The sequence below is a fragment of the Nymphaea colorata genome, chromosome 10 (assembly GCF_008831285.2).
Source record: "Nymphaea colorata isolate Beijing-Zhang1983 chromosome 10, ASM883128v2, whole genome shotgun sequence".
NCBI lineage: Eukaryota > Viridiplantae > Streptophyta > Magnoliopsida > Nymphaeales > Nymphaeaceae > Nymphaea > Nymphaea colorata.
In genome coordinates, this window is record NC_045147.1 from 10,078,075 (window position 1) to 10,150,163 (window position 72,089).

General features: G+C 37.4%; 4 protein-coding genes and 1 non-coding gene across 7 annotated transcripts in view; 1 reads left to right on the forward strand and 4 right to left on the reverse strand.

The window, feature by feature from the left end:
• Positions 1-4,623, reverse strand: part of LOC116262821 (DNA repair and recombination protein RAD54) — a 15,596-nt gene extending 10,973 nt beyond the window's left edge. The window contains exons 1-9 of one of the 2 annotated variants that reach the window (XM_031642328.2): positions 4,299-4,623; positions 3,525-3,905; positions 3,333-3,419; positions 2,950-3,190; positions 2,711-2,836; positions 2,543-2,599; positions 2,361-2,447; positions 642-737; positions 155-205 (exon numbers count right to left, since the gene is read on the reverse strand). In XM_031642328.2, the coding sequence (XP_031498188.1) occupies positions 155-205; positions 642-737; positions 2,361-2,447; positions 2,543-2,599; positions 2,711-2,836; positions 2,950-3,190; positions 3,333-3,419; positions 3,525-3,905; positions 4,299-4,555 (1,383 nt within the window). In that variant the 5' untranslated portion in view covers positions 4,556-4,623. The remainder of the gene's footprint in view (positions 1-154; positions 206-641; positions 738-2,360; positions 2,448-2,542; positions 2,600-2,710; positions 2,837-2,949; positions 3,191-3,332; positions 3,420-3,524; positions 3,906-4,298) is intronic. The other variant, XM_050079878.1, reaches the window with a different exon arrangement.
• A 2,375-nt stretch (positions 4,624-6,998) lies between these two features.
• Positions 6,999-7,072, reverse strand: TRNAN-GUU (transfer RNA asparagine (anticodon GUU)). The gene has a single exon. It is a non-coding gene; the product is annotated as a tRNA-Asn (tRNA).
• Positions 7,073-20,460: 13,388 nt separating this feature from the next.
• Positions 20,461-31,187, forward strand: LOC116262154 (uncharacterized). Of its 2 annotated transcripts, XM_031641276.2 has the most exons (11): positions 20,462-23,863; positions 24,067-24,641; positions 24,728-24,801; positions 25,724-25,808; positions 27,140-27,226; positions 27,394-27,466; positions 28,374-28,417; positions 29,961-30,089; positions 30,185-30,283; positions 30,360-30,647; positions 30,785-31,187. In XM_031641276.2, exons 1-10 carry the CDS (start codon positions 21,016-21,018, stop codon positions 30,414-30,416), a joined length of 4,071 nt encoding a protein of 1,356 aa, XP_031497136.1. In that variant the 5' UTR covers positions 20,462-21,015; the 3' UTR covers positions 30,417-30,647; positions 30,785-31,187. The 2 variants fall into 2 exon arrangements, with proteins under 2 accessions (XP_031497137.1, XP_031497136.1); XM_031641277.2 differs by lacking the exons at positions 28,374-28,417; positions 29,961-30,089; positions 30,185-30,283; positions 30,360-30,647; positions 30,785-31,187 and having other exon boundaries at positions 20,461-23,863; positions 27,333-27,463.
• A 6,950-nt stretch (positions 31,188-38,137) lies between these two features.
• On the reverse strand, positions 38,138-38,991 carry LOC116262827 (calmodulin-like protein 30). The gene has a single exon (XM_031642338.2). It carries the CDS (start codon positions 38,940-38,942, stop codon positions 38,358-38,360), a length of 585 nt encoding a protein of 194 aa, XP_031498198.1. The 5' UTR covers positions 38,943-38,991; the 3' UTR covers positions 38,138-38,357.
• A 26,180-nt stretch (positions 38,992-65,171) lies between these two features.
• On the reverse strand, positions 65,172-65,781 carry LOC116263039 (uncharacterized). Its single transcript, XM_031642617.2, has one exon. It carries the CDS (start codon positions 65,747-65,749, stop codon positions 65,375-65,377), a length of 375 nt encoding a protein of 124 aa, XP_031498477.1. The 5' UTR covers positions 65,750-65,781; the 3' UTR covers positions 65,172-65,374.
• Between the last annotated feature and the right edge of the window lie 6,308 nt (positions 65,782-72,089).

A 72,089-nucleotide genomic window follows, 5' to 3' on the forward strand; every position in this document is an offset into this window, starting at 1 on the left:
ACCAAATTATGCTTACACTGGAAAATCACAATATAGTTTCATGCCAAGTTCAGGTTATACATATCAATTTTTGACAAGCTGCTATTTACTCTGCAAAGCAGTAGAATTAGAGTAGTTGAAAACCTCATAACAGGTAGAACATGAACTAGCATACCTTTGGTGGTAGGTGCTCTGATAACAAGGCATTTGTTCTTCTGAGTATAAACTGCAATGAGGGACCGCAAGCCATTCATATTTAAAATTTATTGTGCATAAAAGTTGACAAATTTCAATATTTCATGTAAGACAACAGAAATTTGATTTTGTTTCATAATGGCAATCCACCAAGTAATCCAAACCGGGAAGGTGACAGCTTCGAGACAAACCCATGTCAACCAAAACATTAAGCAAAAGTATTACATTTTATAGTTAAAATCAAAAAGAAATGGAAAAGGCTTTGTCTGAACCACCTAGGCTGCCACCCAAATGCCTAGTCTGCCTATAACAGTGGTGAGACCCCTTTTGAATTTTCGATAACACACAATTCATGTTTATATGCCAAAACAACATATTTGGTTGAGTAACTACCATAAATATCTAAGAAAACCAGCTGGAATACAATCAAAGTTAACAAGAGAAATATGATGCACTAAACAACATACTTGGTTTACTTTCATACTAAGTTCAGCAGATCTCTCTAGCCCCAATTGTCTCTCTTCTGCTGTTGCACCAGGCTCCCTTCCAGCAACAATTGGTGCCTAAACTCAATAAAAGTAAAAGTCAAGTAGGAGTACCCAATAGCACAAAAAATAGCAAGAGGATTATCGATACCAAATACAATTATTTAATATTCAAAGTTCAAACCAAATGCTTTGCAGAATTGAAGTCGACCAAGTGGGTGCAGTAGCACCAAACATGTGCAAAACAGTCTATTTTTCGTCACTTTTGCTCGCTTTAGTTGATGGAATGAATACCAACTCATTATATTTAGAAGCGCAAGACAGACATTGAGACCAACTCAAAGATGTACCTTACCTTTATCAGGTGCATCTTGCAATATAAAATATTGAGTGATTACATCCCTATCATATGATACAGTATATCCCTATCAGATGATACACAAAGAAATTTATGTGTTTGGAACACTGAACTGGGTGTTCAATTGTCCAAATGACAAAAACAACTTTGATAAGAAAAATTAAGAACCTGTCCTACAATGGAAAAATGGAATGGTGAACCTGAAATTACCTTTTCAGAATGACAAACATACTCCTCTCACAATCACGTGGTGGCTTGTGAAGGGTCGAACTTTTTATTGCAAAATGAAAGGTAGAGAATGGATGTTGTCGTTCCTGCTATTATGCATAGAATCCACACGTGCATATCATACAAAGGAGAGAACAATGAATGGAACAAGTTCTTCTTTCCCATTTGATGCTGAAATATAGTTCTGCCAAAAAGGTGGGCAATTTTTATTCCAATGGGTTCTTAAAACCAATTGTTCCTCTCCATAAAAGAGAGCTGCAAAATCTGCCCATCTCTATGCTCCTTCCTTTATGCAATTCAGGCTTTCCATGGGGGACATTTTTCCTCTTTTTCTTTTTCTTTTTTTTGTAATTCCTTCATGTTTTTTCATGCAAAAAGAAGTGTGGCTTTTCACATTACATCATGTATCTAACTATTATTCCAATCAATACACATTACATTATGCACTTTACAATATTATAAAGGTCCATCAAGATGCAGACAATGGCGATAGCTTCCCACTAATAGAGATGGTGGCAGTAATGGTGGTGGAGAAAGAGGAGAAGTTGGTTTGGGTGGTGGAACAAAGGGGCATAGGGGGCAGTGGAGAATATTTGGGAGCAATTGACAACGTGAGAGAAGGAGGATGAGGGAAATTTTGGGGTCATGACCAATCTCTGCTTAGTCTCTTTTTCTTTTTTGCCTGATCAGCATGAGAAGCGAGAGACAAAGGAAGGAGAAGCAGCATCTATCATCCAAGAGGCAATGGAAAGCTGTGGATGCTGTTAAAGGTAACTTATGTTCAAGGATGAAAGGCTTACATCCTTGTTCACATGAATCAAAAAGCAGACCAAACTGCATGATGTTCATGAGTCCACTTTCATACTTTCTTTTGACACATAAAGTTGATAAATATTTTTGCAATTTTCTTGGGCATTAGCTCAATAATTTGCAATTAGCTACCAAGGCGAACAAGAGATTTGTAAGGCTGAGAATAGCCCTTCACAGTGCAAAAGCATGACTGGAGCTCTTCATGATTGACATTCATTCAAAATTGGCGTTCATTGAATTTCACAAGACATGTTTTTCCATAATCACCTTATAATATTTCACAGGATATGTTTGAACATGATCACCTCATAATATCGACGAAAATATGATGCATCTCCCAAGATCCCAGGATTAGTGAAGTTAACCATTGCAAAGAATTCTTCAAGGTCATTCTGCCAATACAAGAATGCCAGTAAATAACATTATAATAGGAATAAAATCTCTTGTGAACAAAAAACTCTAGCATTAAGCATGGAAGTGCATGCACCTGCATTGGTGTCCCTGATAAAAGGACACGCCTTGTGCATGAAAGGGAAGCTAATGCCTGATAGAAAAGCAATGGAATCTCTTTCATAAGCTTAAAAAATAGTTTTCAAAGAAAACAACCAAAAAATTACCAGAAAAAAATAAATTGTCATATGAGAACTGTTTATACCTTGTTTGTCAAAGTTTGATCATTTTTCAACCTATGAGCCTCATCACAGATTAAAAGGTCACAAGATCCAGGTTTCTCAAATCTTGATGAGTGCATTCGAAATGTCTCATATGAGACTATCAATATCTAAAGAGAAAAAAAGAAAAACATATTCCCCAATATCAGCAGGATCATAAATCACACAAGAACTTTTAGTTACGGTGATGTGCCATGTACATTACAAGTGTCAAGTACATTACCTCATAATGGCTACAAGGTGCCAAATAATTGTCAATGCCTACAACAACATCTGCCCTCGTGGCTTCACACAAAGCAATGACTTGGACTCTTTTGTCGAGCCACTTCTTTATTTCAGATTCCCAGTTACTGACAAGGCTTGTCGGAGTGATAATCATTACCCTCTTCGCCAATGGCTTCCCATCAAACCCCTGGCGAAGAAGGGTATACAGCAACGTGATTGACTGCAATGTCTTCCCTAATCTAAAAGAGACATGACCGTCAGCTGGAAGCACCAAAGCATCAAAAGCTAGAAACAATGAATAGCTCTCTTCTCCAATTAATGCTACAAACGGAAAGTAAGTTTTGTCACTTGACGATGTTACAAGAACAAGAAATAGTTTACCCCATATCATCTGCTAAAATGCAGCCATTGATATCAGGTTCTTTTGACAAGCCAGCAACACACTCAAACATAAACTGAACACCTTCTCTGCATTCAAAAAAGTAAAAAGATAGTGAAAATGTAGGCATGAACAACTCCTGCTGGGGCATCCACATCTTCCAGAGTTTCAAGCATGGGCACTCAAAAGCTAACCTTTGATGAGGCCTTAAAAAATGAACAAGTAGTGGATCAACCACAATCGATGGGGAATTCTCCCCATGCACGTCCAAATCATCTGGCTGCCAAAGCACCAAAGGCTCGACGCCAGGTGGCAGAGGCGGAGTTTCCTCCACAACCTCCTTCTTTGGGAAAATCGGAACGTTCAAGCAGTTGGTTATTGCAAGTAGAGCTGGCCTTGGAGAGCCCCATGGCACGAACCTCTTCCGAATACATAGCCTGCGACCAAGCTCCCCATTCTGATCACTATACCCATTTCTGCAAGGAGGCTTGAACGGTCTTCTTGCTACTGCAGCCCCTTCGGCTACTGATAAAACCCTAGGCAGCAAAGCTTGCCTTCTCACAACCAGGTTACCTCTAAAAACCAAAACAGCATCCACCACGAAAAGAAAATGGATATTAGGATCAAAATTAGCTAATATAATCCATTCTTGGGCACAAAATAAAACGCATCCGGGGTAGAACATATCATTGGACAAAACTACAAATAACTATCTGATTTTATGAGAAAATGACCATTGATCAAATCAAAACGAAAATCAAGACAAGAAAGCAAGAAAGTACCCCAACCAGAGTTCAGAACGAGACAAGGAAATTAAACACGAAAATTAAACGAACGGTAACTTGGACAACGAAGTCGCAAAATCAGTATTTTACACGAAAATGTCAGGAGAATTGATCCAACGATCTCCGAACCAAAACATTAAACCCAGAAGACGAACAAGAACGAAAATAAAGGCCGCCAAGAACCTTAAGAGAGCGTCGACATTTTGCTTCTTCCGGTCGGCATCAGATGACGACGAAAAGGCACCAGACGCTGCTCGACCGCCATCCTCGTTGTCGTCGTCGTCGTCCGGCCGGAATTCTTCGTCTCGGCCATCACCTTCGTCTTCCTCTTCCTCGCTTCCACTTTGCCGGAACTCTTCCTCATCATCGTCGTCGTAGAAGCAGCCGCTGCCGTCGGAATGGGCCGGAGATTGGCCATCGTCATCTTCTCGCACCGCCATGGACGTCTCGCGCGCGATTCCTCTTTTCCCGCCCCGCGCTTTCGTTGATGCGTTTAAAAATCTCCGTTCGACAGAATCACAAAAAAATGGATTAATACGAATTTAGAGAAAAAACAAGCGAAAAAAAAGGAAAAAAATCAATATTGTAAAATGAGTCTCGGTTGTGTTTGATATTGATAGCTTCAATCTTAAATTTCATGTTACATAAAAAAAAATGTGTTTTAAGAGACATGCTCATAAATTTAAGGTCGAATTGAGGGAGCTCTGATTTTAAATACACAGATCTAAGATTTACTACGGATCTCAAATCCAACCTAAGTGACCCCAACTTTATGAGCTAAGTGTAAAATGTTTCAAAAAAATACTGCATTATCTTCAAAATCCAGAAGATATGGTGCATTATGTTGTTCCAAAGGAAAAAAAAGTAATCGTGTTTGCATTTCCATCACATAAATTTCAGAAAATTTGATGACATTCTAAGGTTAACTCGCCGTTTTGTAAAGGAGATCTGAGTCCTGGGTTATGCAGCAATGGCAATAGTGTATCCTTCAACTTATATGTCACGTCACACCACTTAAAATATATCAACAATGGCAATGATGTATTTCTCAACTTACATTTGCACGCAATACCACTTAAAATATATAAACATAGTGCCCAGGATAATTAAACTAGAGATCTACCTCTTTAAAAAAAAAAACTCCTAACACAACCAATTAGGCTATACATATCAACAAAACCAATCTACTTGGGTTTTGCATGTTCAAATTATTTGAAAAAAAAACTTGTAGAGACAGGCAGGATCGTTAGTTGCATCATGATGCCCATACCATAAGAACATGCTTCCTACCAATAACTCGACAGATATTTAGTTAATATGGTGCGATATGCTGATATTGGTTCCAAGGAGGGTGCAGGGGCCTTGGCCTCCACTTAGATTTTAAAAACTTTAAAAAATTATATGTATATATAAAAAAATATATATATATATAATTTGAAAATTTCTATTTTGACCCCTTTTAAAATATTGAAACTATAGTTTGATCCCTACGATAAAAAAAAATCTTGGTTCCGCCCTTGAATAATGCCAAACCAAGTCAAACGATGCAGTGCCATATGATAAATGTACCATCACTCCGCGCACACACACAATGGTGCACATGGTTGATGGTTTTGACCATATATTGTCACTAAAAGCACTCATTCATTCCACACACACACACAACACACCTCCCATCTGCTAGATGATTGAGATCATAAATCATTAAAGCCTCCAAAAGCCGTCAATGTGCCGTAATATGTGGCTGTGGCTAATACTAATTTGTGACGGTTCCTTAGCAATAAATTTTTGAATTTTAGCTATCAATCTGTCATACGGCGCATTGATTTTATATGTATGCCTGTGTGTGTATGTTGGACTTGCAAGAAACCATATCAGTTGAGAGGAAATGGAAAAAAGGTAAAAAAAAAAGTTGTGAATCAATATTTAATGTCAAAATGTTCTATCTTCTTTATCATCTTTTTTCTCCCATCCACTAATATGAAAAATATCAAATGTAGAGATGGTTCCTTATAATTCTACCACCTAACCTATCAATTTTTTTCTCTCTATCTCTTTATATATGTACGCGTATATATTAGGGAATACATACTTTATTTCTACAGTAGGTTGTGGCTGGGCCTTGTAAATGTAACGAGCATACACCAGATGTGGCAAGGTCTCCCCGACGGAAGAATAAAGGGGTGTTTAATGAAGCCAGAATTCTACAATTAAAATTATCATTTTTTTATCTAATGAGAATTGCATAAAAATTATTGATTCTTGAATTATAGGCTCATTTTTGAATCACAATTATGGAATTGTGATTTCATCGTAAGGAGTGGGACGTATGATTCCACTATTTTAGAACTTTTTTAATATTTTTTTGGGTGCACATGTCATGATTATTTTAATTCATCTATTCTAGAATTTAATTCGTGTTTCATCAAAAATATCATGTTCAATTCTGAAATCAAACTTCCATACTATCAAATAAAGACAAACTAAAATTGGAATTTTTATTTCAATTCCAGTTTGAGGTGGAATTTTGTTTTTAGAATAATTCAAGTCTATCAAATGCCCCCTAAATGAGTGAATAAATAAAATTCCAGACCCTCAAATACAAAAGAGGAACTAAAACTTCAACATTTCTTTCTATTCCAACTTGAGGTAAAAATTTGTTTTTATAATGATTCAAATCAAATACCCTCTAAAAGAGTGCCTGAATACAAGCCAAGAAAGTCAAGGGTTGAAAAAAATCAAATACCTCTAAAAGAGTGCTTCAATACAAGCCAAAAAGGTGAAAAAAGCGTGTGACCGTACTGGGATTTGAACTTAGGACCTTCGGAGCCAAAATTAAACTGACTAATCCGCAGACCTATGCGGCCTTGGCACACGAACTTCCGCTAGAAGGAGGGCTTGAACCTCCGACCTTGTGGTTAACAGCCACACGCTCTAACCAACTGAGCTATTCCAGCTTATTACTTTCATCTGAACTTTATTTTATTTAGTCAATGAGCATAAATTTTTAATCTTCTTTCCATATACGTGAAAAGGGAAGCATTGTTGGAGATTAAGCTGATCAAGCTTGATAAAATGTGCCATTTGTATAAAGGGCCAAAAAAGTTTTAATGATGAACTACCATTTTAACAAGGGCAACTCTCAATACAAAATGAACACTCCTTGATAATATCTTCTATAACTAAACCGATAACCAAACCGAGGAAGTGGTTAATACACACTACATAGTTCAACTAGTTGCACTACCCATCACTTGGTCGAGCATGTCTCGGAAAGGTGAAACCCTTCATTTATGCATTTGACCCCTATAAGGTGATTGTGGGGGTATTTTTGTCTTTTTTTTGTTTTTGGTGTCATTGGGGAGTTCTTGTTTTTAATGATAATTGAAGGGTAGTCTCAAAGTCTCAAGGGCCGGCAGGGCCTTCAAATTTCTTAAAAACAAAAATTTAGTAGTTAAAATTTTAAAAATTTATATTTGACCCCTATAAATATGGAGCCCCGATTAGGTCTGAATATATATATATATATATATATATATATATATATATATATATATATATATATATATATATATAATCATAAAAACTTTTGATGCTTGGTCAATTACCCTTTTAAAAACTCTTTATGTGTCATTAATGATACTTTTATAAACTCTTCATGTGCCACGTTGTTAAGGGTTTTTAAGATTAAAATACAAGAATCAAGATACTAAGAGTTTCAATAACCATCAAAGTGGAGAAAACATTAGTCGTTTAGACTGGTGCCTTGCAATGGAAAGAGCTTTGGCTTCTAAGATGCAGCTGAAAGTCTTCCCCCGACCTTCCTCAGACTACTCTATGCTCTTATTCTCCTCGGCCTTCTTTCCTTGCATGGCTACTCCTCCGCTACTTTTCCTGTCTTTTAACTACTGACCAATCTGTCTGATTGTCTCTACTTGGTGTCCCGAGCTTGGGCCACCCCTGTTAGAAGATGTCCTTTGATTCCGGCGATCTCCAAGTTGGAGATGGTTAGGAAATAGCTATCTATGTGGCGCAAGGCTCAGAATGGCAGCATTGAGGCTCGCATTAGATGTATCCATGAGTCCCTTAACGCCCTCCAATCAACAACCTTTTAAGGGTGGAACTTTCTTTTGGCGCTGAATGAAGAGGAAAGTCCATGGCAGCAACGATCTAGAATAAAGTGGAACATGCTATGCTGTTTTTTTGCTACCAAAGAACCTCAAGTTGTGATTAATTAGATGTGCTCTTATGAGCCGTTTGGTAACAATATATTACTGTGTTTCATGAAACTGCTTAAAAAATTGAAGCAGATTCATCCAATACTTGTAACAATGTTTATGAATCTGCCCCATTTTTTTGAAACAGTTTCATAAAACAACGATAAAACATTACTGTTACCAAGCAACCTGTTCTCTTTTGTGCCTCAAAGAAATCTCCCTTGATCAGTAAGGATACTCGCTGCCTCCTCTAGTACTGATCGCCGGAAGTTACTTCTCCCCAATGATTCTTGCCATCCTTTTAGTGTTGTTTGACTCGTGGAACAGTAATGTACCATGACCCAGATCCAAAGATTAAAACAGGTTCTTAGAACAGTTGGCCGGAAGAAAGTTCATAGACGCCAAATGATCCCTGAGATTCTCACATTGACATCAATTGATGGAATATGACATCCATTTGAAGAGACTTCCGGAGCTCGACTGGCTTCTCTTTAGCGCTCCGAGTAGTTCAAGTCACCTTGAACGTCGACTCTCTCCCATACCATCGAAGCTTAACCTTGCAGATTTGTAAAATATGAGTAAAAAAATGACAATAAATTAATAATTTGTTGCCCAGATTTAAGTATTATGTTATTTTTTGTAAAGCCCGACAGTAAACTTGCTGCTGTAAATATCATATTTTATACATGTGAAAAGGTGAACATGGAAAGAACAATATGCAAGTTTCCAGGGTCCAAAATTCGTTCCTACTCTGAATTTTTCTGTTTTCCGCAGAGATTTCTGATAAGGATGGTCGTAAAAGTCGTCTTCGAGAAGCATTCCCCTGCAACATGTCTTCCTCGATTTCCCTCTTCTCGATAGTTTGAGCTTGTTCCTTCACGTAAACGAGAACCACCTACCTCTCACATCTTAGATTATTAAAAATGAAAAAAAAATGTTAAACATAAACTAATCTCAAAACCAAACTGGTTGACTGCATTTCTCGCTTACGCAAATTTTTACACGCATAATAGAGGGTTAAGAGAGAACTTTTTTTTCACGTGTTTTCTAGTTTGAGTACTGACCGCATGAATGTCATGTGAACAATTCGTTCTCATAGGAATTTATTGTTCGAACATCCGCTAACGATACATACGCATGTAATCATTTTGGAGATTGAAGCTCCAATAATTTTCTATTTTTTCTCATCTTAGAAGACCACAATTTCCCTAGGAAACAATGCAAGAATTCATTCCCAAGAGTGAAAGACCATCTCTCTCTCTCTCTCTCTCTCTCTCTCTCTATATATATATATATATATATATATATATATATATGTTCATCACGAAAACATGACATCCAATATTACGTGTGTGTGTGTGTATATGTGTGTTCATCACCAAAACATGACATCCAAAATTACGTCCAATCTAGAAAACTAGTGGTGAACATCCGTAAAAAAATTCATTACATTCACAACAAGATGGTTGTTCAGACTACTTGCTTGTTTTGTCGCTGGCTTTTATAAATTGAACTACAAGAATGGATGAACATTGTCCACATATTAGAAAAATCATGAAATTAAACAGGTAATTAAATGGTAGAAAAATTTCGAAAAACAAGAAAAATTGAAACACACCCATGAGCTTTTTTGTTGTCGATCAAAGCAACCCAAATCTTGCACTTTACACGATTAATTATGTCAACATAACTTAGTTTTTCTATTAATCTTTTTTAAGATACATTGTTTTTCGTTGATGTAAATAAGTTCAAGAGAAACCAAATTTGTATTAATAAAGGTAAGAATGGGAGCATGCACTATACTTCAACTCCTGCATCACTTTTCCCCTATGTATAGAACAAGAGAAAACAAATGACACCCTTCAGAGCAAAGACAAACAAATGTTTGCTATCATGTTTATGAGTATTAAGCAAAATTCACCAAATTTATTACAAACAACTTTTAATGGGTTTGGCAAAGCAGATTGTTTGTGATGACATTCTACCTTCGACGGTGAAATATACATACTCTCTGTCAGTAGTTTACATGTAATTATTATTATTATTATTATTTTGAGTGGGGGCCAGCGCCCCTTCAGGGTCCCCTTGGCTCCGGCCCTGATGAGAACCATGTTAAGTTGAGTGGTTCATTACTTGATATGATAATAGATGGCTCCTAAATTGAGCCAAAAGGGTGTTCTACAATTCATACTGACTTGTGCTCGATTTGATGCATGCTCGAGTAGACCCGAGCTTGACTTATTTAATAAATCATGAGTTGAGTTTGGGTTAAGTATTGAACTCGCTTAAATAAATGAGACAAGCTCGAACTTAGAAGGTTTGGCTCGCCTAAACTCGTGGTAAAAATATATGTGAAAAATGTTTCACGTTATTATAAAAAAAAATATATAAGTTGTTTAAGCATTGGGCAGTGACTAGCAACAGGCAGGCTCAGAGTTCAAAACCCCTTAACCCCATCTCATGAAAAAAATAAACACCTTTAATAAAAGGCATGACTAAGCTCAACCTAAATCTTGGCTCGATCATAGTTGAACCCAGTTTGAGCTTACTTCATCTCAAGCAGAGTCAAGCTCAAGGTTTTGAGGCTCGAGCTAGCCCAGGTCGACTCAAACTTGGCTCGTGTAGTGCGAGTAACTTGTCATTTTCAGTGATGTCGGGTTTGAATTTTCAACATGATCACTTTCAAAATATTTAGCTGTCATGGAATGAAGCGAATATGATATGAAAAACGTCAATAAGGATGTGGTGCAATAACCTTTTCTTCTCTCTCTCACTCTCAAGTGCACATGGTGTCACACACACGTATACAAACCACTTAAGTTTATCTTAAAATATTTTAGACCAAACAATATATATATATATGCTAACATGTTATAATTACTAATTTAGCACAAAGTCATGGAAAACACCGACTTTTCTATGATCAAAATTTTAGTATTTTATTAGTTTTTGATATTACAACAACATATATAAAATAAAAATAATTAACTTACTATTTGTTTCATTTCAAAACACTTTTAAAGAAGACGTTATATAGACATTTAATCATGGAACTGTTTACTAATTATTGTAAAATAGTTAATTTTGAATTAATTTTGCTAAGTTCAGATACAAATCTTGAATAAGTTCTTGTTTAGTTACAAGTCAAGTTTAGTGTTAATTTGTTCTCAAAATCAATTAACCAAATCCGGATTGGGTCGTGTGGTATGTATATAAATCTGAGCCAGCAAATATTCCAAAAAAGCAAAGTCCCTCATCTTTTTCCTCTGCTCTAGAGTTTAAGGCTACTTCAAGAGCTGGGCAAAAAGCAAGACATCTCTTAACTAAGTATTAGACATCTACCGTTTGCAGTCCAGAAAAGTAGCGCTCATGAAAATCAATCTTACGACCAGCTACTCACTACTCAAACCAGCTGTGCTACACCCCTCAAGATCGTTGACATCCCAAGGTGGTGAAGCTTTTTCTTGGAAAAAGACAATAGTTTGCTGACAAGTTAACTCCATTAAACCAAACCTACCACACAAGTAACTCCGAAGGGGAGAAAACAACAGCCTGCTTAGGTCCCTATTGCGGGCTTCCACTGATCTCCTCTATCATCCCCTTCACTTTCACCCATGAACTCAATCATGTCTTTCTTTTTAGAACTTATGAACGTCAAACCTTTCTTGGAATGTGACCCTTCCGTCTCATCTCATCAATTCTATTATGGCATTATATTGGGTCCTATCTAGGGGTAGAGCCAATTTTTTTTTTTTAATTCCACGGAGACCACACCTCCCTCTGCCCCTGGTCCTAACAACCTTTAATGCTTTCGTGCGGCTCTTCTTCTTGTTCGAACCTACCAACTTGCCATTTCCAGCCTGACATTGCAGCAAGCTGGCCGAAGGGGCACCAACTTCAAACCTACTACCTATTTATTGTTGTTGTTTCTGTTATTATGACTTGGAAGGGGAATTGCTAGTCTTGTGAGTAGATGGACAACATTCTGAAGGGTCAGTCTACTAATACTTCATCTTCATTTTTTTTTATCAATAATTTTTAGCGATAAATTTTTAGTTTTTAGCCATCCACTGACATCACCATGTGTTACTCCCATTACGAATCTTCTTGACTTTTGATGTTTTCAAATGGATAGTTGAGAAAAAATCAAGTAAAAAGTTGTTAATTTATGGTAGATGAGTAAAATACATTGTCTATTTTTTCTTGTTGATTTTGATCTCTCTACCATTCATCTTGAACAGATCAACGATCAAGATGATTTTCACCATCGTTCATTAACTCCGGTCGAAACCAAGCTATGTTGTGTAAAATGAAAATCGATAGTAAATAAATATTTTTTTGAGGATAACATAGAAAGCATGAGTCGGAAATACCATATTTCTTAAGTTGATAAATATAAATAGTATGTTTGTGATAAAGAAGTATGATACAAGAAATTCCAATTGCATGAAATCCAAATCCAGTGTTGGGAACAGTGTTAAGAAGTGGGAAAGGAAGCAAATTTCCTTTTTTAATTTTGTAATTGCTGTTCCAATGAATCTATATATATCTTAATAAAATCTTCCCTTTTGAGGAGACACCTTTTTAATTCTTGGGTGCAAGTGCACTTTGGAATGTCACCCTTTTGCTTTCCATGCATATTTTAGAGTGTCATCAATGCCATCAAATCCCACCAGCCAGCGTATATAAAACAATTAAATTAAATAAAGTAAAATAATCAAAAGCAACCACCAATTATTAAGCAATTTTGAAAATATTTTATATTTTTTTACTTGTCAGGTTGATTCAACATGCATTTTGAATACATGGTATTAAAATGCCAACATTACAATGCCAGACATTTAATACCAGATATTTTTTGAGTGGAACAAAAGTTTCATGTTTCACTTACTAGGGGCAGAGCGAGAAATTTTCATGAGGGAGGTCGAATTAAAGTTTTTAAATTTTGACTAGAGTCGAAATTATCATTTTTTAAAATTTTTATATAGAAAAAAAAAAATTTTCTAAAATTTACATGTAATTTTTTTTAGAGGTAGGCCAGGGCCCATGTGGGTCCTACCTTGGCTCTCCTAGTGTCACTTATCGCATCTTGTGTGTAACTTTTGTTTCATATTTGTTTTGCTATGAAACTTAGTTGGAATTTCAAGTCTCAATTCCACTTCGATAGTAAAATACCATGTATTCAAATATGCCCTAAAAAAAGTGAACCAATTATGGAAGCATATCTGAGTACAATTTTTTTGTTTTAAAAAAAGTATTGTTTGTAATTCTTTAAAGAATGACCTCAGTTAATTTTCTGGAAAACTGTCTTACAAAGGCTTGAAGATGAAAAGTGCTCTAGCTGGAAATTGTTTTAAGATTACTTTCTACCACCAAATTATGTTCCTGTCATTTTTTGTAGTATTTTGACGGTTTTTTATGTGAAAATTAGATGGTAGTAATAATTCTTGAAGATTATAAACAAAAGGTAGGCCTGTAAATGCAGGTTTCCTTATATTCAATTGGTCTTTTCGTTTTTTCAATTCTTTGAACAATCCTAAATCCAATCACTATTTCCCTCTCAGACACTCACACATTTTTATTGATCTCAACTGTCTTTTCCAAATGCAAATTAAAAAGAAACTCAAAACCCAACCATCTTCATGACAGCCAGCAATAAGACTCCTATATGTTTATACTTTATAGAGGATAGTTCCACTTATGAGAAAAGTTTTCTACTACAAAAAAAAAAAATTATGCAATTTTCGTTCTAAAAAAAAGTCGCACCTTCAATGAAGGGAAAAAAAAAAGTGATCTCGGTCATGCTTATTAGGCAATACACCAACTTTTCAAGTCACTGCAAACAAAAAAAAAAAAAAAATCACCAATTCTTCTACAAACAGCTATTAGTGGAGGCTACAAGAAGAGTGGTCATTTTTGCCATCAACATCTGGTTCAGAAGTAGAGGCGGAGCCAAGGAGGGGCCCTGACCTTCTTTTATTTTTTATTTTTTAAATTTACATGTAAATTTTAAAAAAATTCACTTGTTCTACATAAAAATTTTTGAAAAAAAATGATATTTCAGCCCGTGTCAAAATTTAGAAACTTTAATTCAGTCACCCTCATGATAAATTTCTGACTTCACCCCGTCCAAAGAGCGCCAATAGTGAGTCCTCTCAACCGTGTGTCTATTCAGGTTGGAGAGGTAGGTGGAAAAGAGCCTTTCACACCCGTCCCTCATAACTCTTATGAGTGCATATAACCTGCTTCGCTTAGACGAAATCATGAAAAATGTATGTTTAATTAATAGGTTAAAATTTTAAATTGTATGACTAATATGAATGGACTGGAAAGTTGCCAAATGTCACGATCATCAATTGGGAAAACCCCTAAAGAAAGAAGTGACGACCCGTGAAGAGCCATACGCTTTGTAATGGAATATGCTTTTGTTGGATTGAGGTTCCACGATTCTCCTCCTCTCCTCGATTATGAGAAGTTTGAGAGAGCCCCATAGGTGGGTCCCGCCTGGCTCGCTGCATCTCCCAATTGTGACCGCAAACAATGTGAGCACTTTACTCGACATGTCGCCGCAGCAAGGCAGGGCCCCACAATTAGGACCATGTTTCCTTGCATGGTGCAGTGAGGGAAGGATATTTTAATAATTTATTAAAAAAACTTTATAGTTTTTTAAAAATTTTAATTTTGTTTTTATAAAAAGTATTTTTTAAAGTATAGATTAAATATATTTTAGTCATTAACTATACTTGACGGACAAAAAATTAATGCACCTGTATGATGCATATAACCAAGTTGGCATGGTAGTGGGGCCCTTAAATCTAATGCAAAGTCTATCCGAGGCGGTGAGGATTGATTTTGGCTTCGAGGGGCAGTTTGCTTTGTTATTTACGGTATTCTTTTTTCTTTTGAAGGGTAATTTTGTCTTTTAATAAATATATTTTTGTAGTTTTTTCGTTTTGTCATTGTATGAGGGCTTGTTTTGCCTTGGGCCCTTGGATTGAAGAGTTTTCATCATTTTTAAGTGGTGCCCGCTTTGAATTTCATTTGGCCGTCTCAAAATGAGTAAGACATAACGCCACAATAAAACATTTGAAATATAAAGAAAGGTATGAATCCTAGAGAAAGTTGGCGGAATGGATCTGAGTGATGCTAGTAGACAAATAGTCTTCATTTCGAACTGAACTCTAGGGATGTCAACTTCTTGTAGGGGTATTGATATGCAAATTGAATCATAGCGGGAATATCAATTCGAAAGCTGAAATCAGACATGGTACCCTAAGGGATGAGAGGAAAGGATGTAAACTTCTGTTTTCTTGTTGCATTGATAAAAATATCCATTATGCTCATGCAACAAATAAATTATATGGTGCAATTCTCTCTCTCTGTCTCTCTGACTCTCTCTTTCATGCACACATGCTCGAAGGGCTTAGTATAGCTGGTTGGAATGATATGTAGAGAGCATGCCATCAGTCTCATTCCTGTGAGATCATTAAGTTATGGGGGCAAGTTGACTCTCTTCTCACTCTTTCTTTGTAAGACCCCAACCCACTTTCGGGCTCGGTTCGACGGATCCCAATCTGCCCCATAGTAGTTTCGGCTCCAACCCCAAAAATGTTAAGAACCAGGACAATCAGCTCATCAGTGACCCATTTTATGAACCCTTGAAGATCTCTCACAATCTTCAATACAAGACTAAACTTTTTGGGGCGTTACACTCTTCATGTATCTCTCTCATGCACACACATACATATGTATGCCGCTAAAGTTTATCTTAAAATATTTTAGAGAAAACAATAGACATGCTAGCATTTTTTAATGATTACTAATTTGGTATAAACATATTTTAATTTAAGTTATTTCATGAAAATAGCTGACTCTTCTATTATCCAAAATTTTAATGCTTATTATTTTTTGGTTATCCAAATAATACATATGGAATAAAATATAATTAACTTATTATATGTTTAAATATAAGTAACCACTTCTAAAGAAAACGTGGTTGTGGGCCTTGTAGATGACTTGAAATGGGTGGCTATATACTCAAATTCTAAGATTCGAGGCAATCTCATGATATGCATGTTAGTTGTGGATTTAACTTGACTATATATAATATACAGGTCTACATGAATTTCCCTCCTCTTGTATGATGTTGTTAATATCGACCTGATTCCATGTAATTTTGCTGCCTAATTGATCTATAAGATTTGGGGCGCATTAGCCCATTTTATACAGACATTTAATTGTGAAACTAGTTTAGTAAATATTGTAAAATAGTTTCAGACTAATTTTGCTAAGTTCAGATGCAAAAAACTCAAATAATTAAGCTTCTGTTTAGTTACAAGTAAAGTTTAGTGTCAATTTCTCCTTGAAAATCAATTAACGAAGCCAGATTTGAGTCGCAGAGTGTATAAACAAATCTGATCTATTGACATCCCAAGCTAATGAAAGGTTTTCCTTATAAGAAACATAATGTTTTGGTGACAAGTTAACTCCATGGAACTAAACCAGCAGGCAAGCAAGTAACTCTAGAGGGGAGAAAGCGACTGGTCGCCATCGTCAGCTACAGGGGCGGAGGGAAGGGGGGGGGGGGGGCGCCTAGGCCATGGCCTCACCCTGGCCAATGAAAAAAAAAAAACACATATATAAACTGAATATATATATATATATATATATATATATATATATATATATATATATATATAACACATATATAAACTGAAATCTTTCAATCATTTTGAGTTTCATGCAATCAGGGCGAGAAGATTTTTCCGTCACTAAGTTCTTCTAATCCTTGGAGTCCTCGATCACATTTACATCCTCATAAGCCAAGCCTTTTTTTTTTTTGCATCGGTATCGTTCCAACTTTATCGAATGTCACCAAAGACATTTTATTTTTGCGTCTGATCCAAAGCGGGAAGCACATGCATATAGACAAAATACAGCAACAGCTGACCAGCTTTTAAAACCTAATGTTTCATATACAATTTTCTGCGAATGTCAATAAGAATTTTCACTTCTACTGGTCCTTCAGATATCCTTTCTCCCTTATCATCAATTAAATGCAGCCTATGTTAAGGTACAAAATGTTTGGCTAGTAATTTAATGAAAGCAGATCTTCCTGCTTCATTTCGAACCTTTTATTTCAGTAGATAATAAGTTTGGTTTAAGTAATAAAAAAAAAATTCTTTGTTTGTGCCAAACAAGAACTTTGATTTAATTGTTCCGCATTAAATGGGCCAACCATATCTATCTCTCTTTATATTGAAGGTTAAAGAAAGGCCAACACTCAATACAAAGTGAAAAAAGAGAGAATCGTGTCGATCGGTAGAAGCCACGTGTGTGTGTCCTGGTGCTGCAAAAGTGCGAAAACTATGTGCGTTTACAATTAATTACTTGCTTATATTTATTGATAGTTTACAAAATCGTCACACGTTTCTTGTTTATAAAAATAGTTTTTTTCAAAGTGTAGTTTTTATATGAACATCTTAATCAAATATGTAAAAACTTATTTGTAACTAGATTTTTGGCAAGTTCAATCAACACAACTTACACCATTTTATCGTTTACAATTAATTACTTGCTTATATTTATTGATAGTTTACAAAATCGTTACACGTTTCTTGTTTATAAAAATTGTTAACTTTTTCAAAGTGTAGTTTTTATATGAACATCTTAATCAAATATGTAAAAACTTATTTGTAACTAGATTTTTGACAAGTTCAATCAACACAACTTACACCATTTTATCGTTTACAATTAATTACTTGCTTATATTTATTGATAGTTTACAAAATCGTTACACGTTTCTTGTTTATAAAAATTGTTAACTTTTTCAAAGTGTAGTTTTTATATGAACATCTTAATCAAATATGTAAAAACTTATTTGTAACTAGATTTTTGACAAGTTCAATCAACACAACTTACACCATTTTATCGTTTACAATTAATTACTTGCTTATATTTATTGATAGTTTACAAAATCGTTACACGTTTCTTGTTTATAAAAATTGTTAACTTTTTCAAAGTGTAGTTTTTATATGAACATCTTAATCAAATATGTAAAAACTTATTTGTAACTAGATTTTTGACAAGTTCAATCAACACAACTTACACCATTTTATCGTTTACAATTAATTACTTGCTTATATTTATTGATAGTTTACAAAATCGTTACACGTTTCTTGTTTATAAAAATTGTTAACTTTTTCAAAGTGTAGTTTTTATATGAACATCTTAATCAAATATGTAAAAACTTATTTGTAACTAGATTTTTGACAAGTTCAATCAACACAACTTACACCATTTTATCGTTTACAATTAATTACTTGCTTATATTTATTGATAGTTTACAAAATCGTTACACGTTTCTTGTTTATAAAAATTGTTAACTTTTTCAAAGTGTAGTTTTTATATGAACATCTTAATCAAATATGTAAAAACTTATTTGTAACTAGATTTTTGACAAGTTCAATCAACACAACTTACACCATTTTATCGTTTACAATTAATTACTTGCTTATATTTATTGATAGTTTACAAAATCGTTACACGTTTCTTGTTTATAAAAATTGTTAACTTTTTCAAAGTGTAGTTTTTATATGAACATCTTAATCAAATATGTAAAAACTTATTTGTAACTAGATTTTTGACAAGTTCAATCAACACAACTTACACCATTTTATACCTCTATAGTTGGGCGGTTGTTTTTGTAGTTAGTGCCAATAAAATAATCACAAACATGTACATCATTATAAAGTTATGGCCAAGTAACTGGCCGTCATTAGGGCTCGATTCATTGAAGCTTCACTCGTGTACGAGTTCGAGCCGAGTCATTTGGTTAACGAGTCAAGCTCGAGTTCATGAGTCGACTCGTTCAAATAACTGAGTTGAGTTGTAGCTCAACATGTAATTGCCGAGTCGAGCTCGAGCTCAATACATATAAATGAATATCAATTCTATTCAAAAGAGTCTTTCGAGCCTTAATCGAGTTGAACTCGAGCTTAACACGTAACGATGAATATCAATTATATTCAAACGAGTTTGTCGAGCCTTAATCGAGTCGAGTTCGATATCAACACGTAATTGCCGAGTTGAGAGCTATTTTCAGGCTCAAGGTTTTATTAGTCGAACTGAGTTCAAACTGACTGAATTCGGATCAGACTCAGCTCGTGTTCACCCCTAGCCGTCATCAATATGTTTTTTGTTTTTGCAATGGTTTTTAACAACATAAAATGGAAAGAACTGTCGTGAGCTACCCACAAACATTTAGGTAGTGTTTGGACCACTCATTGGAAAATGATTTTTGAAAAATCTTGTTTTTGTTAAAAAAGATTTTGTTAACGAGTTTTGTAAAAGATAGCCTTTTTATGTTTGGGCGGGCTTGGTCCAAGAACCAGTTTTTCTAAAATTCCTTTTTCCATGCCACCCAAAACAAACCAGAAAAGGAGTTTTGGAGGCCCCTTTTTGGGCATGCATCTAAACACGCCCTTACTTTAATTACAACAAATAATTAAGATTTAGATGTGTCAGATTTCCCCAACATATGTAGCAGTATGCCCGGGCTAGAGCTGTGCAACAAATCGAGCTAACTCAAACTCGAATCGAACTCACTCGGTTGAGTTCGAGCTTATAAACAAGTTAAGTTCAAGTTGCATGAACCCGATTCGATTAAACTCGAGTAAGCTTGTTTAATTTGGATTTATCTTTTTCTTTTTGTGATTTGTAAACTTAAAACGAAAGAAAGGGTTCATATCAAATGAAGAGGTAGGAAAGGAGTTTAAATGAACTGAAGTCGAGCTTAGCAAAATAAGAGTCAAAGGGATCTCGACTTGGAACGTGTACAGGTGATATCGTCATACAAATGAAACGAAGTCGGTGAATATCCCTTCTTACCTAACCTAACGGCAACAGAAGCCTTTTTTAACTGAAATAAATGATAAATGCAGAAGATAAAGGTCACGTAAAAAAAAAAAGCAACAGAAGCCTTTTTTAACTGAAATAAATGATAAATGCAGAAGATAAAGGTCACGTAAAAAAAAAAAGGTTCAAATGTGAGAAACATTAGAATAAAAACCATATAAAGGAGGAAGAAGACAGAGGAGAGGCGACAAAGAAGAGGAAGAGGAGGGAATTTTACTGGTTCAGGGATTGAACTTTCCAAGTGACAACCTAACAGCAGCCATCTCACCCTTACCTCAGTCCAACTCAAGCCCCTCTCGTCATCACTCGATTAAAAAGCTTCAAAACCAAACACGCAATCATCAAACGGTCTTCTTCGTCTCCCTCCCTCTCTCTCTCTCTCTCAACAATAAGAACCAAGCACATTCCTTGCATCCATTGGAATATCCCTCTCTCTCTTTCGATTCATTGTCCTCCTAAATCCATCTCTTTCGTATGAATAATTGAATCCCCAAGTGGATTTTGGAACTACAGTTTCTCCTTTTCCTACGTAGAGCGGTTTATTTTTAGTAAATTTCATTCGATGGGCATCTGCAAATAAGCTTTCATGTGCATTATCCCTCCTCAAAATCCATCTTTTGCGAAGTTGGTGCCAGCGAATCGAGCGATTCAATCCGGAGGAACCCAATACGCTGCTGCCACCAAATTGGGTTCCTCTCGGGATTGAAGGGTAGATCGGATTTTGGTGACGGAAATTCGCGTTTTTCTATTCCACGGCGGTCGGGAAGATGAACGCAGTGGAACGATTAGGGAGCTACATAACGAGGGGAGTCTACACTGTTGCCGGGCCATTCCATCCGTTTGGTGGCGCCGTTGACATCATCGTGGTGGAGCAGCAGGACGGCACCTTCAAATCGACACCTTGGTACGTGAAGTTCGGCAAATTTCAGGGAGTGTTGAAGCGACGGGAGAAGCTTGTCACCGTCTCCGTCAATGGCGTGGAGGCTGAGTTTCACATGTTCCTGGACCACAAGGGCGAGGCTTATTTTCTCAAGGAGGTTGATCAAGATGACGACGATGGGGCTCCAAGTGCGCCATCTTCCGGTGAAGACACGGAGGATGGGAAGCGGAGAAAGAAGGGTGGTTGTCAGTCCGAAGATTTGGACAGCCGCCAGAGATCGGAGTTGGACGAAGATCCCATGAATCCGGCGAGGACGGTGATCAATGAGAACAACGGGAAGTTGCTGATGAGGACCAATTCGAGGCGATCTCGCATTCTCGGGCTTGTTTTTGGGAGGAGGTCGATGAAGGGGGAGAGGAGGGACGGCAGTGGCGTCGATAGGATCGACTCGTTGGAGAGAGCTGAGATTGCAGCTGATCTTCTCGAAGTCAAATGGTCGACCAATTTTTCTGATCGTACGAAGGAAGGTACTGCCACTAATTCTTCGTCGCTGTCTTCTACCTCTCCCTTGACTAATGGCAGGGATGATCCTGGTTTGGCTAAGGATAGACGAGTAGGTGGGAATTACGACGCTAGTGCTTTGATTTTGAAGAATTCTGCTCGGGAGAGTCCTTCTCTGCCGCAAGATGATTCAATTGTAGGAAAGAACTCTGAATTGGACTTACCAGAATCTCTAAACTCTTGTTCTTCGCTGGAATGTAGCTCGGTTTTGTCTCTGCCTGCTGAAAAAGAAACACAAGGAAACGATTGTGTTGGCATTGATAAAGAGCTGGCAATGTCTCCACCAATTACAGAATCGGAGAGTTCGGACGAAAAAGAACCAAAAGAAAATGGTGGGAACGTCCTTTCGACGGATGGAGTTTCTGATGTGGCGAGGGAGGTGAATGGCGACGCCCCATCATCTTCTAATATTGCTCCACGCTGGAATGTAGCAGAAGAGGAAAATTGTGATGTTGATTTTCTTGAGTTGGTGACTTCTGGTATGAAGGATCCTTCTTCCATGCTAGAAGATAGTTCTGTTGGGGGAATGGATGATGGGATGGAGTTTTCAGTTCTCCAAAATTCATGTTTAACGTTGGAAGGTAGCTTTCCATTACCCAAAAGTGCTGAAAAAGAAGAACAAGAAAACGACTGTTCTGGCATCCGTGCCGAGGCGCAAATGTCTACAATGGTTATAATATCAAAACGTTTGAATTCAGGTGCAAAAGAATCAAACGAGGAGTGTACGTGCGTCACTTCAATGGCAGAAAACTCTAAGAAGGAGAGTGAATCAGAAGATGATTCTCTTTCGTCATCTACTCTGGAACCTGGGGTCGATGATGCTAATACAAGGACTTGCAACGATGAGGTTATTGAGCAGGAAACTGTTCAGAAAGGCTGGACGGATGAGGTTCAACTTAATGCTGAGTTGTTATGTGAGACAACTGAGCTGGTTAATGAACCTACTTTATCGCGCAACTTGCTTATACAGGTCGAAGAAAAAAGAGAAAATTATTTAAAACTGAAACAAGATGGAAAAGATCGTTGCTGCCCCCTTGACGAACACGAAATTGTAACAGAGAAGAAATATAAGTCTAGTGATTTCACCTTACAAAGTTATGGTTCAGATAAGATGATTGATGGTAATGAGACAGAAAACGTATTAGAATATGGTTCAACCCATACTGGAGACATGGAAGTCTTTCAATTCGATGATATTTCAGAAAACGAAAATCTTGTGACGAATGTGGCTGTTGACGTGGATACATTGGATAGAGCTTCTCCAATGGAGACGGCGAAGAATTCTGAAAGCCAAAGGGAACATCTAGATGATGTCTGCTCCTCTCCAGATCAATTTGACAATGCGGAAGTCACGGAAAATTTGTCATATCATGGTGCCAATTTAGCATATCCCAGCTATCCACCATCATTGAAGGATAAAACATCAACCGAAAGCATTTCGTCTGGTCAGGGCGGTCACAAGGCAGACAAAAATGAGTTAGAAATAGATAATGATGTCACAGTGCTGACCTCTGTGGCTAGTTCCCTGAATTCTATTAATGGCAGTCTGACTGCATCTTGTTCAGGCCACGTTGCAGGCTGTCAACTTTTGGAAGATGAGCTTCTTACTGATATTTCCAGCTTTCCGAATGGCAAGGACAATGTTCCAGCATGGCCCTCCCAAGATGCAGCAGTTGATGGAGAAATGATGACATATGCTACCAATGGTACTCTGGAGAAGACAAGTGAGCTGGAGAGGATGCTTCACGAATCATCTTTGTCTTCCGAGCTTATCTTTGAATCAACCACAGAAGATGACATACAGGAGTCGTCGTGTGGTTGTTATCATATGACGCCTGTTGAAGCAATGGAGAGATCCAAGCCAATTAGCATCTTAAAACCTCTCAAGCATGAAGGTGATGCCGAACCATTCTCAAAATCTTTACCCGTCCTCAGATCTGGCATCTCTGACCTGGAAAGCTTTGGCATTCATACTCTAAGTCATTCACTGACTTCAAACTATGAACTCTTGAAGATGGGAATCCTCGGGAAGGATTTTGAAAGCCCTTCAGATGATAGAGTTGCATCTAAAGTTAAAATGGAAACCGAGCAGAGCAAGCCTGAGGGTGATACTTCCGTTTGTGAAACTCAAAGTGGATCAGAATCCCAAAGGCCTCAAGTTGACAATCTCGTTGGTAAGCTTGTGACGTTGCTTTTATATGAAATGCATTTTGAAAATATATGGAAGTTCCTTTTGCTTCTCTAGTTATTGTAACAATTCATGGTTGAGATTTGGTTAGGTCCCCATATTTTCTTCCCATACTTCTTTATTCATGCTTCGGGGAATCCTTGGTAGGTTCTTATGTATGCTAGTATGTGCTTCTCTGTTACCATGCAGAAATATCTCTTTGTAAGCACTTGCTGTCTGAAGGAATGGGGATCGAAGCTGCTTCAAAGACATTTGATGCCGAGAAAGTTTCTTTTGAGAAGTTCAGTGCTTTGGGCCCATCAATTCTGAAAAATGATAGGCTTGTAGTTAGGATAAACGGTCAATACTTTCCATGGGATGCTGCAGCACCAATTGTTCTGGGCATGGTTTCATTTGGACATGAAAAGACATTGGAACCCAAGGGCATGATTGCTGTTGAACGAATTGAAAAGAAACTTGAAAAGTACCCCTCCTCTGCAATTGTTCCCTCAGGTGGAAGCTGGAGATTCTGGCCGTTTGGTTTTAACAAATCAAAATCACTTACAGCTACTCGGTCACTCCCAAGTGATTGCTTGGGTGACAGTGGTGAAAAATCTCTTGAGAAGCAACTTAGTGCAGCAGAAAGGGAGGATATGAATACAAGATCTACTAAGAAGGTCCGAACAATTATTCCAACATCTGAACAGTTGGCATCACTGAACCTGAAAGAAGGGCAGAACATAGTAACTTTTACATTTTCTACTGCAATGCTAGGAAAGCAACAGGTTTCTTATCACTCAAAAATATATCTTCAACTAGCCTGATGTGTTTCTGCATCCTGTATGACTGTATACACTTTTCTATTGAGCAGGTTGATGCTAGAATTTATCTTTGGAAATGGAACACACGGATAGTCATCTCAGATGTTGATGGAACCATCACTAAGTAAGTTCCCTTTGCATTTTGCAATCATTTAGTGACGACAGCTTCTCCATATAATTCCTGGTTTAAGTAGTACAAATGATAAATGAGCTGTGCTCGTTTCTTGGGTCTTTGGGCTTGTAAAATTTCATTCATGATGGGCTCATTAAGAAAATGACATAAGCATGAGCTCATTCACATTCTTAAACAAGTGTAAGTATGAATGCTGGAAATTTGTCTTGTTTCTGGTTGAATAAGCATGATATGCATATATCATGTTATATCATATGTAAATTTTCAGATTAGTTCTTCTGTATATACATTAAAATTTTAGCAGGTGTTTAAAGAGAGGCAAGTGTATTTTTTTTTTTTTTTCACATGAGAGCTTAAAATTGGCTTTCACAGCATGGACAGTGCAGGAACTGTTATTTGGGCAAATGGCCCAGGCACCATGACTGCTTCTTTGGTTTGTTTGGCTCATTTACCCACCTTAACTTCATTGTCGTGGCACATGAACTTCAATCAAGTGTTGCTCCCGATCCTGCACATTTCTATTTAGGATATTAGTATCTTAAATTCAAATGCCATCAATGATTATCACAGAACTGCAAGTGAAGGCATATTTCAGCCACAACTGAAACAAAGATGTTCAGAACAAAACCAATGGATTTGAGAATCAGCAGGAAAGCAATTTTTTGTTAGATATATATTATTCTATCTCTTGGCCTCTTGGATGCATTTATACCATTTATATTATGTGTATTAGAAGATCCAACAGGCGAATATTTTTAATGTAACCTTATATGAGAGAAAAATCGTCTCTCTCCCTCTGTGTATGGCTGCTAAAATCTTCTCCATGTACAGTACATATTTTAACGAGAGTGCTTTTAGTGAAATCTCAATTTTTGCTTCTCATTCTGTGAAAATTCTTTGTGACTCTGAGCAGATCAGATGTTCTTGGACAGTTCATGCCTTTGGTTGGGAAAGACTGGTCACATTTGGGTGTGGCACATCTATATTCTGCAATAAAGGTTAGTGTCTTCCATGCTTTACCCCTGCACAGGCTGTCCTTTTCAATAGTACAGGCATGTTTGTCCTGGTCATAGATGTAACTCCTAACAGATCTAGACCCAGAATTGTTCACCCGTGAAAGAGAAGAAAGGACAAGAGAGAGGAGGGGATTCTTCAACGGCATGATGGCTGCCCTCAAAGTTTTAGGCATGTCCCAATTTTAATTAAATGTAAACACAAAACTTTACATGGCAAAGTAGTACAGCATAAACAATACAATTACATCATCACCACCAATTACACAAAGAAGCACAATACATGACACAAAAGGTTTTGGATCCCAATCTGGTTGCACCCAAACCCATAGTAATTTATAACACCACTTTTTTTCACCTCACAATGACGTAATCAGCAATGCCAATGATTTGTCTTGTTACACTGAGAAACACTAAAGACACTCTTGGGTAAATCATAAGACTTGGAAGGAAGTGGCAAGGTGAAAAGTGCTCTGATACCATAATGGATCTAGACATCCAGAATTGTTCGCCTGTGAAAGCGAACAAAGGACAAGAGAGAGAAGTGGATTTTTCAACAGCATACTGGCTGCCCTCAAAGGGTAAGGCGTGTCCTAACTTTGATTAAATGAAAAAAAAAAAGAACTTGACGTGGCAAAATAATACAACATATAAATGATAACAATTACATTATCACCATTGATTACACAAGAAGCACAAGGTTTTGGACCCCAATCTGGTTGTATCCAAGCCTATAATAATTTAAAACACCACACCGTTGCAACTCCACCCCATGACTTGGCTTGTCATATTCTGTCATGGCGCAGTGGCTGCGTTGTATCTATGGCCAACTTTCACTGGGCAAAAGTTCTCAACTATTTTAGTTAACATTTCAGGATAGCAGGAAATCTTTCATGTACTTGTAAGTTGTTTTTCTTCGGTTTTTTGTGATCAAGACTCACAGATGGTCTAAGGTTAGAAAACACGGGCCAAAGAAAGGATCCTCTAGATCTTATCATGCCTGCCATGGATATGTCAGGAGACATGTGGGATCAGGCCATTAGTTAGTGAGCCTCTGAATCTGAAATCCTCCATTATGACTCAACAGCAATGGCATATCCTTTGACTGCACCTGAAGCTTGGGGCCTAATGCTTCGTATTTAATCAATTTATATAAACATGATTAAATGTTGCTCGTTGTTAGCTGTTTGTATTCTTTTGGGCGGATCTTTCTGTTTCATCTAAAGTTGCAACCAAGATTATCAATGCATAGTCGATTTTTTTTCTCCAGTTGTATAACTTTTGAATTCTTGTTTTTTCTACCCTCTCTGATGCAGGAAAATGGTTATCAAATGCTATTCCTCAGTGCTCGTGCTATCTCGCAAGCTTATCTAACAAGGCAGTTCCTTTTCAACCTTAAGCAGGTATGGATGAGGAATATCTACGAATGGTTCTATCTACAAATATTGATATGCCTCCATCCTTTCACTATTTCCAACATGAATCTAGAAATTTGATATACTGTAGCAGGAGGTACTTTTAGATGTGAAGTCCGAAAAAATGCCTTAAATCTGAAAGTTTACATAACCAGGACGGAAAAGCGCTTCCTGATGGACCAGTTGTCATTTCTCCTGATGGGTTGTTCCCTTCCTTATTTCGAGAAGGTGATTTATCTGTTCCTTTGTAGATGTGATATTCTGAGCTTTTGTTAGAGTGCTGTAGGCGTTTTCTATTTTTCTAACCATTTGCAAATAAGAAACATGCATATTAGATCAGTCTGATTCTAAGTGGTCTTTGTTCATAACTTCATATAGTCTTGTTTACCTTTTCTTGTGCATTTCTTTTTCACAGAGTGTTGTTCAAAGGGCATGTTTTCTGAATATGGAATGCTCCTTCGCATGGCCTTTTTCTATTCAAATACTGTTCGTGTTGTTTCATTAACCTAGGTCTGGACTTCTGTATGAATAAATAACTTTAGCACTGTGCTTGTCTCTGGCTTAATCTTGGAGGAAAATATACAACCAACATTATGCATCATCCTCTGAGTATGCACGGACACACAACCTTAGGCATTTCACTGAATTACAGAAAGTTCTGTTTTTTTTTTTTTTCTATGAAATGGATTTAAGATTCATGAACAGTAAAAGAACATATGCATGTACTTGCTTTGGTGTCCATATAAGTTGGAGAAGCTAGTGTTCTTCTGAAATTTGGCTTTGTGCCTCATCAATAAGGTTCCAAATGACAGTAATCTTGATTTTTACGTGTGTTTTATTTGTCAGGGCAAAATACCTCTTAGATACGCATTTAGAATATGCATTTGCTAGTTCCTCTAGAATATCCTGGAAGGGAAATAATATTTTTTTATTACTATAGCCAACCTGGGCCTCTCTTGTGTGACACAGCAACTACTTCTTAATCCTGCATTAGACTTACACTGTTCAACTATTGGAGTAACTGTGTACACATTATAGTGTTAATATTTCAGGTTTGGAACTGCATGCCTGTGTATTTCTATGTGGTCAAGGTTCTGATTTCATAATTTGGGGAACTTTTTTTTGTCCTTTTCAGTTATTAGAAGGGCTCCTCATGAATTCAAGATTGCATGCCTTGAGGTGAGCTATTATGCTATTTTTCACTGCTGAAAAAACTTTTTTTTGTAAACATTTTTATATTATTTGTTCATGTGGAAGGACATTCGTGGATTGCAGTTTATATATTATTCCTGACTGGTTTAGCAGATCAGTTGAAATGAAATTATGAACTGATTATTAAATATGAAAATGAAATATAAGCTGCTTCGTTACCTGAAACTGGGTTGCTGGATATATTGCTTATGTAAGCAAAGAAAATTTGAATACCTCCACCTCATTCTTTATTTAAATCAGTTCACGCATGCTTTCTCAAATGCTTCTTTGCATGTATGCAGTATGCACTACAATTTGGTTGAGGACTAATCCATTTTGTTAATAATTGTCAAACCAGTGTCACAGAAAATGCGTTTTATTGGAGAATAACAAAAAATAAAGTTAAAACAGGTCAACCATAAAAAACGAGAAAAAAACATGTTTTTTTTGAAAAAAATGCCAAATGAAAAATATAAAAAAGTACAAAAAAAAAACACATTTTTTTGCTTTCTTTTGCGTTTTTTTCATTTTTTCATTTTTCATTTTTCCTTTTTTTCATGTTTTTTACTTTTTAATTACCAGATTTTTATTTTCACATTTTTCACATTATTTTTAGGATATTTCCTTTCTTATCGTTTTTAAAGCTTGCTGAGTTTTTTTCCAAGATTTTCTTGATAAAAACAGTCTGCGGTATTATACTAGAGAACCACTCTCTTGCTATATTCGTACCTATTCGCTATTGTTCCTATTTGGTTTGAGAATACACAAAAACGATATTTGTAACAATGTACCAAACCAATGAACCATCTTTTTTTTAATCAGGTGTCTTTCCTATGACTTGATAAGTGTAAATTTATGTTCATCCGATATCATCCATTGCATTTTCATCTGACCCATTGCTTGTGCATGGGGATTCTAACACTCAAGCTAATTTTAGCATGAGAATGGTTCTGTTAAAATAATTAAGGATTCCTTGGGAGGGAAGCATGCCTATGCGTTGGCCATTTTCTAGAGCCACCTATGAGTACTAAAAAGTTGCAGGCCTCAGAGGCAACCAGCATGTTCCATATGATTATATGAGCTAAAACATAGCCAACATAGGTATTTGTCGGTTGCTGAGTTCATGTGTGTTCAGACTTAAATTGAAGAGTCCATATGCTTTACATTGAAGAGTCTATCTTCTCAATGTTGTTGCATATCGATTGTCATTGCTTCACCCTTCTCAAGGGCTAGTATGATAGGCATGTAGTGATATCCTATTTCCCTTTCTGAGAGAATTTTTCTTTTTTGATATTTTTTTACCAACTAATTGACGTATGGCCTTTTTTCTTCTAGGGTAGTTCAGACGAATGCATTATCATATGCATTGACTCTCTCCTGTTTGATTTTTTCTGCTTATACCCATTTAAATTTCTCTTTAGTTATTTTTTGGTTTAGTTGTTATAGATGTGTTTGACTTGGTACTACATAATGTTCAAATACTTTTAAAGGCCACTAATGCCTTACTGATTTGATGTTTTCCATTTTTTAGGATATTCGTGCACTATTTCCTCCTGATTGCAATCCATTTTATGCTGGTTTCGGAAACAGAGACACAGATGAGATCAGCTACCTGAAGGTTGGAATTCCAAAGGGTAAAATTTTCATCATTAATCCCAAGGTACTGCTTGCAAGTCCTTCATTACTTATAATGTCACTGAGCGCATAAAAAATGTTTGTCCTCTGAACAACTTCATTGATGGTTTTGATTCACAGGGTGAGGTAGCTGTGAACCGTAGGATTGATACAAAGTCGTACCATTCCTTGCATTCGCTTGTTAATGGCATATTTCCAGCTGTGTCCTCATACGAGCAAGTAAGTATCCATGGGAGCAGTTGATTTAAGATATTATTGTCATCACCACTCTTTGTTAATGCATAATTTGCATCAGGAGGACTTTAACTCATGGAATTACTGGAAGATGCCTCTTCCTGATATCAATGACTAAAGTGAATCCAGATGCTTCAACTTCCAGTGGAAATGCTAAACCAGTTTATGTTCATGATCAAAGGATGCCATAAGCATATTCTTTCTATAGGGCCTGCAGTTAGCACAGGCACGTCTTCTGTGGAACCGAGTATTGTGTATAAATTATCACGATACCTTGCTAGCAGAAATTTTGGCAGTCTAACTCCTGGCTTTGGTAACTTCACCTAATCAGCCTGGAGTTTCATCACGGGTAAGCTCTCCTCCCTGGACTGTCCTCAATTTGGCCGATTTTTTCCCTTTGATTGGTTGAGAATCTAAGACTGCTTGAAGTTTGCAAAAAACCTTTTCATCATCTTTTTGAAATGATACTCTTTGCATGTTTGGCAGTTGTTCCACGCTAATCAGATGATAGTCCAAAAAGATGCTCTCCATCTGGCCATCATCGGAAGAAAAGTTCTCCTTCGCGGGTAATTTGAGTCTGTACAGATTAACACTCGTACTAATTTGACCAAGTTTAGGTGAAGAAATTGTATAGAAGCTGGGGGGCAATGCAAGAAATTTTGGGGTATCTGACAGAATATGTAATTTATTTACAGTGCTATTCTTATGTAACCTTTCCATTCCAGCAGATTGAGTGGTTCGGTAATTTCCATCGTATGAGGGCAAGTGTTTGAAAGAAATTTGTAAAGTATCTTATAGAACCCTTGTGCACATAGTGTTCATTTTTCCTGCAGTGCAAGCCTTGAAAGATGATAATAATGGTGAAGATGTACAGATTCCTGTTGTTTTAGCCAAAATAGTGTGGATCGTTATGGTGTGTTTTTACTATAAGGGTGATCAATCGTCACGGGAAACTGGTGAAGACCCTGGATAACACAGTCTGACTTGAAGCCTGTAATGGGATGGCAAAAGTTTTGCATTCGCCTGTAAAAACTTTTGAAGTTAATCTGGGCCATAGTTTTGTTCACTTGAAAATTTTTTGGCTGTCTCAAGGGCCTTTTGCCATGTTTTTCGTTTTAAGACTGTTAGTCAAACCGTGTGGACTCCATGCTTTCTGGCAAAAAGTTCCATGAAAAGCAAAACTTTTGCCTTCAATCCGGCCCTTGAAAGCCTGATTGGTTGCAAGAAAACTGGGAGCTCTCGTGACACCGGCATTCCAACCAGGCCATGGACATGCATGACACTTTTTACTTTAAACATTGTCTGCGAACGCTTTTTGTGTTCCTTGCGTTCACCATGGAGGATTTTCTGGAACATGCTTTCTGTCCCAACAATCAAGTCATCTGTTAGAGGTCCGATGGTATTCGTTGATAATTGAGGACGATCTACATGAGGGGACATGATGTGTTTTACCAAATGGGTTCAATCATGTTTCTTTTCCAAATGTCAAAATTGTCAAATAGTTGAAAATTGTGATTGTATGCGTAATTCCTGTCAAAATATTTTAAAGAATATGAGCATGCAAACATTTTTATGAATGCTAATTTAGTAAAATCATGCTTTGATTCAAGTTAATTTCGTGGAAAATATTAACTTTTTACCGTGAAAATTAATTTTGAGGTTTTGATAGTTTGGAAATACATTTAAACTTGGTTTGGTCTTTTCCGTCATAAATTCAACCACATGGATAGATGTGGAATTCTTACAAAGTTATGAAGGTTTGATGCGTAAATCAGATATATGCAGGTTTCAAAAATTAATGGTCCGATCTTTCTCCAATTATCAAATATAGTTTAAACATTGACGAAACATGAACTTTTGCATGTTTGCAATTTTTAGCATTAAATCTAGTGTAGACATGGAATAAACATGAACTTTTGAAAAAACCACCAATAGACCCAACTGATAAACAACATATACAGGGACCTTGGGTTAGAGATCCTGAACTCTTATCCTCAGACTTTCAGGCCATTGAATTTGTTCAGGCTATTCTAGTTGGACCAAAATTTACAAATTTGTTTTGTTAGTTGTTTACAAAACCAAAATTTGCAAATTTGTTCTGTTAGTTGTTTACAAAACCAAAATTTACAAATTTGTTCTGTTACTTGTTTACAAACAAAATCAGTTCAAACAAAAGAACTGCATCCAATTCTCTAAACCTGTTTGTGCTTTTTGAGTATTGACCTATACTAATAAGGAATGCACCCAGGCCCCTTACGCTGGCTAAGCTCGGAAGAATGCATCCAAGCCCCTTCAGTTGGTACGGGAGCAGAAAATATTAGTGACCAACTGTTCCGATTTCATTTTTGATGTCTGTAAGAAGATATTGATCAATAATGAAAGTGATAAAATTAAGTTGAGAGGAAAGGAGTATTTTAGGCAAAATTTCCTCTCTTCTTTGTGCTTTTATTGAAATTGGGCATACAAACTGAGTAACCGACTAAAGGATTGGTTTCTTCTCCCTGGATATGTTAGTACATCCGAACTTCAATTTTAAATATACCATTCGTGATCATCAAATAAGTTAGGAGTGAAAACTTTGGTTAAGTTCACACCTTTAAATGAGTTGATGAACAAGGGCTCTCCTCCTGGTTCATGTAGGCCAGTTATTGTGGAATACACATGCAATATCTGTATGTTTGTTTCTGATGAATACCATATTTATCTGCATTTGTTTAGCACGTTAATTATGGTATACATAATTGACAAGTTTTGCTCTTGAAACCAAAGACGATCAAAAGCAAAAACTTCAACAGGTCCATAGACTCGGCACACATAGTATTTTATTTCTATGCCAACGGACAAGCAAAAAACGACACAACACAAGTTGACACCATGATACCCTGCTGCAATTGCCTTTCAAAACACGCACAGAGAGAGAGCGCACCCTTTAGTTTACTTGATTACCAGACAATGATGACGATGGTGGTGGATTGATTGGTTCTTAAATTAACAAGCAGTTATCTTCATGCCCAGCTTCCTCTCAGCAAAGGCAACCAAGTTCTCCAACTCGGCATCATCAAGGACACCATCCTTATTGGTGTCCGCCTCTCTCATGCCCTCGCCGCTCTTGAGCCACGTGAACCTCACGCTGGCAGTTCTCATGGCAGATCGGAGCTCGTTCCTGTTGATCCGGTTGTCGCCGTTGTGGTCGAACTGCTTCAACCACCTCTTGAAGTCCTCCAACGACAGCGTCGGCTTCGTTGGCACTCCCACCTGCTTCATCACGATCGTCATGGTCGATCTCTCTTCCTTTTCTGATCTTTCTGCCTTCAGATGAATTGGATCAATTCAGTTGTTCGTTCGATGTCGGGGGTTGATATCATTTTATGCTTCTTCCTTTGAGCGTGGTCGGCATGCTAAACTTTCTGAAAGTATTCCATTCTTCCTTTTTGGAAAAGAAAGAGAATCGAATTCAATTATCGATACACAGATGGTGCTATGGATTCTTCTTGAGATATATACTGTTCCACTCGGTGCTGACAGCTATTATTCGTCCTTATCAATACAAGATATGGCGAAAGTTAGGCCGGCCACCGGCCTATCTTCTTTGACCAATTCTGTTGCGATATTCTTTCACCATCATTGAAAATAAAGCCCTCATGCCCTGCATCAAAGCAGACATATGACCCCACATTCTCTATCATCGTTGTCATGATCTCTTCTTCTAAAATGCTTACAGTAGGAACCAATGGTGTGATCTCTAACTCTTACAGCGGCATCATCGTTTATAGTTTTGACAATGAAGAACAACAGCAACATCATCTTAATGAGCATGTTAAATCCTGTGTAGTTAACTGTATTCACCACTACAATCAGGTCCTCCACCACTGCAACTTTTAGAAATAGATGAGTTTCCCCCAAAGGGGCCGCCGAATATACAGAGTTGTAAAGACATAACTGTTAAAAGAATCACTTTTAATGGAGTCACCGAAATTATCTGCTTTTCCTGATTCGCTTGTCAAAATAATGAAGTTATTCCAATTGTTTTCAAATCAAACAAGTGGCATATCGAATCTCCAGAATAAGAAATCATTGGCAGTGGGATTCTGCATGGGAGCAGTGGCCTGTTTTGCATCTCTAGAGAATGCAACTTGAAAGTAGTGTGCTATGTTACTTCCAGCGTATAGGCTGGAAAGTTGTTCCATATCACAGCTCTTGTGAAAGGACTATTTGTTTACCAAAAAACAGGCATGTGAACTCTAGAGTTTGAACTTTGAACGTCTAATCATTCAGTTCTTGTTCTATGGAATGAGTATATCGTCTACATTGGGGCGCTTTCTTAATCTATTACTGAAAGTTAATAGTTCAAAATTGATGAAACAGTAGTAGTCATGTTGAAAGTTTGTGGACATAGTGACAAGATTCACCAGCAAAACATTCAAGAAGCTTCTTACTGCACATGCTGGGGAGAGAGAGAAAGAGTTGGTTGCAGGTTGGTCCTTGTCTAATGCTTGATATATGCAGGAATCCTCCCCTGCCCTGCCAACATTTTCAAAAACATCCCTACACTTACGATGTTGTCAATCAGCAATCATTGACAAAGGGTTGAGTTGTTGGCCGTGTACTTGAAACCTTTTTTGGCTTTGAAGGGAACATCAGCTGCTAAGCTTTCGTTAGGTTTTGGAGAGCCTTAGACTACCTGGATGCAGTTTTTTACAGATAGTGCTGTATATACCTCAATATGTTTCGTACAGCACGGTTTTTGCTTGAAATTTGTTAATTTCCTTTATTGATGATTCTTTTGTATCTATGCATTTTTTAGATTTTATTGATTAATGTTATGCGGTTAGTCAAGGTGTGCAAAGTCAAAACTTCTGTAGGTGAATTGTGATTTAGGAGAATAGGGTGTTTCTGGTTCTTGGATACTGTCAAATTCATAAGCTTAATAGTTTGGGGTCTTATGACTGTGTGTTGGCTAAAAAGTTTGTTTGAGGTGGTTAATTTTTTCCATATTGTTGGTTGTATTCACCAAAATGACCAAATTATTCCGAAGCTTCATCCCTCTACTTTCACTGTTCTGCCTCCCATCAATGCCAACACTCGAGAAGCATATATTCTCCAGCAACTTCGTCCTACACAGTATCACCTTTCGTTAATCTTTATCTCTTTCCCTCTCTCTCTCCCTGATATTTGCTCCCTTCTGAAGCCATAAGAAACACAACGGTTTTCTGCAATCAATAGTGGATTTCAAACTGATGGCATGGCTTCAGCGAGCAGTCTTTGTTTCTGTGCATCCTTCAGATAGGGAATCTGGCAGACTACACCTGTAAACCTTACTCCTTTTTTCTTCTCTTAGTTGGTTGGTTCAGTTTGGCTGGCAGGTTCTTCTTTTGCATCAAATTCACAGTTACGTACGTTCCTTTAGTCTTATTCTTCATTTCCGAAACGTTGGGGTTTCGTTGGTTTCTCTCTTTTGCATTTAGTGAAAGAAGGCAGAGAAACTAGCTAGGTGAAGGCTGGAAATTTTTTTAGCATCTTTTATGCATAATTTTCATTCCAAAAGTAAGTTGCCTAGTTCTTCCTCATCCTGGATTGGAGCCATTGTAGCATGATAGCTGGGGAATCTCAGCCAAAAGATTTTCCATGACTATCCAAGACTTACCTTTCACTGAATTATGTGAAAGGCACTGGCTTTTTAGTGGGAAAGAGAAAACCTTAATATGGGCAGTCATTCAAGTTCCATGGCCATGGCAAGAAGTGTGATATTGTGAAATGTTCAAGAAAAGAAAAGCGTAGAATGGTAGATGTATGTAGTATTTGTTGGAGTGTGGAGCTTGATCCCAACTTAATAACCTTCCTCTGTTTTTATGCAGATCTAACTTACTAAGTCAGGCGCATTATTGTGATCTTCTATTTTTATGGTGTTACCCCAAAATCCTGTTCTATTAGAAGGATAATATCAACTGTTCTTGTTCCAAACTGTGGGGACTCAGTGTGGCCATAGATGTAAAGAGAACTTGGTCTTTCCAAACCACGCAAATCTTTCCATTATTATGTGTTTGTTTTCTGCTCTTCTTGATATTGAGAGAGATTCGTTCTTAACAGTACTATTTCAACATATTATGATGAAAAATTTCCGCAGCTCCATTATCCTGCAGTTATGCTAGCTAGATTCGAATGCAGCTTGATATTGATGACAAACGGTTTTCATGAATAGTGGGAAATTATTTCATTTCTGTGGATGTGATCACCAAAAAAGATCTCTGTTGGACTCCATATCTTCAGATTGCAATAATCGTGCAATACCATCTACTCTTACTATTTAATATTTGTTAAGATCTACATGACATAATACGGTGAGAACAGCTATTTGAACATCTATTTTCATTCAGTTATGAAATAACGGCTTTTGCTTTTTGCACAGGCAGATGTTAAGGGCAGAAAGAGAGTTCAGTTCAGTTGTTCTCATCATGACGGTGGCTGTTGAGCACTAAATGGATTGTAGGAAAAAATGTTGTAAAATGTGTAAAGCATCCCGAATGTGTCATTCAAAATTAGACGCATAAAGTCTGGGAAGAGAGTCAAGAGACCTATATTTTTCTCAAGGGCCATTTAAAATGGTCTGCGAAAACTTGGGCTGTATAACTTTTACAGATCAGGAAAGATAGGAAAAAAGAAAATCAATGAATTAAGGTACAAACATAACAAATATATGCTACCTACAACATGCACGCTTTCATTGTAAATAATTAAATTAGACCACTTAAATAAATACTACATGATTTACTCTTTAGAGGCTTGGAACAAGTTAATGTTCATAAAATCTGAAAATTTTCATTTTAATTGAGTGATATAAATAGGCCCTTTACCATCAAGTAAAGTTTGCTTTTCAACTTCGAAAGCGTAGAATGTCATTCATGAGAGACTTAATTCAACCAACCTTTGTTTCACTTTTCTTCTAAGGGTATAATATAAGATGCATCTTATACTTTATTGTAATGGAAAAATACAGAGAAGTATCAAGGTTGCACCAGATACAATAAAATTATGTATTTGAATTAATTAGTTCCACAGGTGTATCATATTGTCTTTTTTTATAGTTATGCTCTGTAACGTATCTTAGGATATGCTATGTAACCTGAAATACTGGTTGGAACACTAGCCGCATTTTGTGCATTTACAATGTTGCCTGATGCGCTTGGGTTTAACGTTTCAAATAACGTCTCGGAGTTTTAAACGGTGAGGTTTTTCTCGGATACAATACGGCGAGCTTGAAAAAAAGGAAAAAATACGGTAACTTGTTAAAAATTTTTAAAAACTAAAAGTATGAGAAAAATAAAATAAGTGAGAAACTAATAACGTAAACATCAAACCATAAGTAGATTTGCAACAAATAAAAAATAGAAAATAAAAAAAACTGTTTCACATTAAAAAACTGAAAAACATGAAAAACTGAAAAAAGCTCGTCAAAAACGCATTAAAAACGTGTTTTTTTTCGTTTTTAACATCTTTTTTTAAAAAAAGCACGTTTTTTAAAGTTTTAAATGGCCGATTAATTTATCACAAATTTTTTTGTTTTTTTTTTAAAAACGTGTTTTCTGTAACTATGCTTCTTGGTTAAACATGATTTTGGCATATGCGTGAAGTTAGCAAGGGGATCGACGGCATATAACAAGATCAAACTCAATTAATTCTGATCGCTTGATGGATGGAAGGAGAGTTGGTTGTGAAGACATTAAGTACATAGTATTCCCTTTTTTTTCCTTTTTCTTTGCAATACAAGCACACAATCAAGCAAGTTTCATGGTTGTTCGATACCACATATATGATATTTTATGCGCTTAACAAAGACGTTCATAATTAAATCTAATTATTCCATAAACAGTGAAATCAACATACTAATATTAGTACCATCAACATAGAAATGTTATAAACGGCACCAACGTGAAGAAGCAAATGCTCTGCTAACAAGAAACTTGATTTTGCCACTATATGTAGGGGGTTATTTTGTATATATGCCTAAAATCTATTTTCTTGATATAGAACACGTATCTGTATATTACAGTAAGCAGAACAATTAATGAACCATCTTCATGTTTTTGGTCATCATCATCATGAACTCTTGAATGTCAACCTGACCATCCCCGTTCTTGTCTACTCCCTTCACCATCCTCTTGCATTCCTCCAAGCTGCACCTCTCCCCAAGCCTCTTGAGAACCTGGTGCAACTCCTCCCCACTGATTCTCCCATTCCCATCCAAATCAAACACATGGAATGCACTTTCTATCTCGCTCTCCTTCACCCCACCATCCATGCCAACGACATCCATGAACTCTTTGAAATCAATGAAGCCATCACAGTCTGTGTCTGCAACCTGCAGCATCTCCATCACCTCTGCTTGGCTGTTGTTTCTGCCGAGAGCTTTGAGGACACGCTCGAGCTCTTCTGCAGATAGTTTGCCGTCTCTGTTGCCATCGAATTTTGCAAAGACCCGCTTCATTTCTTCTTTGTTAGGCTGAAAAAGCCTGGTGCAGGAAGAAGAAGTACTGATCATCCTGTTTTGGTTCGGTGACTTGGAATCTGGAACTTGCTTGGAGCTCCCACGACGAGAGAAAAGAGATCTTGGGCTTAGTCTTCCCATTTGATCTCCTGTGGTTGTCATAAAAGAGATGAGTGGTAGAGGTGATTGTGAAGATAAACTGCTGCGATGAAACCCGAAGTTCTAAGTTTATTTATACATATCAGTGACGATGCTTTATTCCACAACAGAGGTATAATTAAAAAGTGAAGATTCGAAGTGGTTGAGTGCAAGTTGTGAGATGCCATTTTGGTAGCTCCCTGTTCACCCGTGCTGTCTCCTTCATATGTGACTTTAAGATATCTTCGTATTGAGAATGTTGTGGCATGTCTGCAAACGCTAACAATGACTTAGATTTTTTTGGAACAAAGAACTCTCATTCCTTTGTCGTGGCTCAAAAAGAAAGTAAGGTTTTGATTCTGTTGACAGTGGTGAGAAGGGGAGACCCACCATCGGCTGACTGGTTTTCACTTAACTCCTCATTTATTTATAATATACAGGGTGCCTTCGCTATGCTGCGGCTTATTTGTTTCATAAAGTCCTGTCATTGAAAATAGAAACAGACTGCCCGACCAATCCCAACCTTATCCGCGGGTCTATGGAGGACAAAGTAAAGTTCTATGGAGGACAAAGTAAAGTTTTGCTGAAACATTCAAAATTTGTGAAGGAGAAAATTTTAATTTTCCCCTTTTTCCTGCTTATTTTTGCAATTTTTTTCCATGTTCTTGATTACAAACTTCAACATTTTTTTATAGGTCACTTGTAAATTTTCTTTGTGGTCGTACGAAAGCCTTTTGTAGAAAAGAAATTGCGAGAGGAAGCCACATTTCAGAATTCAGAGTACCGAGCTTCGACAGAAAACCTTTGTCCAGCAACTTTCCGCCCACGGAGTTGACACGAGGAACAGGATCAGAGAAACACGCCAGCATAAAGGAGCCATAAGTTATTCTTGAGAAGCTGGAGTGCACCGAAACTTTGTTGCTTTCTTCTGTTCTTTCTATCTTTTTGAACAAATGAAAAGGACCGGCTATGTCGATCGATGCCTGCAAGCTTAAGCATACAATTAATGCCAATGATTGGATCTACATCGGATATCCGCTTGCATTACTTTAGAAAAGATTTAATACAAATCGAACTGAATTCAGATTTTAAAGATAACATCCGACCATAATTGAATTCAGATTCAGGTTTAAATAAATTATATCCCATCGGATAATTGGATCTAATTTTAAACAAATGTCGTACACTCAATATCCTTACATTTTATACTGCATCATAACATGGTTTACATTTAGTTGCACATTTAGAAGTCAGGATTTTAATTCAGTTGCAGAGTTAAAAATCAGATTTAGATTTCGAATTTAAAATTCAGACTCAATTATAGCATAGATTTTTCTTCATTCTTATTAGAATATGAATTTATGAACATCTGATAAGTAATACGATATTGTAAAAGCAAAATTGAGTTCACTCATGAAGGCAGACGGTAGAAAGAAAAACAAGGAAAGGACATTTTCTTCATCTGGTATTAGTTCATGCCCTTTGCCCTTTGCATAGTGCTAGTGTCACTTGGTTGCTCAAGTTGATGGGTGTATCGCATGTCTCGTGTCTTAAAACAGTCCTGAACTGAGCAACTTGGAAAGGGTTTCTTCGGCACTTTTTCGGGTGGCTACCACTCATCTGAAACAGAATAGGCCGGGCCTATCCTGTTTAATGTCGATTCAGTTTGGATTTAGATTTGAGCTTTTACAGTTCAGTTTTAAATACCAATTCAAGGTTTAAACATGTGATTATCTATATATATATATACAAAAGCCAGCCCCATGTTCCATTTTAAGCACTACTTTTCCAAACCTTTTCTTTTATTAGTTAGAACATTCCTTCAAGCAAACCCAAATACTAAGATATGAGATTGATATTGGCAGTAATGAAAACTTACAGAGCACAATCCTTTTCTCATAGAAGGTTATATTGACAAACTCTTTCTAGTAGTTACCCTCACGACCTGGACATGGAGGAAATGGGGATCGAACAAGGTCCATTTCGGATACTTCTGAGGCCGATGCAGAATTTTGAGGTCATGATTCTTGAGCCGCAGCGGCCACTTAATGATGATATGATGCTATTCCAACATTTGCAGAGAGAAATTGGTGAAGATAATATTGATGCCTCTGATATCATGTAAAATCAGTAAAGACAATATTGCATTTGATTAAGGACGAAGGCATATAAACATATATGTTTGTACTATAGCAAATTGTAGAAGACCCTAGAGAGAAACCAGGGACCAATTACAACATCATTTGTAGATAGAATATACTTGTAGGAATGAATATAAACAAACTTATAGACAACACTAGATCATATTACAGAAGACCTAAATATGAAACAAGACAGGAAGAAAGGACTGTGCAGCTCCATAAATAGGGACTCAATTATAGTAGAGGATATATGATATTTATTTAAAACTTAATCCAATCCAATATATATTTATGTATATCCAAATCCAAATGCCAATCGGATTAGATGTCACTTCCTAAATCTGGATCCAAACCGATTTCTTAATCAGTTGTTAACTTGTCTTCCATATCCGATTTTGTTGGGAACCATCCTGTTGGATATCTTATTCAAATTGGATATACTGACATCCCTATGGTTGGTTGTGAGCCCGTGGTGCCTTTGGTGGAGGTTTCCATGGAGGTAAAGAAAAAGAACAGCAGGGACATCAAACGCAAGAAAACAATGGAAAAGGAACTCAATATCAAAATTACAAAGGTAAACAATGTTATTTTTGTGAAAAGCACGGTCGTAAAGCTAATTATTTTGAAAAACAGAGACAATTACGAGCAAACATCGTAGAAGAAGGTAATTTGTTTCTCACTTGAAATAAGTCGAATATTGAAAAGATATGGATTTTTATGTGGCAGTTACAATAACTATATTTCAGGGAAAAAAATATCTTTTATACACTTCATGAAACTATCAATTAATCGGATGCATGGCTTGGTGATAATAAAAAGGTGAAAATTGAAAAACAGGGTTCTATAATATTGGCAAGGAACAAATGATTCATAAAATATATTGTGTGCCTGCTTTAGCATATTATAACTTCTTGAGCATCGAGCGGTCGGTTCTAAGGGGCTATAAAGTTTTATTTCTTGAAAACAAGTGTGAAATAGAAAATAGAAATTAGAAATTCTGGGTCCCTTATTTTAGAAATTCATATTGCTAACAATACAATGTTTCCAGGTGAAATTTCACGTCTAGACGACCAAAATTCATCGGCAAAAAATGAAGATAAGTCCCACCTTTGGCATTTACACTGTAGGGATCTACATTTCCTTAATGGTTTGAAAATTTTCACTCTGAAGAAGTTGGTACATGATTTGCCCTCTATGTGAAGGTGTATGTGAAGGTGTGAAGGCAGGAGAGAGCTAAAAATTTTTGGCTAAGGGGCACTAGAAACAAATTTTAAATTTTTAGTGGGTACCAACCTGTAAATAAGAAAATTCACCCTAAGGCGTTAATGCAAAAAATAAGTATTTTTTATGGTTCCGTGTGGGCAATTGTCCACATGTTTCCCACACCTGGCTCCGCCCATATGTGAAGGGCACATTTATGAAAAATCTGTATATAAAAATCAATAAAATATGTATTAAAAAAAAATCTTACCGAGCCGAACCGAGCTTAGCCGGGCCCACCTGGGCCAGCCCGATAACTTATTGGGCTGGTCTGGTACCTTGTTTTTCTGGTCTGAGCTCGGGCCCGGGCCCGAGTTGGGCTGGGTATTGGGTACCCGACTCGACGCCCAGCCTTACTTTCTTTCATTTAGAGATTATTACACACATATGAGTTTAGTGTATCTATTTCACAAAAAATTGAAGCTATGGATAAAAAAAAGTACTTGTGGGGAAGCATGTCGACAGGGATTGAAATTTCTTTGGAGTGACCTGGGGGCTATCAGAAGATTTTGCTTCATATTGTCAACAAAATGAAATTAAAAAAAGATATCAAGACAGAGCAGTGTTGCTGATAAAAAAAAAGGGGACTATAATTGAGATGGCTTGAAGCATAGTACGTGAGAAAATTTACCAAATAAATTTTGAGCTGAAGTGCATGGTTGCCATATCAATGCATCTTTTAAAGGTTTCCCCAACAAAGGCTATTGAATATGAAGCTTGAACGACTGGAAAACCATATGTAAGAAATATTTTACAAACTTTTGGTTGCATAACTTAATTGATTGATCTAATGGAAGCTTGAAGATAAATAAGAAAAAAAGTGAGAACTGCATGTATTGGCTCTAGTAAAGAAAGAAATTATGGGTTATAGGTTGTATGATCCTATCACATAATTTGATAAGAAGAGATGCAATAGATGAAACATAAATTGCAGGTTGGTCCATTTTTCATGATGAAGGGGAGACTTAAGAAATAAAAAAGGCAAGATATCCACCAATTAAAGGAGAATGTTTCAAAAAGTTATCTCCGAAAACGCTCATGGGCTCTAAAGTTGAAGGCATGGAAGCAAGATTTTCATTCTGTTGACAGTGAGGTGGGGAGACCCACCATTCTGCTGACGGCTAACAGTTGAAGTTTTCATTTAACCCCTTATTTTCTTATGGTAAACAGGGTGTTGCCCACGAACCCCACCGTTATCCGCAGCACGGTCCCCTGAAGGACAAAGTAAAGTTTTTGAGTAAAATTGCTGAAAGATTAAAAATTTGTAAAGGAGAAAAAATTTAATTTTCCCTTTTCCTACTTATCTTTGCAAAATTTTTCCACGTTTTTTATTACATACTTGAACATTTTTTTATTGTAAATTTTCTTTGTGATCCTACGAAAGCCTTTTGTAAAAAAGAAATTGCGAGAGAAAGCCACATTTCATAATTCAGAATGCCGAGCTTCAACAAAAAAACCTTTGTCCCGCAACTTTCCGCCCACGGGGTTGACCCGAGGAACGGACGAGAGAAACGACAGCGTAAAGGAGCCATAAGTTATTCTTGAGAAGCTGGATTGCACCGAAAATTTGTTGCTTTCTTCTGTTCTTTCTATCTTTTTGAACAAATGAAAAGGACCGGCTATATCGATCGATGCCTGCAAGCGTAAGCATATAATTAATTTGTCGCTGCCAATGATTGGATCTACATCGGATATCCGCCTGTATTACTTTAGAAAATATTTAATACAAATCGAACAGAATTCAGATTTAAGAGATAACTTTCGACCATATTTGAATTTGGATTCGGTTTTAAATAAATTATATTCCATTGGACAAATTTGGATCTGATTTTGAACAAATATCATACATTCCATATCCTTCCATTTTATACTGCACCATAATATGGTTTACATTTGGTCGCACATTTAGAAGTCCGGATTTTAATTCAGTTGCAAAGTTAAAAATCATATTTAGATTTAGAATTTCAAATTCAGACTCAATTATAGCATAGACTTTTCTTCAATATGAAGTTATGAACATCTGATAAGTAATACGATATTGTAAAATCAAAATTGAGCTCACTCATGAAGGCAGTCGGATACTTCATGATGGACGGTAGAAAGAAAAACAGAAAAAAAGATGGTGGACATTTTCTTTATCTGGAATTAGATCATGCCCTTTGGATAATACTAGTGCCACTGTGATCCATCGTGCTAGTACCACTTGGTTGCTCAAGTTGATGGGTGTATCATATGTCCCAAGTCTTAAAACAGTCCAGTACCCAGCAACTTGAGAAGGGCTTTTTCAGCACTTTTTCAGGTGGCTACTCATCTGAAATAGAATAGACCAGGCCTATCCTGGCTAATGTCGATTCAGTTTGGGTTCAGATTTGAGCTTTTATAGTTCAGTTCTGAATACCAATTCAAGGTTTAAACATGTGATAATATATATATATATATATATATATATATATATATATATATATATAAAGCCAGCCCCGTGTTCCATTTCAAGCAGTCATGTCTAATAGAACTTGGTATTTTGGTAAAGAGAGAGGAATAAGAATGGAAATTATGATGTATAGAGGTTCGGTTCGGTGATTAACACCTACGTCCTCTCCCTCATGTATACACCCAATCATGTATATTATGAGGTTCCACTATAGTATTTATATGAATTACATTACAACGGCAAACCATCATTTGGCTTTACAAGTGTAGCACTTATTTCCTTCTTTGGTTTATCTTTACCGTTTTCATGCTTTTCTTCAAATGAACCATTGGTGGAGTTGCCTTCACTCTTTGATTGCATTCCATATTTGTTGCCATGTGTATTGCCTTGCATGAGAGCTTCTTGCCTTGAATTGCCATGTGGCTCAACATCCCCTCACAAACCCAACGGTCTAGGAAGGACGTTGAGTTTGAATTGTAACTGTTGAAACCGAGTGGTCGGTAGCGGCTTGGTAAGAATGTCAGCAATTTGATGTGAAGATGGGACATGTTTAACAAGAAGTTGGCCTTTGGAAATTTGAGCTCAAACAAAATGAACATCCAACTCAACATGTTTACTCCGTGAGTGAAAAACTGGATGAGCTGCCATGTGGGTGGCACTGACATTGTCACACCATAGTATTGGAGTAGAGAGAAGTGAGATGAATAATTCTTGCAATAGATATTGGATCCAGACAAGTTCTGCAGCTGTATTGGAGACTGAGCGATACTCGGCTTCTGAGCTAGACCTAGCAACTGTATGTTGCTTTTTGGAGCTCCATGACAGAATATTTTGTCCTAAAAATATTGTATATCCTCCTGTAGATTTTCGATCATCAGGGCATCCTGCCCAATCTGCATCAGAGTAGGCTGATAAAGTGAGATTAGAAGAAGGTCAGATCTTGAGACCAAAGTGGATAGTGCCTTTGACATATCTTAAGATTCGTTTAACTGCACTCCAATGGTCCAAGGTTGTTTTTTGCATATATTGACACACTTTGTTGATGGCATACGAGATGTCCGGTCTGGTCAAAGTCAAGTATTGTAATGCATCTACGATACTTCTATATTCAGTGGGATTGTGATATGTAGAAGCCGTCCCTTGAGCTAGAGGCTTGAACGTTGACATGGGAGTTGAAGCAATCTTGGCACCTACCATGTTTGTCCGATGAAGCAGGCAATATTTTTGCTGACTTAGAAGTAGCCCGTCATTGGTATAGTGTGCTTCAAGCCCTAGAAAATAATGTAGCCTGCCAAGATCTTTGAGAGAAAAATTTTGTCCAAGACTAGTTATTAAAGCTGCAATAAACTTGTTAGAGTTACCTATAATTAAAATGTCATCAACGTAGACAAGAATAAAGATGATAATATGTTGATGCTTGTAAATAAATAGTGATGTGTCAGTTTTGGAAGTATGAAAACCGTGTGAAAGCAGAGCATGACTTAATTTTTGATACCAAGCTCTAGGAGCTTGCTTGAGGCCATAAATAGCTTTTTGAAGTTTACACACGAGAATGTCACCTTTTTCGAAACCAGGAGGTTGTTCCATAAAAACATTTTCATTGAGTTGTCCATGAAGAAATGCATTGTGAACATCTAATTGGCGTATTTTTCCCACTTGAAAGAGATGGCAAGAGCAAGAATGGTTCTGATAGTGGTTGGTTTGACAACTGTACTAAAGGTTTCAAAGTAGTCAATGCCTTCTTATTGAGTATACCCTTTAGCTACTAATAGTGCTTTGTGGCGCTCTATAGACCCATTTGCTTTATGCTTGATCTTGAAAACCCATTTGCATCCAATGATATTAGTCTGATTGGGTTGTGGGACAAGAACCCAAGTGTGGTTCGAGATGAGGGCTTTGTATTATGAGAGCATGGCATTCATCCAATTTGGGTCTGTCTTGGCTTGGTGATAAGTTTTGGGTTCTTGTTGAGTGATCTTTTGTCTAACTAGTGTCACAGGTAGAGGGTGGCAAGTAGAGGTAAACACTTTCGGTACTCGTATCCCATTCATAGATCGAGTTACCATAGTGTGTGTCCTTACTAATGGAATAGGGTAAGTGGGAGATGGTAGGTCTGGATCTATGGGTTGACCCGTTTCTGGTTCATTTGAAGAGCTTTGGGTTAGATCATGGTCTGAATCCAGTCTCTCATTAGTTGGTATAGAAGGCGGTTGAGCAGCTTGAAAAACTTTTTCTTGCGTAGGTTTGTTTGTAAAACAATAGGTGTTGGCACTACTATAGAGATGGGTTTTGATGGCGTCGGAGAGGTAGAAGAGTTATGTGTAGGCTCATTACTAAAGGGAAATTGATTTTCATTGAAAACAACGTGCCTAGATATCAAGGTTTTGCCACTTTTCCTATTATAACACAAATATCCTTTGTGTTTATTGCTATAACCAATGAAGATATGTTCTTCGGACTTGAAATCTAATTTATTTTTGCGATAGTCTTTTAAATACGGAAAACAAGAGCAACCAAAGACTTTAAGAAACTTGTAGTTTGGCGGACTGCTATATAGTATTTCAAAAGGACTCTTACAACCTGAAATATAAGAAGGAAATCGATTTATTAGATACACTGCAGTAGCAAAAGCACTAGACCAAAATTTTTGAGGCATGTTTGAATGACTTAGTAGACAAAGTCCAGTCTCTACAATATGTCTATGTTTGCGTTCAGCTACTCCATTTTGTTCATGCGCGTGTGGACAAGATACTCTATGTGAAATTCCAGCACTATCAAGAATGCCTTTCAGAGCCATATACTCACCACCACCATCGGACTGGAAATATTTTATTTTTCTATCACATAAATTTTCTACTTTGCTTTTGAAGTCTTTAAAAGCAGCAACAACATCAGACTTATGTACTAAAAAATAGATCCATGTGAACTTAGTATAAGCATCAATGAAATGAACATAGAATCTATATCTATCAAAGCTTAAGATAGGCGCATGGTCCCAAACATCAGAATAAATCAGTTCTAAGGGTCTAGAAATTAAATGAGTTGAATCAAAAAAAGGAAGAGCATGTGATTTGCCCAGTTGGCAATCAAAACAAATAGAGTTTGTAAACTGTCCATAATAAGGTAAACCAAAACGTTGCACAACTTGGCGAATAGTCCGATAGGCAGCATGTCCCAACCGGTTGTGCCATTGGTCCATCGATGTCTTTTCTCCTAGAAAGACATCTTTATTCTTGCATAGTTGTTTATTTGAAGTGCTTTCATCAAACGAAAATCAATAGAGTCTATTATGACTCGCCCCTCAAAAAAGCTCCTTCCTTGATACTAAGTCCTTCACAATGCAAAAATTAGGGTAAAATTCCATGAACACATTATTGTCATTAGTAAATTTGTGCATAGAAATAAGATTTTTTGTCATATCAAGAACATGTAATATGTTTTTCAAAAGAAAATTGGTTCCATTGGTAGAAAAATAGGAATAACCAGTATTGAAAATTTGCAAACCTGAACCATTGCCCACCCGTACGCTTTCTTTCCCTTTGTATGGAGAATGAGTCCCAATGGAGCTTAGATCATTGCATACATGATGAGAAGCACCCGAATCTGGGTACCACGTAGCATCATCTATAACAGTAGAGTCCATATGTAGAGCATGAGGTGGCGAATGGGCCTTAGTTGCTGTTGAGGAAATCGATTGCTTGCCACCAGGTTTTATAAGTTTAAAACAGGTCTTTTCACTGTGACCTGGTTTGTCACAATATTGACATATCACTCACCCCTTATTGAACTGACGTCCTCCTCCAACATTGTTGTATTTATTTCTTGGTTGTCCATTGCTCTAGGACTTGGAGAAATCATATTTGCTAACATAATTGATTGACGTGAGACCATTATCTACATTTTCATTTTCATTTTCTCCAAGTTGAATCTCATGAGAAAGTAATAGGCTGTGAAGTTCGACCAATGTAAGAGGATCACTACGAGTGGCAATGGATGTTTTGAAAGCAGAGTATTCCTTGGGCAGAGCATGAAGAATATGTAACATCAAATCATCTTCAGCTATTGGTTTGTTTGTCAATAAAGCTAGAGCCTTTCTTTAGAGTGACAAGTTGTTCTTTCAATTGCATTACTCTAGATCTAGAGTGAGCAGCATAAATATTCTTCAACACAAACCACACTTGATAAGATGTTCTCAGTCCAATAACTTGTACATGCACATGCTCAGATAAAGATGACATAATCCAGCCTAATAATAATTGATCTAATCTCATCCAATCAATATATTCTGGATTTATAGAAGTCATACCTTCTCCTTTGCCTTGACTAATAATGTATTGCGGAGGACACTTCCGTGATCCATCCACAAATCCACAAAGATTATATGTATTGAGTAATGGCAGAAATTGGCTTTCCTATAGCAAAAAGTTCTCAGCCATGAGTTTTACCGAAAGGTAGTGCTGAAGACTCGTTGGAGCAGGAGCAACTTGTAAAAAAGTTGAGCTGAAATCAGTGTTGCGTGGTTCAGCAGGCCTTGCGGATGATGAACCAGATGATGCACTAGATGCTGCCATTGTATGTGAGAACAAGATACGATTGAGTGGTTTCAACAAGGCCAAAGGTATACGAGACACAGGCAAATTAGTCCCTTAGGATAAATGCTCTGATACCATAATAGAACTTGGTATTTTGGTAAAGAGAGAGGAATAAGAATGGAAATTATGATGTATAGAGGTTCGATGATTAACACATACGTCCTCTCTCTCATGTATACACCCAATTGTGTATATTATGAGGTTCCACTATAGTATTTATATGAATTACATTACAACGGTAAGCCATCATTTGACTTTACAAGTGTAGCACTTATTTCCTTCTTTGGTTTAACTTTACCGTTGTCATGCTTTTCTTCAAATGAACCATTGGTGGAGTTGCCTTCACTCGTTGATTGCATTCCATATTTGTTGCCATGTGTATTGCCTTGCATGAGAGCTTCTTGCCTTGAATTGCCATGTGGCTTACCATGTATCTCAACAATGTCCAAACCCTTCTTTATTAGTTAGAACATTCTTTCAAGCAAATCCAAATACTAAGATATGAGATTGATACTGGCAGTAATGAAAACTTACAGAGAACAATCCTTTTCTCATAGAAGGTTGTATTGACAAACTCTTTCTGGTAATTACCCTCACGATTAGTCTTGTCGATGTCAGTTATATAAAATTTAGAAAACAACCTGGATATGGAGGAAATGGGGATCGAACAAAGTCCACTTCAGATACTTCTGAGGCAGATGCAGAATTTTTGAGGTGATGATTCTTGAGCCGCATCGGCCATTTGATGATGATATGATGCTATTCCAACATTTTGCAGAGAGAAATTGGTGAAGATAATATTGATGACTCTGATATCATGTAAAAACAATAATGATAATATTGCATTTTATTAAGGACAAACGAATATGTATGTATGTATGCATGCTTGCATGTATGTATGTATGTACTATAGCAAATTGTAGAAGATCCTAGAGAGGAACCAGGGACCAATTACAACATGATTTGTAGATGAATATACTTGTAGGAATGAATATAAACATACTTGTAGACAACACTAGATCGTGTTATAGCAAACTTAAATTTGAACCAAGACAGGAAGAAATGAGTGTGCAGCTCCATAAATAGGGGCTCAATTATAGTACATGATATATGATATTTATTTAAAACTAAATCCATTCGGGTATATATTTATGTATATCCAAATTCAAATCCCAATCTAAACCGATTTCTTAATCAGCTATTAACTTGTCTTCCATATTTGATTTTGTTCGGAGTCGTTTGGTTGAATATCTGATTCGAATTGGATAACACTAGGGACATCAAACACAACAAAACAATGAAAAAGGAACTCAATATCAAAATTACTAATGTAAACAATGTTATTTTCGTGAAAAGCACGGTCATATTGAAGCTTATTTTTTTGAAAAACAGAGACAATTACAAGCAAACATCATAGAAGAAGGCAATTTGTTTCTCACTTGAAATAAGTCGAATATGCAAAGATATGGATTTTTATGTGGCAGTTACAATATTCATACGACAGGGAAAAAAAAAATCTCTTTCATACACTTCATGAAACTACCAATTAATCGTATGCATGGCTTGATAATAATAAAAAGGTAAAAATTGAAAAAAAAGAATCTATAAAATTGGTAAGGAGTAAATAAGGCAAGGAACAGATGACTCATAGAATATATTGTGTGCTTGCTTTAGCATATTATAACTTCTTGAGCATTGAGCACTGAGCAGTCGGTTCAAAGGGGCTATATAGTTTTATTTCTTGAAAACAAGTGTGAAATAGAAAATAAAAATTCTGGCTCCCTTATTTTAGAAATTCATATCGCTAACAATAAAATGTTTCCAGGTGAAATTGCACGTCTAGACGACCAAAATTTATTGGCAAAAAATGAAGATAAATCCAACCTTTGGCATTTACACTGTAGCGATCTACATTTCGTTAATGGATTGAAAAATTTTCACTCTGAAGAAGTTGGTACATGATTTGCCCTCTATTAATGTTGCAACAGATGTATGTGAAGGCAAGGAGGGAGCCAGAAATTTTTGGCTGGGGCACTAGAAGCAAGTTTTAAATTTTTAATGGGTATCAACATGTAAATAAGAAAATTCACTCCTAAGAGGTTAATGCAAAAATAAGTCTTTTTTATGTCTCCGTGTCGCAATTGTCCACATGCTTCCCACACCTGCCTCTGCCCCTGTGTGAAGGACACATTTACGAAAAGCACATAGGGTTTCTTTTCATATTAGAAAATATTGGAGAGCAAAAACTTCCCTTCATCTGCACGTGCTGATATTTGAGGCCCTATGAAAACTTCATCTTTAGGCCCTGTTTGATGCACAGGAAAAGAGCAGTGCTCTGCATCGGTTGAAAATCGTATGGGGCAGGGAAGTTTAACGTGCCATATGGTGAGTGCATCAAATGCCAAAATATTTTCTTCCCACAATTCATACAAATGCGGAGAATTTAACCCAACCCGCAATGCTGCCTCTCCTCGCTCGCTCTCTCGCTGCCTCTCCTCTCTCGCTGCCTCTCCACTCTCGCTCTCTCCTTCTTGTCCTTTCTCGCTGCCTCTCCTCTGTCGCTCTCTCCTTCCTCTCCTCTCTCGCTGCCTCTCCACTCTCGCTCTCTCCTCCCTCAGTCCGTCGTTCCTCTCCTCTCTCGCTCTCTCCTTCCTCTCCTCCCTCAGTCCGTCGTTCCTCTCCTCTCTCGCTCCCGCTCCTTTCTCACTCTCTCATTCCTCTCCTCTCTCGCTCTCTCGTTTCTCTCCTCTTTCGCTCTCTCGTTACCCTGCAAAAACTATTATGTGCGCCAAACACAGTTAATTTTATTCTGCAAAAAACTTCCCTGCAATCAAACATGGCCCCAAATTGGAAGAGGGTAAAATTTCATCATGTATTTTTTTTCAGCATAAATTTATCACGTTAAATTCTTTCTTGCCATCAAACGGGGCCTTATGGAAGCTGACACTTTCTTTCATTTACAGATGACTACACACATATGAGTTTAGTGTGTCTATTTCACAAAAATTTGAGGCTATGGAAAAAAAAAAATAAAGTACTTGTGAGGAAGAATGTGGTCAGGGATTGAAATTTCTTTGGACTGATCTGGCGGCTATCAAAGATTTTGCTTCATATTGTGAACAAAATGAAATTCAAAAAAGATATCAATACAAAACAGTGTTGCTGATAAAAAAAGGGGGACTATCATTGAGATGGCTTGAAGCATGGTATGTGAGAAAATTTACCAAATGAGTTTTGGGCTGGAGTGCATGGTTGCCACAACAATGCATCTTTTAAAGGTTTCCCCAACAAAGGCTATTGAATATGAAGCTTGGAAGATTAGAAAACCATATGCAAGAAATATTTTACAAACTTTTGGTTGCATAACTTGATCGATTGATCTAATGGAAGTTTGAAGATAAATAAGAAAAAAGTGAGAAACGCATTTATTGGCTCTAGTAAAGAAAGAAATTAAGGGTTATAGGTTGTATGACCTATCACATAATTTGATAAGAAGAGATGCAATAGATGAAGTGAGTCCCACACGAGTTGAAGTGCGGTAAAAGTATTATTTACCTGCAAGCTTATATGCAAGTATCCATTTACAATGGTAGACTCGCTTAAGTATTAAACGAGTAGAGATCAAGTTAAGACATAAGCTCATTTAAATAAGTGAGTCAAGCTCGACAGGCTCGACTCGTTTAGGCTCGTTAAAACTTGCGGTAAGTGAATAAGTAAAAGACTTGTCTCAACCCAACTTACTCGAGCCAAACTTGTAGCCATATCAAGGTTGAGCCGATACGTCCCCGCTTGCAACCAAAGTTAGCTATAACACTGGGGAATTCTTTTTTGTTCAAATCTTGGATTTTTGTATTTAATGAATTTGTCAAAAGAATTTTTAAAATTAATAGTATTTAATACTTACTAAATATTTTAATATTGATACATTATCACTGTATCCTTACTTTTTAAAATTCAATAACTAATTTGACTTAATTGGTCTTCATCAGGCTTATTTGTAAAACTTGTACTGAAATCAATGAAAGGATTTGACCCACTACCTGGTGTCAAGCTGCGGACCTATGGGCGGAGTTTTGTGTTTAATTCTGAGCTGGTCCACCAAGGAAAAGATCAAGACTCTAAATGAAGTTCTCTTGAAACATGACTTATTTTGACAAGAAAAAAACCGTAGAAATAAGGTGCATTAAGAGCACCATAATTGATTATTATTATTATTATTATTATTATTGTTTAAGAATCCTCCAACGACTTCAAGCAAAAATATTCATAAATTGAAAATTTTACAAAAATATGTTACAATTGGTGGCTTCGTCAAAGTCAATATAGTGAGATAAATGGTCGTACCAAAATTGCTATGAAGGGCAAGGAGTGCATTGAAAAAGTACATTGAAATCTCCCCGAGCTTCACTATTGACATTTGGTGTCACTACCATTCAGGAGTTGGCACAACCGATAGAGTGAGTGGAGCTTTTTTGGAATCAACTTTTTGTACTACAAAAGGGATACCAATATCAACTTTTTGAAATCATCTATTTCCTATATGGTTAGCTCATTTTTAATTATTTGTTTTATATTTTTTTGTGTATATGAGGAAATAATGGAAATGATTTTTGCTACGGTTGACTCAACAGATGAAATAAACTACATTATTCTCAACAGTTGCTTTGAAACAGGAAGAATTTTAGTTCCATCCACATAGAAACATGGAACTAAAATAGTTATAACAAAAGTTTCAGGTAGTGAAACAACATTGGGCATATGAAAGGTGAAACTTTTGTTTTATCAGATTGGTACCCGGTACCAAATATCCATCATTTTAATAGCTGGCTATTTAATACCATGTATTCAAATTGTTCCCCTGTGTCTGGGAGTCTGTACAGTCATTTGCTTTGTTTTGCATTGTGCTTCCTTTGCTTATGTTGAGTCATTTGCTTATGCATGTTTACTTATAAGGGACTACCCTCCCACCGGTCTAAGTGTCAAATATTGGGATTTCTTGTTTTAGGTGGTCGGCATGGGAATCCTGTAAGAGGCCTCGGCCATCCTATATAAGTAAAGTTGAGATCATTCTCCTTACTTATCTTTCTCGTGATGTGCTAATTTTCCAAGCGAATACATTGCGAGATTTCTTTATTCACAAGCATTCTTTATACACTCGTTTTCTCAAACTACTTTTGCGCCCCGTTCAGTGGTTTGAAGGCTTGCGGCAATCAGGTTCTTGCCGCGCCGCACGGGCCGAAGTTGTCAACCCGTGACAACTGGTATCAGAGCCAGGTTCGACAATCTGGGGAAGCGGTTGGATAGTCAGTGTAGAACTACACGCCGACGATCGTTGATCGAAAGAGACATCCGACGATCGTTGATCGAAGAGGAAGAAGCCCTGACGACTCAATACAATCTGCGAAGTGCTAAGGGCAAGGGGGTAGCCCATTCTGACGAGATGGGTACATCCCAGGGTCAGGAAGACCTGACCGAGATGGTGAATAAGCTGGCTACCGACGTAACTACTAATGAAGAAGCGTTGGGTAATGCAGCTGAGTCCTTCGGAAAAATGAAGGACGAGATGAAGGTACTACGGGAACAAGTGGCCGACCTAGTGGCCATGAATCGGGCACTGACTGACACAGTGACCGCGTTACAGGCTGAAGTCAAGGAACTTCAGGTAAAGAACTGCACACTACAACGACAAATCTCTGTAGGTGGAGGTGACGATCGGCCAACGAGGGTCGACGTTCAGAGACCAGCTAAATACAACGGAACTCGGGATAGTCAAGTGATCGACAACTTTTTATTCCAAGTAGAGTATTACCTGGACTTGCAAGGCGTTATGGGGGACGACTTTCAAGTCAAGACTGTGGCTATGTTGCTAGAGGGCGATGCTGTGGTATGGTGGAGAAGGAAAAAGGCTCGACATTCAAAAGGGGATCTGCACAATAGACACTTTCGAAGATTTTCAGCGAGAGTTAAGAACTTACTTCATGCCCCCGAATGCGACACGCCATGCCTATCAGATGGTTGGTGAATTGAAACATACCGGATCCTTACGAGATTACGTGAGGGCCTATCAAAGGCTGATGTTAGATGTGCCAGATATGCAAGAACAAGATAAATTGAACTGGTTTATTTGGGACTTCAGTCGTGGGCACAATCCGAAGTGGAAAGGAGTAATCCAGAGACCTTGGAGGATGCTTATGTGGTAGCAGAACGTTTGGCTGATACTCAGCGCAAGAGCTACACTAACGCCTTTAAGCCGTCGAGGAAGCCTGACCATGAAGGAAAGAAAGATGATCGAATGGAACGGAAAGATGAACCATCAACTCAGCGCCAAGTCGAAGAAGAACTTTTTTTCGCAGAAACGACAACTCTCAGAATAGAGTGTTGAAATGTTGGTTTTGCGATGACAATCACTTAGGAAGGCAATGACCAAAGCGTGTAAATAGGGACAATCAAGCAAACTCTTCAAGGCAATATGCTAATGCGGCACAAGGTGAAGAAGGGGAAGGACCAAAGATGGGTGCACTTCAACTTCTGAACACCATAAAAAGGGAGGAAAAAGTGAAAGTGACAGTGACACCTTCTAACGACCTCATGTACTTGAAAATCTTGGTAAATGGAAGATCTACCCTGGCTATGGTAGACACGGGAGCCACACATAACTTTGTCTCAGTTGAGGAGGCGAGGAGACTAGGCCTAACCCTTGAGAGGGGAGAGTAACGCATGAAGGCGGTGAACTCAGAGGCCAAACCCATCCACGGAGTGGCCCGGGATGCGGTTGTGAAGATTGAGAGTTGGTCAGGAAGGGCCGACTTTTCGGTGGTCCCGATGGATGATTTTCGGATGATCCTAGGCATGGAGCTCCTCAGTACTGCGAAAATGGTCCCAATGCCGCACCTACGCAGTATTAGTATCATGGATGAGAAGTCCCCTTGTATGGTTCCAGTAACATCGATAAAGAGGGATAAGGGCAAAGCTGCAATGATATCTGCCCTTCAATTGAAGAAAGACCTCAAGCACGCCGAAGAGACGTACTTGGTGGCAATCAGGAAAGTGACTAATGACTCCCCTGGTTTAGTCCCAGAGGCGCTTGCGCCTGTCTTAGCGGAATTTGCAGGAACAATGCCTGCGGAGCTCCCTAGACGATTGCCACCTCGACGTGAGGTGGATCATGCCATCGAACTCCTTCCTGGTGGTGCCAAACCCCCGGCAATGGCACCATAACGAATGACCCCTGTAGAATTAAGAGAACTTCAGCGACAGTTGGATGAGATGCTAGCTGGAGGTATAATCAGACCCTCTAAAGCTTCTTTTGGTGCACCAGTGTTATTCCAAGCGAAACATGACGGCTCCAAAAGGCTATGTGTGGATTATCGAGCATTGAACAAGGTAACGGTGAAGAACAAGTACCCCTTATCTTTGATTGCAGATCTGTTTGATCAACTAGGCAAAGCTCAAGTGTTTTTCAAGTAAGACCTCAGATCAGAATATTGGCAAGTTCGGATTGTTGACGGCGACGAGCCCAAGACCACTTGCGTCACTCGTTACGGTGCCTTTGAATTCTTGGTAATGCCGTTCGGGTTGACGAATGCCCCAACCACTTTTTCGACTCTAATGAACAAGATATTCTATCCGTACTTAGATAAGTTCGTGGTAGTTTATCTTGATGACATTGTAGTGTACAACAACTCCATGAGAGTCCATGTGGAACACTTGCGAACAGTGTTCAAGGTATTGGAGGAAAACGAACTCTATGTGAAGCGCAAGAAGTGCCTATTCGGCCAATCGAAAATCAGTTTTCTCGGTCACATTGTGGGAAAAGGTCAACTGCGAATGGACACAGAAAAGGTGAGGGCAATTTGAGGCTGGAAACCGCCAACCAATGTACCAGAACTATGTTCTTTTCTCGGTTTGACGAATTACTATCGACGATTCATTGAGGGGTATTCTTTGATAACTGCGCCTCTCACTGATTTGTTAAAGAAAAACCGAACTTGGGCTTGGGAAGAGCTCGAAGAAGATGCCTTCGAGAAGTTGAAGAGGGCCCTGACGCAGGAGCCTGTGCTCAGGTTGCCCGACTACACAAGAAAATTTGAAGTCCACACAAATGCATCATATTTTGCCATTGGCGGAGTTTTGATGCAGGAAGGTCATCCAGTTGCTTATGAGAGTCGGAAGCTGAAAGACGCAGAGCGACGGTACTCTGTGCACGAAAGGGAAATGACGGCCATTATTCATTGTCTTCGCACATGGAGACATTACTTATTGGGGTCCCAGTTCGTGGCAAAGACTGATAATGTAGCCACAAGCTACTTCCAGACTCAAAAGAAGTTGAGTCCGAAGCAAGCTCGATGGCAGGAATTCCTTGTAGAATTCGATTTCGCATTGGAGTACAAGGCAGGGAAGACAAACGTCGTAGCCGATACATTGAGTCGGAAGGTGGAGTTGGCAGCTACACGGACAACATCATCCGAAGCGCAACTCGAGGGTGCTCTTCTCGGGCGGATCCGAGAAGGCATGAAGTAGGACCCAGTGGCCAAGCACTTGGTCGAAACAACGGAGGCGGGAAAGACGCGACGATTCTGGCTACAAGACGGACTTTTGATGGCAAAAGGTGGACGAGTGTTCGTGCCTAGATGGGGCAATCTCCGACGAGAGTTGCTGAAGGAGTGTCATGACTCATTGTGGGCTGGCCATCCTGGCCAGGAGCGGACACTGGCACTGCTCGAACGTGACTACTACTGGCCACAGATGCGCGATGACGTTGAAGCATATGTGAAAACATGCTTGATCTGTCAGCAGGACAAGGGAACAAACCAGAAGCCTGCCGGTCTCCTGGAGCCTCTTCCTATTCCAGAACGTCCGTGGGAATGCCTCTCCATGGACTTCATCGTCAGCTTGCCCAAAGTTGACGGCTTCAGCTCCATCCTTGTGGTTGTGGATAGATTTTCAAAGTATGCCACCTTCATCCCAACCTCTAAAGAATGTCCCACGAAAAAGATGGCAGAATTGTTCGTGAAGCATATAGTCAAGCATTGGGGCGTGCCGAAAAGCATTGTCAGTGATCGAGACGCTCGCTTCACAGGGAAATTTTGGCGCGAAGTATTTCTTTTGTTGGGTTCAGATTTATTATTCTCAACAAGTTTCAACCCTCAAATGGACGGCCAAACTGAACGAATCAACGAATTGTTGGAACAATACCTTCGGCACTATGTCAGTGCAAATCAAAAGGATTGGGTGAAATTGTTGGATGTAGCTCAATTTTGCTACAATTTGCAGAAGAGCGAATCTTCTGGACATAGTCCATTCGAAATAGCCACTGGACAACAACCGTTGATGTCGCATACCCATGCAGCCCAAGAAAAGGGAAGACCCACTTTTGCCTACCAGTTCGTTCGCGATTGGCAGAACCAGACGGAAATGGCTAAGGCGTTCTTACACAAGGCCGCCAAAAAGATGAAAAAGTTTGCAGATCGGAATCGAAGGCCAATGGAATTCCGATTGGGTGATCAAGTCCTCGTGAAGCTCTATCCTGATCGCACAGACATTTTTCGTGGTCGACACAGGTCATTGATCCTCAAGTATGAGGGAACCTTCACAGTGCTGAAAAGAATCGAAAAGCTAGCCTACAAGCTAGACTTGCCACCAGACTTTAAGGTGCATTCAGTGTTCCATGTTTGTAACCTGAAGCCCTTCTATGTCGATGAGTAAGACCTCGAGAGAAGCGTTCCAGAACGAGACCCAATCCTACAGCGAGCCCCGTCGACCAAGCGAGCGGCGGACCGTCAGATGGAAGAGATTCTTCGGCACAAGACAAACTATTTGGGGGAGCCGAAGAAGTACCAAGTGAAGTGGATAGGCGAACACAACCCCACCTGGGAGTATGCATTCCGCATGAAGCAGCGCTACTCGCTGGAAGTCAAGGCCTATCATGAAACTGCTGGCACTGAGGACGACGCATAACTTGAAGGGGGGAGCCTGTTCCCCTGTGTCTAGGAGTCTGTACAGTCATTTGCTTTGTTTTGCATTGTGCTTTCTTTGCTTCTGTTGAGTCATTTGCTTATGCATGTTTACTTGTAAGGGAGTACCCTCCCACCGGTCTAAGTATCAAATATTGGGATTTCTTGTTTTGGGTGGTCGGCATGGGAATCCTGTAAGAGGCCTCGGCCATCCTATATAAGTAAAGTCGAGATCATTCTCCTTACTTATCTTTCTCGTGATGTACTAATTTTTCAAGCGAATACATTGCGAGATTTCTTTATTCACAAGCATTCTTTATACACTCGTTTTCTCAAACTACTTTTGCGCCCCGTTCAGTGGTTTGAAGGCTTGTGACAATCAGGTTCTTGCCGCGCCGCACGGGCCGAAGTTCTCAGCCCGTGACACAAACACTATCTTAATAAAATTGGGAGGGAGAGGAGTGTGATATTGCAAGCATCCCCTTACCCAGCACAACCACTTCTTGCTGTTTGACACTGAAAATACATTCTGGATGGTGGGACGCCGCTGTCCTGCCGGCGAGAGGAGGGGGCCGGGGAGGCTGCCGAGATGCTGCTCCCCCACCCTCTTTGATGGGGAGCATCAGGCTTAGAGGCCCACTTTTTATTCTAATTTTAGTTTGTAATGCTATGGGTAAAGTAGACTAAGTAGGGGTAAAGTGGTTAGAGACGATGAGTTAAAAGAAAACTATTATCTTATTTCACAAAAACTAGTCTAAAAAATTATGAATATGGAACGTAGTCAGTAACCAAGCTAGACTCTTTTTTCAAAGGGATAATGCATCACAATCAAATTTTGAGTTTTACTCTAGAAAAAACTATATATATATATATATATATATATATAGCAGAATTCAGTAAAATATCCTTGATGAGAAATGACCGCTAGGAACCCAATTTAGAACTAACTTAAACTGATAAAATACAAAAAATAAAAATTTATCTAGAAAATGCATATTTGTTACATCGTTTCATCCAATAAGGGCGCCTAACTGCTGTGATAATCAGTTTCTGCCACAACTTTTTCTCTTCTTTGATTTTGTTTCAGTAAAAAAGGAAAAAATGGAACTTGTCGCATGAAACATTAATTAAGTCAGAAACCTTTTCAACTAGTTTCCAAAAAGGCTGGAGATTTATCTTGCCAACAATTTTTTTTTCCCACATTGCTTATCTGTAACACCTCAAAAATTTAGTTCCGTATTGAAGATTGTGAGAGATCTTCAAGGACTTATAAAGTGGGTCATTAATGAGATAATTGTCTTGGTTCCTAGCTTTTTTGAGGTTGAAGCCGAAACTGCTAGGGGGCGGGTTGGGGTCCGTCAAACCACGGGCCCAAGCCTGGAAGTAGGTCAGGTTGTTATAGTGGTATCAGAGCAGTTTCAACACTCGGATTTGTGGTCCCACACGCGCAGACGCATGTGCCTTAAGGGGGGTGGATTGTAACGCTCCAAGAAACTGCTAGGGGGCGGGTATTCACACTTTAAATATAAAAGCTAGATGTTTTGATTCCTTTGAAAATTTTGATCTCGTGAATGCTCTCTTTGCACGCGGTTAGTCTAAATTTAGAATGCCACTCTCAGTTAACTTGTTTCACTTGAACCATTGGATAGGAGTTTACAATTTAAGTTTAAATGTACATCCTGCTAAACTTGATGCTTTTCCCCAATTGTCATGGTGTAGATTCTGATGCGATCGGAAAACTATGGAAAAAGGAAGCATCAAATTTATCCTGGTGGTCATTATCCATCAGTATTCCTTGTGTGAATTTTCTTTCAATAAAAGTGATATATGCCCGTAGACTTGAGTGTCGCGTTCATAACACATCCTCAGTTTGATTCCCATAGATACTATTTTTTTGAAACATTGAATTAAATTGTATATCATATAAATCACTGAGGTCTCATATCAGCACTGGACCCTAGGGTAGGAGAAGGGGTGGCTTCTTTCAGGCTATTTGTTCATGTTTATCAAGAAAAGAATTTTCTACGTACCAACATACCACCTTTCTTTCACCATCTTTGACCACTTTGTCTCGTTTTCTTTTTCCACCATCTTTATGCACTTACTTTCTTTGCTAAACTTGAGCTGATCATGTGAAATTTAAAGTGGATTTGGATAGGTAGGCACATCGGCATATATATCCATAAAGTGGCCATCGTTGTCATCCCCGGTATTGCCTTCCATCCGTCATGATAAAAAAGGCAAAATAATGAAGCAACAACAATATGCAATATGCACGCTGGTCACATGTACATTTACGCTTTCCACCATGCTCGATCCTCCATGGCTCCATTTCATTTTCCACCATTGCTGAAAAACTTATCATGTTGCAGATTACGAACAGTAATAAATTGATGAAACATTCATTCTTGAATACTACATTCATCATAGCATCTGCCATGGAAAGCGTCATCATATTGCTGAGACATGCACGTGATTTTGTTATATCCTTGTTATATAATGTTGTTTCCATAAGTACAACAACTCCATCATCATCATCATCATCATCATCATCATCATCATCATCATCACATTTACTAGAAAAGTTCTACGCAGACCTACAAGTGATCTTCAATTTCTTCAAATTTAAAGGTATTTATGTCAATAAAATAATCTTGAGGCTGATGGCTGGAATATATCTTCCTTTCCTGATCGAATATTGCAAGTTATACAACATATTACCAATTAATAGTTCTGCTTTACTGGTATTGTTTCCCAAGTTCTTTAAATAGTTCCAGCAGTCATGGGGCTCAATTAGAGATCCAAACAAGAAAGTTATAATTTAGGTCTTAATGAACACCAGTGGTCGATGAAAGAGTAATCCGTGTTGAGACAATTATAGTAAAAGAGCACACACACACACACACAGCGAGAGAGAGAGAGAGAGAGAGATGTTTGATAATGATCATTGTGTCAATCATTGAAAGAGTTGTGTCTTCAACAAATTAAGACCGAATTCTTTTTTATATGCTAGTTTTCGAAGCTTATTTTTTGACACATAAATTTGGACAACTAGACACATTGCTACATGTATTTTACATCGTCGTTATTACTTAATGGCTTCCTTATTAAGTCAAGACAATGCCAAAAAGGAGGGAGAAATATCGGCAGGATGTGCCGTCCTGTTCTTCCACTAGCTGGAATCCTGAATTGGAGAAACCCCAAAGCAACTGGTACAAATTTAATAAAGATGGGCAATGTGAGATATTCCTTAACACTATACAAGTCAAGTTTGAGACGAGATTTGTTTTTCCACAGATAGCATGAGATAAGTTTTTCCAAAATTGAATTGCACATATCCCCCTTTTACATTATTTTTCTTCACAGGATGCTGTTTTTTCAGCACATTGATCTACAATCACTATTTCCAAAAAAATCTACACATGGCAACATCAAGCCATGATGGGATAACAATTCCTTTGATTTTCGTTGTTCATGCAGCATGCTTTAGGGACAATGCTTTAACTTTTCAGTTGTCATGGGAATTGTAATGGTATACATCAGAATAATAGTGGCATCAAGACTGATAAGAACTGAGTTCATGTGCAATAGTGACTGCCAAACCATCCAAATGCATTTCTGATCATGAGTCTCTAGATTTTGCAATTTATGTGGTTTGATTTGTAACTGTATTTGGACTTAACGTAATGAATTGTTACTCAAAGGTGATTCACCATGTTCAAAGTATATTAAATAGGAGATACGCACTCTATATCAGGTATTTTGTACCCAAAAAGGTGCACTACAGAATTGTTTCTGCAGGTTCGCATGATCTCTTAATCTTACTAGGCTTTTTAGATAGGGTGCATTTGCATGTAATGGTTTTAACTACACTAAAATGACAGTGGCGTCCTTGTACTTTTTTTCTGTGAAAATAGTAAATATTGTTGTCAGTCAAAGCTTACTCCATAGTTGCCAAGCCTTCTTGGGTCTACAATAATTGGTTCCACAAATGAACTTGTCTGCTTTTGCAAAAAGGAAAAGAGAAGTATCAAATCTATTCTTTCACAAGTCATCCCATTAGTCCTTTTGTGGTTTTGATTCACTAGAAAAGCAGAAAGTCTATTGTTCATGCTTATCAACAGAAGAATTCCAACGACAAGAAGCATCACATTCATTTACTGCATTTAGGGAGTCACTGTCATGTTTCAAGTTTGTGCATTGACATGAACTTTTTGATTTGGATATTCTCCTAATGAGGATATCAAAAGCTTTAAAGATCTTCATCCATAACATTATCTTTTTCTAGATTCCATGACCAAATTACTGAAACCTTTCCAATTTTTCAGGCACACAAATCCAATATACTTGTGGTCATGCTTCTTGGAAAGCAGTGATGCTTGACGAAAGTCCAAGATTGCAAAGATAACATAAACTTTAGGATGAACCACGGGCATCCACATTACTTTCACGAGAACAACATATTTTCCATCATCACTTTTACTAGGAAGAGTTTTATCCAAACCTATAAATGGATCCTTCCAACATTCCAAATTCTAAAGGTGTACCAAAGAAGCATTTTCGACATTGATGGATCGACATATATTTTCTCGGCCAATAGAAGCCCAATATAACATGTCCTAATGTTTGATAAACACATACCTTGTCCTAATAGCTGCAAATCAGATATTCCTACCAACAACTGTATTTTTGTTAGTGCATGCCAGAGCTAATTTTATTTTAGCGCTAGCATATTGTGATGTTTTATTGTAGAGAAGTTTGATAATGAAAAGCTAGACCTTTTCACAAACTTGGATATTCAATGGCAAACTATTTTTACATACAGATATATTTACAAGCTTGGAAGAAGTGACCAATATATAATATATATACTATTTCCCTCTCTCTCATCCATCAATTACACCCACACACCCACACACACACACACACACTCACACACACACATATACAGACACACACACACACTTAGGGCAATTCAATCCTGTTGGTTGCTGAATGGTTGAAATTTAAGAATTTATCGGTGAAAAAAAAGTCATTACATTGGCATTAACAAGAATTTGTGCTTCTTTTAGTGAAGAATTTTTAAGTTTTAGTAATCTGGAAACTATCTGGTGTTTGACATCATGGACTCTCCAAGAAATTGAACAAAAAACTGATAACTTGCTTGTATATTATGTAAATACTAAGAACTTTTCTTTACCCTCAAAAGTGAATTGATATCAGAAGACATAATTTTGACGTTTCTACCTTATGCATGGCTTCATCTTGCTTGATACTTTTGTTCGGTCTATTGTAAACGAACAAACAGTTGGAGTCGCAAAAAATAACAGAGTTAATCAGAAAACAGTACATGGCACTGGAAGACGAACAGTTGGATGGGGCCATGAGTTCTGGTACCATGAAAAAAATCATAATCAGAAGAGGCAAGAACAAGTGTCATGAAAAATGATTTTATAAATCAATGGATATATACTATGAAAATGTCGGCAGCAAAGCACTATATATGGTACTATTAACTAAGCAATCACGAGGTATTTGCACCGTAGGGCACCGTGTACGGCCCGAGTGCATGACATGTGTTTCCGTAACCCTTTTTCAGGTGAATTTTCATCCCATTCTTACAGGGTGCGTGTCATGCACATGAACCTGTGCAAGTGCTCAGGTTTGTACATATAACAAGCTTGGAACAATCACATACATGCACGACTAGGATTCTCTTTGTTAAGTAACCATCCACATCCTCATGAAAAGATCTAAAATATATTGTTGTACTAATTTCCAAACTTTGGAAGGTATTACTCAGAAGATCACGATAGAACGGCGAGCCTTATGGTTAACGAACAGGAAGGGAGTGAAAGCATAAGCAAAGACAACCATTAAGCTGAACCCACCACACTACTTCATTTTATCTTTTCCAAAGTTACAATTAACACACAACACAAGCTAGAGAGTGAGACTGAGTAGAAGAAGCAGAAGAAGAAGATGAGATCCGGTTGTTCGCAGAGAGATATACGCGGGCTACTGCTTTATTTAACTTGAAGAGAACGGTGGAGACACTTGCTTGGTAGCTCTGCCAATATCAGATACGCATACGTGCCAGATGCGTCATCAGATACTCGACAAGTTTGTCCAACTCCCGATCATCGATGAGGCCATCGCCGTTGGCGTCGGCGGCATGAATTGCCCAGAAGCTCGTCCAGGAGCCTTTCAGCCATGTGACGTTGGCAGCACATATGGCGCCCCGGAGCTCCCTCCTGCTGATGCCATCCCCGTTTTGGTCGAACTGCTTCAACCATGCCTTCAGATCGACTGCGGTCGCCGGATGCGTGGAAGTTGGCATCGCCGGTTTTGTTCCGGCCATAGCCTTGTAGTTGTTCTTCATTGGGGAAGGGTTAGACTCGGACCAGCTCCTGTCCCGTACAGGTATCGGGTGGGGGAGGCAGCAATTGTTCATCCTCGCCTACTCGATTCAAGCGATCGATGCTTCTGCTCTTGCAATCGCCACCTCCTTCCCCTATATGTAGGATGATTTTGAAAAAGAGAACAACGTACGTGGAATTTCACTTTTTTTTTTTTTTTTCCTTTTTGCTTTCATCTTTTGTCCTTACGAGATGCTAGCTTTTCCTTTCCTTTGACAGGTTAAGGCCATTTTGGTCATTTCAGTCCTCTGACAGGTGAAGGGCATTTTGGTCATTTTAGCTCCAGCGCACCAAAAATGTACTGCAGCGGAAAGGTTTGATCAACCAAGTGAAGGGAAAACACCTGATGTTGCTCATAGAAGGTGGTTATGTAAATTGTGCACGACTCCACATGCATGACATATGTCGTCTGACTTAGTAGACGGGGTAAGATCATAGACATGGACATATTGCACATATGAGGAAGTCTGTGCATATATATTTGCATCCCAAAATTTTCATTGGTTTTGGAGTGCTACAGAAAAATAATTCAAAGTAAGAAAGAAAGGGACTCGCCCTGGTACGAGGATCGACCGTTATCGGCGCCTTTACCGGGAGCAATCAATCCAAGGGCTATGTTTATTATTGATGCATTTCGTTTTAATTTAAACATCTTTTTTATTCTATATGCGGTATATAAAAATATTAAAAGTTTGATGTTTCAAACTTTTGAAAAGATTCTTGAAGAGTTGCTTGAGAATGTAAAATATTTTGAGAAAAACTATAATGAAATCCTTATGAATATCATTTGGAAAGCTTAAAAATTTATTTTGAAATCATTTTAGTGTTCTCTTAAGACATTCATACCATAACATTCATGTAGATGCATTGTTACCATAACGTACATATAAGATTCTTGTAATAAATGTTTTTGATGAAAAGAAAAAATTTTTGAAAATGAAATGAGGTTGTAGACCATCAAGCATGATTCTCATATTGAGTCATTACTTGGTTTTTGATCTTGATGAAGTCGACAAATGAAAAATTAAAATTTTAAATGATAAGAAAAAAAATATTGAAATGATGAAAAAGAGGAAAGACTTTCATAAAAAGAAGTATAGAAGATAGAGAGAAAAAGATTTTGAAAAACATAAATTAGATATTTAAAAGACGTTCATATACATATATACATATATGTGTGTGTATATATATATACACATATAAATATATATATGAAGCCTTGTGAAAATGAAGTTTAAATCAAATAGAGAGGAGAATATCATTTTAAAAAGAGAGAGATGTTTAAAAAGGAAATACATGTATATATATTCATATCTACGTACAAGAAGGTTTGCAAAAATATGTTAAATCATAAAGAGAGAATAACAAAGAAAGATATTCATGTATACGTATACATATATAACATGCATATACACATATTTCTTTATAAATATGAAAATCAAGAAATGATTTGAAAATAGCCGACTTCAATTTTTTTTATGTGGGCTGGAGGAGAGCTTGGATTCATGCAAGAGTTTAAGCTAAGTCTATAAGGCTGCATTTGAGCTTGGGTATGAAAGGAAACCAAACCACATGATAAGACTCTCATTAGGGTTTCTAATCAGATGATTAAAAAGGAAACTAACGAATAAAATGACATGCAAATTCGTATTAAAATGTATACATTTCGTGAAGGTTTTTCTTGAGTTGTACAAGTTCCAATCTCAAAAATCACAAGAACAAATCCCAACCCCAAATACTCATTCTCATCGTGCATTTGCTCATTGAGTAAGGAAAAAATATCATGCATGAACATCATTTCAAGCATGAATGATGAATGAAGACAATATAGTAAGTTTATTTTTGGATATAAATGAATAAATGAAATTTGTTCCATCTTATTCATACTCCCGATGCACTCAAGAGTAGCTCTTGATTCTGGATCATTTGAACTATCTTGCACTGCCATGGGGAGACGGCAAGAGGAAAAGGAGGAAATGAAAAGGAAGAATTGCATACCTCGGATATTTATGATATTGGCAATGAGCCGTGGGAAGGTGGCAAGAGGAAATGAAAATAGAAATGAAGGAAGATTACATACCACAAATGTGATTGATATTAGGAAGAAAGATGATCATCCTTGCTTGAAATGATCTTAGACCCCCTTGAGTGAAGCTCTAAAATGATGACGATGTGGCGTTCAAGAGATTTTCGTGCTCCCTTGAAGAGTTATTGTTTGATGAAGCTTGCTCCAAGTTGAAGAGGGAGAAAGAATGAAAATGAAAGAGGAAGAGAATTGTGAAAATTCTAAGTCCTCAAGTGAAAATTTGCTAGAATCTCTCTAATGACTCACTCATTGCTCAAGAGGAGGAAAATAAAAGTATTTATAAAGAGTTTTGAGAGCCAAAACTCAAAATTCAAATTTTTTGAATTTGATACTATTTTCATACGAATTTTGAATTATTTTGAAAAAGAAATGGTTTCAAAATGGGTATGGTTGGCCATTAGGCTTGAAAATTTATTTTTGAAGTGTAGGGAGGGCCAATGCCCACTCAAAATGGCCTGAAAATGCCCCTAACGGTTTGTTTTTTTGAAAAAAAATGAAAGAAGTCTGTGCATGCGAAGGGTCGGTGCCGCGACAGCGTGGTCGGGCGACGCGCTGTCCCGCGCGACCGCGCGCTTGTGTGAGCGCTACTTTTGCGAGTGTTGTGGTGCGCTCGTGAGTGCGCGCACACAACGCTCGCTTGTGTGAGCGCGTGTGGCACACTCGCACTCACGAGCTCTCTTTTTCTTTTTTTTTTAAATTAAACAAAATCCAATAAAATTTAATAAAATGAAATAAAGATGTTGTTACATAAAAAACATTTTTTTATTTAAAATGTATAAAAGAAAAGTTTTGTTAAAAATGGGCGCTTGACTCCATTTTTGGATACTCCGGGCTCGTTTTGAATCCAGATTCGGTTGAAGCATAAAACAAGAGAATGGTCGTGCATGTGAACGACGCTCGCAGCACCATACGTTGTCATTTTGAACTTGATTTTGAATTTTGGGTTTGAAGTGCTTGATTTGGGTCTAAACTTGACTTTGTCATTTTGAATTTGATTTTGGATTTTGGGTTTGAAGTGCTTGATTTAGGTATAAGCTTGGGTTTAAAATTCATTTTGGAAATAATAGTCCCAAAATTTTAATAGCCCCATTTTTTGAAGAATTTGGGGTGATACCAATATACCCAACTTCGCGATATTTTAGTTCAAGTTAATTTTTTATAAAAATTGATCTTATCATGTCATCTTACCTGCTAATATAAGTTAATTTTTATATTTATACACCTTATGGACATTACTATTTATGATGATGCATTCTCATGTGCATTTATCATGTCATCTTACCTGCTAATAGATCATCACACACATTGATGAGCGTGATCTTGCTATGGCCTTGAGTTTAAGGTTGTTTCCATTAATTCAACAGCTCCAACATGAGCACCTTACATAGATGATTTCTATGCCTGTCTAAAGTGATTTCCCGTATATTTAACTTTAAAGATATATATGCACTACTAAAGGAATATGGGATGTTGATGGCTTGATCATATATCCTTTTTCTATGCAATACGAGGTGTAGAACCTCTTGTTCTTGTTTATATGTCAGAAATTGTTGATTTTTTTTTCTTTTTTTTTCATTGTTGTAAAGTTTACATTGATGAAAAAGGGTGGATTTTCTTTCTGAGAGTTCATTTTCCCCTTTACGGTTTTCCTTATTTTTTTAAATTTCTCTCACCCTGTGGAATCATAAAAAAATGATTCTATGTCTAAACCAATTCCCCAATTAGTCACCTTGTGAAACAATACTAGAGTTGGCCAACAATCAAAGCATGCACAATATTTCTCACTACGCACTTCCTGTTTTAGTGGTGAAACTTTATGAGATTTGGAGAAATCAAATGCATATTTTCTTCATTTGTCAAGTTATATGGAAGTAAGTTAAATCTAGTTATGCAAAAGCTGGAAGAATAAAGTTATAGATGCAATGGCACCTTTAGTGTTGGAAAAAGGTGTATTTTCTTTCTCTAAGTTCATTTGCCCCTCCGTGGTTTTACTTTTTTTTTTTTTAAATTTTCTCACTTTTTCGTATTATAAAAATGATTCTATGTCCAGATTAATTCCCCAATTAGTCACCTTGTGAAACAATACTAGAGTTGGCCAACTCAAGCATGCATAGTGTTTTTCATTATGTAGTTCCTATTTATAATGGTGAAACTTATATGAGTTTTGAAGCACTAAAATGCTTATTTTTCTTCACTTGTCAAGGTACGTATATGGGAGTTAGTTAAGTCTAGTTATGCAAGAACTGAAGGAATAAAGTAACTGGTCAAAAAATTGCAATGGCACTTTCAATGTTGTAACAATCAGTGTTTGATTCCATATTCTCGAATAGCAAATGCCACCAAATCAAGTGAAGCATCATTCTCAAGCAAGAATCTTCCATTAAGAAAAAAAAAGATAAATATTGAATGTGAAGCTTCACTCTGTGTAGAGAGTTCCAAACTTTCACTATGCAGCTAGGTGAATCGGTTCCAAACTTCTCTTATGTTCTGTCTGCTATTGTCAATCAAGGTAATACTTTTGGAGAAGATATTAGTAATTGAAAACTTGTATGTCACATATAATTGAATAATCAAAACATCTACCAATTTATTCTCTTAATGAATTGGGTTCCTTTTTAGCTTATGAAGAAAGCGGGAATTAACTAGTGGCAGAATAGTCGCTTATGAACTTAAAGTTTATCTAAATGATAGAGACAAACTTTTAAAATAGATGAGAGACAAAATGGACAATTTGGTGGTAGATACCATGGTGCTTTTTGCCAAGGTTTTCAGGAAAGTAAGGCCCCGTTTGATGCACAAGAATTTTACTTCGCATCGAGGGAAACTGCAAGTTTTTGTACGGCTTTCCCTTTTCAAGTCACAAACAGGAAAAATTACAATGGTAAATTAGATGAATAATGATAATTTTACCATGCAAAAAAGTCGGACCTCTTATTTACCATGGTTTTTTTCCATGTAACTTTAGTGTTCCAAATTTCACATTGACATCAAATGGAGCATGAAGGAAAAGCATGCTAAGGACAACAAAGGAAACAAAATTAATGAAAAAAGGAACTCAAATCAAAACAACGAGGTAACCAATGTTACTTTTGTTAAAAAAAAAAGACATGTCCATGTTGAAGGTAACTATTTTGAAAAAGAGGAGACAACAAGCAAAGCATTGTTGAAGAAGAATAAGGTAATTTGTTTTTGACTTATTTTGAGTCAAATGAGGGCAAAGATATTGGATTTTAGATATTGGCTACAATAATTATGTGACGGGAAAAAGGAATCTCTTTCATACTCTTGGTGAGAGCATTTTAATTAATCCTACATTGTTTAACTTAGTGATAATAAAAAGGTGAAGAATATTGAAGGAAAGAGATCTGTAATGGTGAGAACTAAATCAAGAGAAAAACTACTCATATATGTATATTTTGTGGCTAGTTTAGCACATGTAACTTGTTGAGTGTTGGGCATCAATTAAGTTTGAAGAGGCTATAAAGGTTCATGTTTTGAAAAAAAGTGTGAAATAAAAAACAATGATTATGGCTCCCTTATATTAGAAATTCATATGACTGTGAATGAAATGTTTTCAGTTGAAATTTTATGAAAAAGTAACAACGATTTAATGGAAAAAATGGATGGATTGGGATTAACTGTTCGTTTAAAAGAACATGGTACTTATTGGTGGACCTATCCTCTATTAATGTTGCATGTGCATCTATGAAAAACAACATTGGGTTTCATTTCTTGTTAAAAAATAGAATAACAAAAAATTCTCTTGAGTTTGTGCCCGTTGATATTTGCAACCTTCTTTTAGTTGGATGTATTTTATTAGCATAGATAAAAATTAAAATACTTGTGGATAGAATTTGGCTTTTTTTCATATTATTAGAGAGAGAGAGAGAGCTTCTGCTAGACAACATTTACTAAACAAGTTTTGGGTTGAAACAATTGACACATGGATGCATTTTTAAATGTTTCTCCAACAATGGTTATGCAACATGAAGCTCGGCAGACTAGAAAACCATTGAAAGTAAGTTTTGAACTTTAGATTGCACAGTGCATATATGTTTTAATCGATTAATTCTAGTGAAAAATCAAAGCTAAAATGAAAAGAGTGAGAAATGTTTTTCTGTTGGTTGATACTAATAAAACAAAGGTTATATGTTGGATAATATTCCTATCAATGTAGAAATTGACAAGCAGAGATGTATTATTTGATGAATTTGGTTTATGGAGTGTATATATATATATATATATCTTTTACATGAAGAGGACACTTCAAAGCCGAAAGTGCAGAGTTC

Bases quoted from the DNA above. Each gene is read 5' to 3' on its own strand.
- LOC116262827 (XM_031642338.2), bottom strand. From the start codon at position 38,942: ATGACAACCACAGGAGATCAAATGGGAAGACTAAGCCCAAGATCTCTT.
- LOC116262154 (XM_031641276.2), top strand. From the start codon at position 21,016: ATGAACGCAGTGGAACGATTAGGGAGCTACATAACGAGGGGAGTCTAC. The intron at 24,802-25,723 runs GTAAGTTCCCTT...GACTCTGAGCAG, and splicing joins GTTGATGGAACCATCACTAA to ATCAGATGTTCTTGGACAGT. The intron at 27,467-28,373 runs GTGATTTATCTG...TGTCCTTTTCAG, and splicing joins CCCTTCCTTATTTCGAGAAG to TTATTAGAAGGGCTCCTCAT.
- LOC116263039 (XM_031642617.2), bottom strand. From the start codon at position 65,749: ATGAACAATTGCTGCCTCCCCCACCCGATACCTGTACGGGACAGGAGC.